Here is a 72,089-nt window from a genome sequence, read left to right on the forward strand (position 1 = left end):
ATTAAAAAAACTAGCAACAACAAATGTTGGCGAGGGTGTGGAGAAAAAGGAACTCTTCTGCACTGTTGGTGGGAGTGCAAACTGGTCCAACCACTATGGAGAGCTGTGTGGAGATTTCTGGACCTACTAAACATAGAGCTTCCATATGATCCAGCAATTCCACTCCTAGATATTTACCCAAAGGACACAGAAACATCAATTCCAAAGAGCACCTGCACCCCTATGTTTATAGCAGCACTGTTTACAATAGCTAAGCTTTGGAAACAACCCAAATGCCCAAAAATAGATGACTGGATCAAGAAGATGTGGTACATATATACCATGGAATATTACTCAGCGTTCAAAAAAGATAAACACATGCAATTTGCAGCAACATGGATGGCGCTGGAAGGGATCATGCTCAGCAAAATAAGCCAAAAAGAAAAAGAAAAATACCGGATGGTCTCACTCATAGCAGGAATCTAGAGAACTTAAATAAGGGACCAGGAAAATGAATATAAGAAAGTGGAAATCAAAATCAACAGAAAACTATGAACCAGAGACACTTTTTGGGGGGTGGGGGGCGGGAGGGGAAGGATTGGGGTCAGAATGGGGCGTTTGCAATTGTATGGGGGAATATAAAAATAAAATTTATTATTTAAAAAAAATAAATAAAAAAAAAGAAAAAAAAAGAAATATTTCTTTCCTCTAGTTCTCTCAGGACTTGCACTGTTTTTCTATCTCTGTCTGCAATTTTTCCATTGGCTTTGATGACTTTAAAAAAAGCCATTAGACTCAAAAAAGGCTTGAGGAAATGTTTGGTTGGCAGTGTGAGCCTTTCAGATAACCTGGTTTCCATGTGTACTTCTATATCTTCACTCTCCTCCTTCAATATCCAGTGTTCATCTGTTCCTTTCTATTTCATATTTCTTCTTCACTCCCATAGGTGACTTTTTTTTTTTTAAAGATTTATTTATTTATGCATACAAGAGCTGGGGTGCAGGCCAGAGATGTTGGGGGTGGGAGGGTGAGAGGATCCACCAGAGACAGAGCAGGGAACAGAACAGGCAGATTGACTGACATATACTGCTGAGGGGAGCAACGGGTGAGACAGGAGAGGTCTGCTTAACCATGTGGGTAGCTCTCTGGCCAGGGATCAAACTCACGCTGCAGTGGCTACGGATAGCTTGATAGGTTGCGTCTTAACCCCTTGTGCCACCAGGGAGGCCCCACGGTGACTTTCTAGGTGACCATGGAGCAACTGAGTGGGCACTTCTCTCCTTAGTCTACTCATCTATAAAATTGGGATTAAAAGGGCCTCCCTGGTGGCACAAGGGGTTAAGCACTGCACTATGAAGCGATCCACAGTATCTGCAGCATGAGTTTGATCCCCAGCTGGCCAGGGAGAAACCCACATGGTGAGGCACACCTCTCCTGTCTTGCCCACTGCTCCCCTCAGCAGCGTATTTCAGTCAGTCTGCTTGTTCTGTTCCCCACTCTGTCTCTGGTGGATCCTCTCAACTCCTGCATCTCTGGCCTGTACCCCAGCTCTTATATGCATAAATAAATAAAACTTGAAAAAAAAACTGGGATTCAAAGAAATTTGCTTTATAAGATAGTTGTAAAAATCAAAGTAAAACATATGAAACCATTCTTGTCACATGATAAGCTAATGCACATTTTCCATCATCAAGTGAAAATAAAGATGGTTGTAGAGTGGTTCTTTGTGGTACTCCTGAAATTAGGACACCTAGGTCTGCTTCATTTTCTTTTTACTTCCTTTTATCTCATCACCAATGATGAGAACCTTCTTTAGGACCCTCTGTAGAAGCATCTGTGTTATGTTTTCTGATTTGACTGAATTAATATTGATGTGTTGGTATATAGCTGGGTAATAATGTTTCTACTTTACCCTAGCCTTAATTGGTTCTGAGGTCACACCTTTACGTGATTATTTATTTATCATTAATGTTGAACTTCACTATCCAATACTGTATTCAATCTCCGCATGTGGCAATTTCATTTAAATTACAATTAAGTAAAATTAAATTCAGTTCCTCTGTCACACATTTCTGTTGTTCAGTCACCACAGGTGGCTAGTGATTTCTGAATTGGACAGCACCAATATGGAACATTTTCATCATAGCAGAAAGTGCATTTAGGTAGTGTTAACCTGGACCCCTGATTTCATGACCCTTGAATAGATAGACATTATAGCATGTGTCATCACTACTGAGTAAGCCCCTGTGTGCAAACAGGCTGGAGAAAACCTCAGGTCCCCATAAGAATGAAGGCAGGTATTGGAGCACTAGTCATCCCCTATCATATTCCACTCCTTTTACGGTCTTTGATGTGTGTTCCTTGCCTGTTATAGGAGTATTCTTTACAGTATATAGCCTGGGTTTTTCTGGGTTTTATTTTTTTTAAACCCCATTCATATGAAAAAGGCATGGCAGGAAACAATACAACTGCATAAATTGTATGACATTGATATTGCAATTATGTTACCCTCACTTTGCAGAGTCAAAGCAGGATGACTATAGTTATTGTTGCTTGTCCTGCTCTTTCCTGAAAACATTACTTATATTTTGCCTTATTTTCAGTTCTGCTTTCCTTATGTGAATATCCAAACACATGATTAGAGAGTCAGAGGAAAAAGAATTTTTTTTTTCTCTCCGAAGAGAGAATATTTCTTCTTCATTCCCATAGGTGACTTGTGCAATCATATCCACTCCCACTGTGGTGTCAGCATGGGGGTCTCACTGAACTGAAGGCATCTCAGTGTGTTACTCAACAAAATGCAAGGAAATTTTGTTGCTCAAATTCACAAGTTTCTTGTAGAATAAGAATTTAAGTTTAAGTTGGTGGTCTGCAAAAGTCATTGCCTCCCTATCAGTCAGTGCCAAAAATGATGGCATGTTTGTTTCCTCTCTCAAAAACTCACCCATCTACTTCGTAGCAATAGTAGTGAGCATGTTTGTCCCTGGAGAGGCCTCAAGACATATTGTCCTTATTGTCGCAATAAATGTGCCAGGTGGGAAAGGTGGAGTACACTTCTCCCTGGAGCATTTCAAGGGTAACGCGGGGCAATCGCTTCATCAAGAGGATAAATACCATTTGGGGGAAGTTATTAGCAAACATGTGAAGAGAACCCAGGGTCTTGTAGAAACCCAGTGGGGTGCTGTGATCACTACCCTCTTCCTTCCCTTAACCCTCTCAAGGGCCCAAGAAGAATATTGACCTAGTGGAATAAATTTCACCTACTACGTTGACCTGCTTGCCAGTCCCTAACTGAGTGCTGTGGGGAATTAAAGAAAGCAGAGGGCCTCCCTGGTGGAACAGGGGCTATAGCTAGCCACTACAGCATGAGTTCCATCCCCGGCCAGGTTGCTGACCCACATGGCACAGCAGACCTCGCCTGTCTCACCCACTGCTCCCCTCAGCAGTGTAATTCAGTACACCTGCCTGTTCTACTCCCCACTCTATCTCTGGTGAATCCTCTCACCCCCGTGCCTCTGGCCTAAATACCAGTTCTTGTATGCATAAATAAATAAAATAAATATTAAAAAAAAAAAAGAAAGAAAGAAAGCACTTAGAGTGCCTAGCACATGATTTGGCTGAATTTCAGGAAGTCACCATTTTTATGTCAAGAATGGTTCAACAGTGATCATTTCATACTAATCAACCCTATAGTAAATGCTCAATAAATGTTAGTTATTACTGTTAATTTTCCACTTAATTTAATTAATGTATTTGACTTGAAAGTGATTTTATTTATATTTGGTAAATTTTGATTAGCTCTAAAGCTATTACAAGGACTTTAAGCAAAGGCATTTAATCCTAACTTTCTATCTGTGTATATGGAAGTAGTTTTATAATTAGAATTAATTAGTTGACAGTGGGGCTGGACAGGTTCTATCTGTGAGACTTTTTTCCCATTAAAGGAGAAAGCATTTTTTTCAAATTTGAGAAATCCTACCCTAGCCCTTCCCAATCGGCTCATTTAAGTCATCTGCCCTGTGTTTGATCCTTACTGTAGGCAACTGATCTTAGTTTAGGATCCACTGGAAAATCTGACAAGCAGCCTGGGTTTTTGCCTTCTTAGATGCTAGGTGGCTTTTTGGAAAGTGCCTCTTGAAACACCCTCCCTCCACATTTCTTTCCAGCCTAGTGAGTATATAGTTCCTAACCAGGGTCTTGACCCAAATGGGTAACCGGATGTCTTCCTAGACCACTCTGGGTGCTTTTGAGAATTACATTAGCTAGGAGGCCATGTGCTAGGCATGTTTTATGTGTGTGATGTCCTCTAATCCTTAAAAGAACCCTCTCATGTAGGTGGTATGATTCTCCTATTTTCAGATGAAGAAGCAGATCCAGAGAGGTTATGAAACCAGCCCAAGATTATACAACTATCAGCAGCAAAGTCAGATTCTAGCTGGCCCAGCAACAGAGGCTGTGCTCTTAGCACCCACATAAAATTCTTTCTAGGCATTTTCTACTCATCCTCACAACAATCCTAGGAAGTAGGTAAATGGTCTTGGGTCCACCTGGCTCCAGAGCCAGCACTGGATGTCTCGCTGCCCTATTGCTGGGGCCCGGTGAGCATGCTGGTAAGTGCAGAGTGTGGTCCATTGGCTGCCCTTAGAACAGCCGCCTTTCCAGTTCCAGCACCTCTGCCCCTTCTTTGAATTATAAGATGAATTGGTTTCTCTGGCCTTAGAAGAGGTTTAAAATAAATCAAATACCATCCCAAAATTAACAATGATGCAAGAAAAAAAAATTCATCTGAAAATAAGTTTAAAAAACAGTAAAACAAGCTAGGGCCCTTCTCTACACAGTAACTGCCTTAGGCTGCCCCAGCATTCTTTGCTGTGTGAGTGGTCTGGGGGATATGCTGTCAGGCAGTGCTGGAGGAGGGTCCAGAAGAATGTAGTTACTTGGTTGCTTGGTTGTTTTGTCCATGTCTAATCCCACTAATTCTACTTCCTCGGCATTGAGAAGACTGGCCTTTGTTTTAGTGCTGGCTTCCCTTTTGCGTGTGTCCTTCCCATTAAAGTAGAATGACAGAATGTATTTTTATTTATTAACCTAACCCTTCTCAGAGAAATAAAACATTATTATTACTAATAAAAAATGTTTTTCTAGGGCTAAGTGTGCGGGGGCTGATTTTGATTTTGAGGGAAGAGCTCCCCTTAAAAAAATGAATGTTTAAATGACAATCCTAAAATTAGGAACAGGGCTTTTAAATCAAGAGCCCGAGACTAACACCTCATTAATTTCATGATAAATGTACCTCTGGCTTTGACACTTGCATGTTAATATCCTTTGTTTCCTCTATTTCCAGTGTCCTATTGTCACAGGGCTGGGAGAGGGTCACCCCAGGCCCCTCAAACCTGCCTGCTCTAAATAGGTTCTGCCATCCACCGCATCAACACAAAACATATGAGACTTTAATGGAAGGAACTTTAATACAATTAGGAAACAACACAGGAAAGGCAAAAAATATAGCTTCTAAATCAAGGACCCAATGTTACCCGTCCCCTCGTGGGTAAAAGTCCACCAAGCAGGATTGGTCCAGAGCAAGGCCCCAAAGCCTGCCACAAGTCTAAAGCATGTTAGAGTGCGGACCCACAGAAAAGGATCAGAAACAATCAGACAAGTCTGGAGGGAAAAGAGCAAATCAAAATCAAGACAAAAACCGCCATTGTCACCTCCCCACGGGTCTCACCCACATCTGTGTCACCCAGTCCACGACCAAAAGGCAAGCACGGTTTCTTTACATGTCTCTCAGCTCCATGTGCCTCCTCCAGGTCTCCTTCTGGCTCCCCATTCTGCTTCCTTCCTTCCTCAGTCTCCTCTGCAGCTTCTTCTCTCTCTGCTCAGCGCCACCCTTCCTTGGGTGGGACAGGGAACCTGGAACCTCCCCCTTTCCTGGGGACCACCCTGTTACATACTTTAGCAGTCTTTGGGGGATTTTTAAGAATTATGTTAATTATTTTACTAACAGAGTTCAAGAGCTTGAGTAGTTAACTGGAACTATTAACAATAATATGTATAACAAAGAATATTTTCAATGTCTGCCTCATAGAGGATGATGAATGAGAAATGAATGAATGAGTGAGAGAATGAGTGAAATAGAAAAGAAGGAGTACAGTTGAGCAGAAATAGGAAAAAGTCAGTGATGAGGAGGAGAGAACTATCACATGGGTCTTTCAGTATCAGCAATTTGGGAGTGGGTTCAGTTTAAATACTTACATTTCCTTATCCACCGGAGACTAGTCAGTATTTTTCTTCCCTAAGAGGGGAATTAATTTTGATGCAAAACCAAAAATTTTCTATTAACAAGGACAATCTTCTTTCATTAATAACTCCTGCATCTTTTTCTGCCTGAATGACTACTGTGTAAAATCTTATTGTGTTCTGTTGCTACAATAATAGACTTCTTTAATAGACATTATTTATGGAGACTTGTTAATGAAGATGGTGCATGTATACACAGGAAGAATTTCTACCTCCATACAGAATTAGAAGGTCACGGATATATTCCTTTGCCCTCAGACTCAGGGTGTAGAAAGCCTTTCTTCCTATAAGTAAGTGTGCTCTTTTGTTAAATGTGCTTGAAAAGTCAGGTTATAGCTTTAACAGACCCGAATAACTTCACAACAAAACTGTGGTGCTCTTTGAGCTATCAGGAGACATATTGTGTATAGCTCAATGTATTGGGTGATTAGAAATTTAGAGGATAAGTGCATGGATTGTTTTGTTTAACAACATTCTTTATTAAACGGAAAGAAATTAAGATTTAGTAGTTAGCTACTAAGAAATCCATTGTTTTGTAAAAATATAGCCTTAGGGCTTCTGCAAAAGCCATTGTTTTCATGCTGGCTATTTGATTTTTTTTTTTCCTTTTTCTCTTAAGAGGAAAGAACATCAACTGGTTTTCCCATCCTTTAAGAAATCTGGACAGAGATCGCCATGCCTTTCAAACTACACTTTTCTTTAACTTGGGTTATAAATGTCAAAATGGAAACAAATTTTAAGGCTTTTTGACAAAAACTTGGTTAGAATTCTTGGACTCTATGCAAGATAGGAAGTAGGATTTAATGTGTATTGCAACATTCTTTTCAGTCCTGGGTGAGAATCAAGTTTAGGTTAAATGCTTGTCAATGGTAAAGAGTGAGCCATGTTCCTCTCCAGTCACTTTCTGACAGTCATAAGGACAGGTGCCTTAGCCTGTGAGGTGAGGAGGAGAATTGTTTGAAGTGGGAGGCCAATGATTTGTAAGCTATAGTGGGAGGGAGATGAATTCTGGCCTTCTGCCCCCAGAATCCAAAGGGCTTGGGAGAATGAGCACCTTCCAATCGTCTAAAAGGAAGTGGTACTTTCCATGTGAACCTGGCTTCAATCAAAACACAAAGCAAGGAAAGGAAGATTTCATGAAAAGCTTATGGGTGTCCTGTACCTTTGACTTTCAGAGAACTTGCTTGGGAAGAGGAGCAGGAGAGGAAGAGTGCATTGAAGAATGTAGGTGAGGGCCTCCCCGGTGGCGCAGCGGTTGAGAGCTGGGTTGCGAAGCTGCCTGCAGCCTCTGCAGCGCCAGTTTGATCCCTGGCTGCTCCCTGGCCACCGGAGGAGGGTCCCGCATGGCGCGCAGACCTCTCCTGCCGCCCACTGCTCCCCTCAGCAGTGTACTTTGGTCCTTCTGCCTGCTCTGCTCCCCGCTTTGGCTCTGGTGAATTATCTCACCCTCCCGTGCTTCTGACTATATCCAGTGCTTGTATAAATAAATAAATAAATCTTAAAAAACAAACAAACAAAAAGAATGTAGGTGAGCATGGAAATGGCCAAAGGTGACTAGGATTGATGATATGGAAGAATTAGTAAGCCTCGAGGCCTCAAAAAATATCTTAACACCAAGTCTCTAAAACCAAAACATATTGGCTGGCCCAAAACAGCATGTAATGAGCCCTGACAATATGCCTTGATTCATTATTGCAGAATATCTCCAGAGATTTATAGCAGGCAGTGTCCACTTTATAATTGATTATTATATAATTGATTAAAACTAGTACTTCTTTCATTTCTGAAATTTTGGAAATACTCTAAATTAGCAGAGAAAAGATGAATGCACCACTGCAAACACAATGAAGACCACCTTTGTACAGTACTAAGATAACTTGTCAAGATATGGAAGGCATTTGTCCAATAATCTACATTTGATGTGAGCCAAAAAGCCTGAGAAGCGATTGACTAATAACCTAGATATTTGATTTGGTACTGGGTTATTTTGAATACAAGGAAAAAAAACAGTTTATAATTTAATCTACTTATGACTATCTTATTGTTTCTATGTAAATTTGTTACTTCCATTTTTGGAAAGTTTCTAGGATGACAGTTTCTAGACAAAATAACACGAAAATTCAATATTCTTAAAAACTGAGAAGTGTTTAGGAAAAGACACAAAAGCAAAAATTTCTTCAAACTGCCACTTCCTTCCAAAGAGATTTAAAAAAGAAATAGGCAGACTGTCACTGAATGGTACCCAGTGTTCCATTCCCACCTAGAGAAGTTCTTTGGCTTATCCCCTTATGGCTGTTTGCACTTGAAAATGCTTTCTCGTCAGTTCTCCAGAAACTTCAAATTGATAGAGGAAGCAAACAAGCACACAGTCAACAAGCAGAATAGAGTTAATGCAACATCTTGTAGAAATGTGAATATACTGCTGGGCATAATGGTCACACATCATTTATTCTTCAGGAGCTGAAGCATTTTAGATGCAGTTGACCTTTAAATCAGATTGGGGTAAGATACAAAGGCAGCTTTTCCCTTTAACTCTAGTCTTGCCAATGGGTTGCTAAAAAAGAAATGCCTGTGTTTTTTAAAAAGCATTGATTTTTATGCAAATATATCCTCCATTCACTCTGGGAATATGTGAATATCTATCTGTAGGTTATGGAAATGAATTATCTGTGTGCCTAAGAAGTCTGAAAGAGAAACCTCCAACTAATTCTCTATTATTGACATTTTCTAAACCAACTCTTACTTTTTCGCTGGTAAACCTTAAAGTATTAATATAAGAAACATATCTTTTACAAAAGAAAATTTAAGTTGCTGGTTGGACCCTTTTGGAAGCCATTTGAATTGAACAGAGTTCTTTCTTGCAAAGGACAGAAAGCCAACATCAAACCAGCCTGAGCTAAAGGGCTATTTATTGGACTCTCTGCAATAAATACTGAGACATCAAAGGGAAGAGTGAAAAGTTGGCCAAAAGACAAGGGTTGCACATAGCTGGGGTTCTTCTCTCCATCTCTGATCTCTGTATCTCTTGGCCAGCATGATTGTTTCTTCTTCTGCTTCCACACAGGGAGTATAGCATACACATCTTCCTGAGTTTCACATCCCCCTCAGGCTTCTATGCCAGAGAATTCTGGCTTAAAAAAATAGCAGGGGAGGGCCTCCCTGGTGGCGCAAGTGTTAAGACACAACCTATGAAGCAATGCATAGCCACTGCAACACGAGTTCGATATCCGGTCAGCCAGGGAGCAACTCACATGGAACGGCAGACCTCTCCAGGCTCGCCCGCTGCTCCCCTCAGCAGTGTACTTTGGTCAGTCTGCCTGTTCTGCTCCCCACTATGTCTCTGGTGAATCCTCTCACCCCCCACACCTCTGGCCTGTACCCCAGCTCTTGTATGCATGAATAAATAAATCTTAAAAAAAAATAGCAGGGGAAAGGTGAATGAACCACTTCAAATACAGAAGGAAGAACCCTGATTGAACTGGTTGTATCAAATGGCCAACTCTGGTCCAAACAATAGCAGCCTATGGATGGAACACGTAGAATAGGGTTTTCCCAAAAGCAGTGCACCATGACTGTCTGCAGAAGACCCATTCCATAAGAAAGGGGATAAAAGGCAGTACTAATTCTATATGCCCAATAGAACTGTGTTTTCACTGTTTAAACCCTAAATTTTTGATATGAAATATCTAATGGGTGGGATTCCATCTTTAGAAAAGAAAATTAGGTTGAAGGCCTCCATGGTGGTGCAGAGGTTAAAGTTTCAGCGCTATCAAGCTATCACCAGCCACTGCGGCTTGAGTTCTATCCTGGCCAGGGAGCTAAGCCACATGGCACAGCAGACCTCTTCTGTCTCACCTGCTGCTCCCCTCAGCAGTGTCCTTCAGTAGATCTGCCTGTTCTGCTCCCCACTCTGTCTCTGGTGAATCCTCTCATCCCCCCTGCACCTCTTGCCTACACCCCAGTTCTTATATTTATAAATAAATAAAAATAAATCTTTAAAAATAAAGAAAATTAGGTTGATAGGTTAATTTCCCTCCTCTGGCACTTTCAGAAATACCCATTTGAATTACTTTGTAGTGAGATTATTTCAAACTCTATATTGTTTATTGGAGTGGACATCTGTGTGATTTTGCTAGCTCACAATCCTGTCCTTCAGGTAACATCACCTCAATTTTCCTTTGAGAAACTAATACCTCCCACACCCTAGTCTCAAATCATGTGATGATTTCCATGAAGTTAACCAGCCCTGGAGGAAGACCAAGTAAGTATCCAGTCTTGGCCAACTGACGATCCAAAGATAGGTCTCCCTCCTTTTTTAGGGCTTTTCTAAAACCACTGGGAAGGAGACACCCTTCAGTAGAATGCTCCTGAAGCTGCTAGTGGTCACAGTTTGAGAAACCTGACTGAGAATAAAGGCAAAAGAGGAGGCAATGTAGAACTGAGAGTTGAATATTCCTACAACAGTGTAAAAAGCCCAGTCATGCCCAAACTGGAAAATCAAGTGAAAGAATAAAATTCATCCCCATCCTCACTTCCCCTCATTTTGGTTAAACCTGATTGATTTGGCTTTCTGTCCCTTGCACGACCAGTGTGTCCTAAAAAATGGAATTATCTTTAGGAGCAGAATTATATTTCTGCTTAGTTGTTCTTTTGCTCCACTTCCTTATGTCCCAGGTATCATTTGCTGCTAATCACTACAAAACTCTGTGGCATAAAGTAGTAACAATTGTTTTATGCATCTTTCATGGCTTCTATGGGTGAGGAACAGATCTTGGCAAGGTGGTTCTCTTTTGAGTCTCTAAGCAGTTGCAATCAGATACTGGCTGAAGCTGGGAGAGCTGGACGGTGATAGAGACAGAGCTGCTGGGTGCTGGCAGGCCAGTTCTGTCTCCCCAGGCAGTCTCCGTAGCTCTGTGCAGGCTGCCTGTGCTTCCACACAGCATAGCTCTCAAAGGCTGCAGCCTGCTGATGTGGCTTCTGAGAGGGTGTTGCCTAGCACCTGTGAAACTGCATTACGGTCTATGACTGAGCCTTAGAAGTCACTTAGTGTCATTCCTACTACACTCTGGTCAGTAAGTTTGATTCAGAAACGAGGGGAGATGTTGACTCTACCTCTAATGCAGACTTGTTAAGAAATTTGCAGACATGTTCTAAAACCAGTGCATCTTATGAGCAATTTCCAAATTGTGAGAAAGATACCAGCTGTGAGAAGGCTATGTATAAATAGAGTTAGTTTTGTGAAGACATGCCAAACTAACTTTTTGGGTCGTTAAGTTACCACCAATCCTGGTCAATGCATTTTGAAAATTAAATCAAGATTTGTCATGATTTTTCAGGCTTCAGAACTCCAGTTTGATCTTACATTAAGCATTTCAAATTTCAATTTAAAAAGCACTGGAAAGTACTTAGATTAGCTTTAGTTCTCTACTTCACAATTGTTTATACATTGATTTAGTATTGATGTGTTGTCATTTAGTAATTGGTAGCTTAGTCATTGTAATTTCCAGAAGTAATTAATTGTCTAGCAATGAGTTTAATGAGTGGGAGTATCTTATTTTATGTACTCTATATGAAGTAGCAATTCATAATGTAGGTTGTAGTTCTAACATTTTGCCTCTTGCACTAGTGTAGAAATTCTCTTTTATATTCTCTAGTAGCATGGAGTGAATATAAGAATGCAACTCTTTTTAACTTTCTCCCAAGTGGAGGAAGACTAATAGATCTGGAGCTAATTTTTTTTTTTCTGTTTCAGAATGTAGCAAGTAGTCCATTGGAATAAAACCAGCAGTGAGTAACTCATGCAAAGGTAATTTAGAGCACAAATTAAATCTGTCAGAATGGTATTAGATTTGCAAAAGCTCATAAATAACAAATGAAAGGTCACAGAGCTGTGAAAATGAGAGTGTACTTCTTCATAAAGCGAGCTGTAGTCAGGGACAGAATCCTCAGTGCATATTCAAATAGCAGCACATAAAATGGAAACGCAACATCTTTTCTAAATGTCTAGAACAGTCCAAAGGCATAGTGGACTCCAGGGAAAAGTATCAACATCCAGGAAAAGATCCTTCATATTATCTGAGCATGCCCAGCATTATCTTTGTGAGGTTTAGAAATGAAAGCTCCATCACTACTGAGGATCTGCTCAGAAAAGACAGCCTCTCAGCAGCACCATATTTCAGTAATGGTTAGGCTAATTGTGAATGCATGTCACTCATCTTTCATTTTTCACTTCCTAGAAAATAGTAATAGACTGAGTTGTGCTTCATGATTTACTGCAGGAATACAAGCAGTTGGTGATATTAATAAGCAGTCTTGCCCATCATGAATTTCTCATGGAAAAGAGAGATGAGAAATATATCCTTGGCTGCTTCAAAGTTCTTATACTGTGCACAGTATGCTTATAGTTGTTTTTAGTGCTTGACTTTTATAAGAGAACAAAATCTGTATGTTAAATGTGTGGGCTTCAATAAAATTAAAAGCTTTTGTGTCAAAAGACACCATCAAGAATGTAAAAAGTCTACACAGAGAATGGGCAAAAACATTTGCAAATCATGTATCTGAAAAGAGTCCAAATAGAAGGAACTCTCACCACTCAACAATAACCGTAAAATAACCCAATTTAAAAATGTGCAAAGGATTGGATAGACATTATTCCAAAGAAGATATAGAAATGGCGGTGACACATGAAAAGATGTTTAACATCATTAATCACTTGAGAAATGGAAATCAGAATCATAGTGGGGTACCAATTTACATTCAATAAGAGAGACCTAACTGAAAGGCATTTTTTTTGTTTTTAAATGAAAATAAGTGTTGGTGAGGATGTGGAGAAATTGAAAGATTGACATTTTGCTAATAGGAGTGTACAATGGTACACGTGTCATGGAAAACTGTTGGGCAATTTCCCTTCCATAAGACCTAGGAATTCCACTTCTAAGTTTATAGCCATGAAAATTAAAAACACATGGCCATAGAAAAACGTGCACGTGAATGTTAATAGCAGTACTATTCACAATAGCCAAAAAGTAGAAACCACCCAAATGTCTATCAGTCAAATAATGAATAAACTAACGTGTTATATCCAAGTAGTGAAATATAATTCAACCATAAAAAGAAATGAGGTACTGATTCATGTTACAACATGGATGAGCCTTGAAAACTTTACCCTAAGTCACTCATGTGGAATATAAAGAAACAAAAGAAAGCATCAGATAAATCTACACCAAAACAAACCCTAGAAATCTAACTGTAGAATTGAGGCCACAAGAGGGAGAAAGTGAGGGTTGGGGACCACAGAGGGGATAGGGGGCCCAATAGATTATAGTGGAGGAATATGGGTGTCTTGGTGGTGGGTGTGGTGTGGTAGCTTACAATTGGAGATGTGTGAACCCCTTAATCATACAGTTTTTTTTTTTCATTTTTTTTATTTTTTAAAGATTTATTTATTTATGCATAGAAGAGCTGGGGTGCAGGCCAGAAGTGGGCAGTGAGAGGATTCACCAGAGACAGAGTGGGGAACAGAATAGGCAGATTGACTGAAATACACTGCTGAGGTGTCTGGAGCATGCGCAGTGTTGCGCAACACGTGCCATCAATTAAGTTAATGCTATTTATTATTTTCCTGTTTCGCCTTCTGAGAAACCACAGGTTTTTCCTGTTAATCAAATGAGACTGGGAGGTACGATGGGAGGAGCTACCAGGATATAAGAAGAGAACCACGAGAAGGTCAGGGGGTTACTGCGAGAGGAGCAGAGAGAAGGTCAGGGAAGGTAGAAAGACAGGAAAAAGAAAGACATGTAAAAGTAAGAGAAGGTAAAGGAAAAAAGAAGCAACCGGCCCTGTGTGGCTAGCAACCGCTAGTGTCAAGTTGTCTCAAGCCCCTCATTTCAATCCTCAGCCCTTCTCTTTTCCTGCCTATGAATCCTGCGGGTCGGGACACTAAGGGGAGCAGTGGGTGAGTCAGGAGAGGTCTGCTGTGCCATGTAGGTAGTTCCCTGGCCAGGTTTGAACTCATGCTATAGAGGCTGAGGATAGCTTTACAGGTTGTGTGAAGCTTGCGCCACCAGGGAGGCCCTATACAGTTGTTTTTTTTTTTTTTTTTTAAAGTTTTATTTATTTATTTATTTGTTTGTTTGTTTGTTTTGTTTATACATGCACTGGGTACAGTCAGAAGCGCGGGAGGGTGAGAGAATTCACCAGAGCCAGAGTGGGGAGCAAAGCAGGCAGAAGGACTGAAGTACACTGCTGAGGGGAGCAGTGGGCGGCAGGAGAGGTCTGCACGCCATGTGGGACCCTCCTCCGGTGGCCTGGGAACAGCCGGGGATTGAACCGGCGCCACAGAGGCCGTGGGCAGCTTCGCAACCCAGTGCTCAACCGCTGCGCCACCGGGGAGGCCCCTATACAGTTTTTAAACCAATGTTACTTCAATAAAAATATTATATAATTTAAAAAAACTTGTGTCTTGGGAAATCAATATGGCAAATTGGGCCATGCAACCTAGGTAGGGTGTGTGGTTTTCTGGATATGCAGCCTACACAGCCACACAGGGCCGGTGCTTCAAAGGGCTTCATAGTAGGATCCAATAAAAAATAGTTTTAAATACAATAAAAATAGCAAAATCCTTTGGGGGAAAAAAAGCAATTTAGTGTCTGTAAGGATTAATACACATGAGTAGAGACAAAACTTGAGTGTTTTCCTAGATTCCTGTGACAGTTCCCTCCATTCTGTTTCTTGGCCAGTGATCCATCCACACTGTGTTGATTCTCCACACCAACTGTTGAAATGTTGGGGAGTGAACCTTGATCAGTGAGAAACAAGGGACAGGAAGGCACCAGGCAAATACATTTTCTTCCTTGCCTTTCCATGAGCACACTAACATGCTGGCTGGTCTCCCTTGCCATCTTCTACCTCTTTTGCCTTGTTGTGAAGTGGTGATCCTGGAATAACCACAGGGTCGCATTGCTTTATGTTTTCTCTCATTCTCTCCCCTCTCTCACTTCTTCTTTATCCTCCTTGTCTTGGGTTTTCTCATCCCCAAGATATTGGGATGAGCAAATAAAGTCTTAGCAGCTGTACTCTTTGCCCCATATTCTGCTGTGAAGAACACCTGGGCCACAACACTAAAGGGAGGCCATGTTTGATATATATGGAATACTAGTGTTGACATCAAGTTTCACCTTAAAAAGAACACAGGTTGGCAACTAGTTGATATTTATTTTTTTAAAGATTTATTTATTTTTGCATGCAAGAACTGGGGTACAGGCCAGAGTGTGGGGGTTGAAAGGATTCACCAGAGACAGAGTGGGGAACAGAACAGGCAGATCGACTGAAATGCACTGCTGAGGGGAGCAGTGGGCAAGACAGGAGAGGTCTGCTGCACCATATGGGTGCTCCCTGGCCAGGGATCAAACTCGTGCTGCAGTGGCTGCAGATAGCTTCATAGGTTGCGTCTTAACCCCTTACGCCACCAGGGAGGCCCCACTAGTTGATATTTAATGGTGAATTATACAAAAAGAAAACTACATAGCTTTATTCGACATCCCTCTCAAACTGAGCCCTGCCACAAACTGTGTGAAAATGGAAAGATTAATGAGGTGCAGCTAGGTTACTGTGGGGTCTTACATATTGGTCCTGCAGGTGCAGCATCCACTGACCAAAGGGATGTACAACAAAGAATACTGCATTCACATAAGATGAGATCATGCTTGACTTTGTCACTCAGCCAGGGAAAGATATCACTGATAATTGTTTTCTTATCACGTTGTTCATTAAGTGCCCAGCATAATGCCTGGCAGTCACATTTACTAAGTGAATGCATGTTTACTTGGAGGACCAAAATATAAACCGAAGATGGCAAGTGAGAATGAAATTGGCATCTTCGGGCTATTATAAGATAATAAGTGCTCTCTATTTTTTGACAATATGTATTTTAAAATGTAATGAGCACACCAATCCATCTGGAATTAATTTTACTGTACCATGCAATGTTTGGTTTCACTGGACCTTATTCACAATTTAATCAAGGTATGTTAATGCTATTTATTATTTTCCTGTTTCATAATTTTGAAATATTGCTTGTATCATGTAAATTGTTGAATCTATTTCTGATTTCCTTAGGTTTTTCCATTTTCTATATTTATTTTAAAACTTCCTATCATTCTGGGGCCTCCCTAGTGACATAGGGGTTAAGTCTCAGCGCTATTAACACAGCAGTCTTTGGAAGAGTGTAGTGTCAACTAGTGTTTAAAAATGTGGACCCAGGGCCTCCCCTGTGGCGCAGCGGTTGAGCGCTGGGTTGCAAGGCTGCCCGCAGCCTCTGCAGCACTGGTTCGATCCCTTGCTGCTCCCTGGCCACCAGAGGAGGGTCCCACATGGCGCGCAGACCTCTCCTGCCGCCCGCTGCTCCCCTCAGCAGTGTACTTCCATCCTTCTGCCTGCTCTGCTCCCCGCTCTGGCTCTGGTGAATTCTCTCACCCTCCTGCGCTTCTGACTGTACCCAGTGCTTGTATAAATAAATAAAAAAAATAAATCTTTTTAAAAAAAAAAATGTGGACCCAATGGCCAGACTGCCTGGTTTTGTGTCACCTCCTTTACTTATTTGCTGAACTTCAGTTTATTCAAAATGCGATAATAGCACCCACCTTGTAGGATTGTTAGGAGGATAAATTGATACATGTACAGGACTTCAACAGTACCTGTCAATAGTGTTGGTTGTGGAGTAGAAAGATATTGAACAATAAAGATAATTTTTGGTTTGGGTGACACCGAATTTACCCATATTTCTTTATCCCCCCCAAATCTGAAAATCTGTAAAAGTTTGCAAGGGCAACATGACCTGGTGAGGCTGAGCTCTTCTGCCTGGCTTTTGCCATTATCAGGGAAATGCCTCTGAGTTTTGTACCTGACTTATTTATTGTTGCATTCTGGCAACCGTCCCTTGGCCTCCTGGCAAAAATAGCTGAATTTCATTAAAAGTCAATCTCTCTTGATACCATCTCTGCTGAATCTTATGGGAGCTGCTACCAATGGAGCATTTGCAACCTGATTGAGAATAGTGTAGATTTGGCTGGAATTTTTTAAATGCTCTAAAATAACCAAAATTTCTTTGTGTACCCTCACTTCCTTTGTGCTCTGAGAACTCTGTTCCTCTCCAGTTCACCCCACCAACATAGGAACTTAGCCAAGTCTCCAAGGGCTTTTAAGTCAGACACTCAGATGCATCTTGCTTCCTATTTCAGGTGCAAGTTCTCTTCAGTCATCCTCAGTCCCCTCTCCCGGGCCCCCTGTATGAGTGACACCTCGGTCTGCCATGGAACCTGGCCCTGCCCTGGCCTGGCTTCTGCTGCTGAGCCTGCTGGCTGATTGTCTGAAAGCTGCTCAGTCCCGAGACTTCACAGTGAAAGACATAATCTACCTCCACCCTTCAAGTAAGACTCTGTTCTCTTTGCTGCGGAAATGTCACTTTATTTCAAGACACGCGTTGAAAAATGGCCAGGACAAGACAACCTTCAATACAGGGGAAATTTTGGTGGGTTAACTGGCAGTGCAGGTGCTACCAAAGATGCTCTCTTTTTACTCTCACCTTTTTATGGGAAAGTGGAGTTGATTTTATACATTTTAAGGCAAATTATTAGGCTCATTTTCTCTGTTTCCTACACAATTGCTCTGATTGTGAACACCCTCCCTTTGACTTGTGCCAGCACTCAATCATTTATCAAAGGGAACCGCCATGTACTAGAAGAAAGGTGTTTGCTAAAGATCATCTTTTATAGGCAAGATATTATCTGGTCTTCCTGTCTGTGCATCTAATTCTCTGTTGCAAAGTAATTGCTTCCTATCCGTTTTGGTTTCCTGTGTTTAAGAATTATCTAGGGCGTGTGTAATAATGTAGATGGCCATATCCCTTCCCTAGAGTGTCTGATTGCATATATTTGGAGCTGTACCCATGGTTTTTAACCCTTAGCAAGAATTTTGGGTGCAACTGCTCCCAGTATGCTAAGGATCACACTTTGAGAACACAGAAGTTTTCCATCCTCCTTTCACTACAATCTCTGTATTTATGTCACCTCTTTTATTTTTGTTGAAATCCTTTCTGGTTTGCCCTTGTGGTGGTAAGAACTAACTATATTTATATTTTTACCTTTAGCATTTTGCTAGAGATGTATTACTCTTTTGAGATGTTATATTAGACAAATATTTTTTGAGTGTCTCCTGTGTGTCAAGCCTTGGAACAGCATGGAGACATAAAGGCAAATAAAGCAGTCCTTGTTTTTGAGAACCTTAGAATCTACAAATTGGGTACCATCTCTAATCTACTCCTTGGATACCTCATAGGTAGATTATTTAACACCTGTATACTTTGGTTTAGATAAGTGCTGGTCCGAGGAATATACATGTTGCTTTGTAGCCTTTGGATTTGAAATTAATTCCCTAACTTTGTGAAGATTTAATAAAAGAAAGCATAGAAATCTCTTAGCACTGAGTGTGAGAAAATGTAAAAGTTCAATAAAGGTTTGGGAATTTTTTTAAGTGTTTATTTACACATTTCTAAAATATATGAAATAATACACATTCTGTAGCATTATTTTGTGGACCAGAAACAATATCGAAAAAACTCTTGGTATTTACATAATAGCAATTGGATGGTTGTTGTTTATGATGGTGTTGTAATTGGTTTAGATAGCAAACTGAGGGTGCTAAAAATACTTCACTGGTATTTTAACTCCAAGTATACTTTTGACAAACAGCAAATAGTTGAACTCATCACTACTGTATGCTCTTACCAGTTTATTCTGGTGCCTACTGATTAATTTGGGGGAAGCTTACCTGGCTGCTTGTTTCTGCATGGATTTGCTTTGATTTAGTAAGATTCATGAAAAGAAGGTGTCTTGTGTTTGCTTATCTCCAGGATTGGAGATTTTATTCTTTTCCCCAAAGAACCATACTTTTCAAAATTAGACTTTGTGAACAAAACCTATATTCTTAGGTTTGATTGTCAGGGTTTTCTTTTTTCTTTTTTTTTTTTTTTTTTGGTGGGATCATTTGTCTGCTTTAGTGACAGACTCAGTAGTCACTTGGGAATGAAAAGCAGGCTGACAGCGAACATTCTGTAAGGCTGTGATTGCCCGCACAGGGTGGGGAGGAAAACTGAGGATGGGACCTCAGTGAACATGAGCAAAACAAACACGCATCGACCACTCTTTCCTTAGCGGTGTGGTGGGCCTCTGCCTGGATGGAGGGATCCCTTTTGGGAAAGTCATGCCATTTCAGAATAGACTCTTTGAAGGATGAGCTCTGCCAGATCAGAGCAGGTATCACTTGTGCTCTTTTGAAGTTGGGGAAAGTTCCACGCATGTGACCAGTGTTAATTAAATGAAGCCCTGGCTAGATTAAAAAGCACTCACCATACGCAAAGAATCATTGGGATTTTCTGGTAAGATTTTGAGACATGGAGAAGCACAGAGAAGTCACTCCTAAGCTAGATTGCATATAGACCCTTCATTAGCGGGTGGGAGCTGAATTGTCTTTCAGTTTCCCTAGCCTATCCTTAGCAAGTACAAGTTCTTGCTGGATTGAAGCTACTGCCAACAGGCCCTACATGGGCAGAACTTTGTTTATTCTGCCCACTTTAAAGCAGAGTTCACTTCACATTTCTCTGAGCTAGTTCAGAAGTTTTTGGGGGCCTCCCCGGTGGCGCAGCGGTTGAACGCTGGGTTGCGAAGCTGCCCGCTGCCTCTGCGGCGCCAGTTCGATCCCCGGCTGCTCCCCGGCCACCGGAGGAGGGTCCCACATGGCGCGCAGACCTCTCCTGCCGCCCGCTGCTCCCCTCAGCAGTGTACTTCGGTCCTTCTGCCTGCTCTGCTCCCCGCTCTGGCTCTGGTGAATTCTCTCACCCTCCCGCGCTTCTGACTGTACCCAGTGCTTGTATAAATAAATAAAATAAATCTTTAAAAAAAAAAAAAAAAAACAGAAGTTTTTGGTTTTATTTGGTTGTTTTCACACTTTCATTTTTTAAATGGTCATGGTCCTCTGCCCTGAGCTGCACCCACTGGACCATATTTCGATGGAGTGATTTTTCTACAAAGAAGATTTCTGTAGAACACACATCATTAAAAATATATGAGGGAAGCGTGGATTATTTTGATTTTAAATTATTAAAGAATCACCTTGCTTTTTAGATGGAGGCACAAACATCTTTTTTGGGAGTTGGGGGGCAGCAAGTGAGCTGGATTCCATTAAAGTTAGATACCACTCAGAACCTGCCCAAAGAGAAATGCAGTGATGCTGGAGACATGAGAAAACACACTCTCTTTTCTCATGACCTGAACAGATCTCAGAGATTATTAATGGGATGAGATTAGAACCCAGGTTGAGAAAGTTGAACCTGCCATGACTAATCTCCTTTGCTTTCTGGTTCCCTAATCTTTGAAGTTTTCTAAGCCTTTAAAGGAAATAAACTTTATGGCTTTCAAACTTGAGGCTCTGCTCCCAGGAATATGCTTTCCTATAATTTGTATGTATTTTTTTATGTTCAAAATGAATGAATTTCTTCCCAGCCCCTGATTAAAGTTCCAAAACCTAATTAAAAGCCTTCAAAAGAGGATTTCGTGTTAAGAGAAATGGAGCTACTTATTTGGTTGTGGATATCATGAGATAGCAGAATTTCATTCATAAGTGGCTTCAACTGTTCTTGGCCTCCATTTCTTTCCTTGTAATAGAAGCTTCTCCTAAGAAAGCCAATTTTCCTCTGGTTGCTTATTCTGAGTCTTTTCTTAATCCTGTGGACCAAAGAGCTAGATCTTTGCAGGGGAGTTGTTTATGTGCAGATAGAGAGCCTGTGAAGTTTTCTCATAATTCTAAATCTTAGGAAATAATGAGATTTTCTAGAAAGGTACCAGGAACTGCATTTCAATCAGAACTATGTTCATGTTTTAAAATTATATTGACTGTAGAACTGAAGCGGGGATGGGCTGGAGGTGGGGAGAAGCGTGGAGAGAGCAGGACATAGAGGGTGTCCTATGGATGGCAGAGGACTATGGTTGTCTTGATGGTGGGTGATTAGTGTTAACATATATTTCAGGAGATATGATCCTGAACCTCTGAATCCTATACCGTGTTGTAAATCAGTCATTTCAATGAAAAAACAACAATGAAAATAATTATAATAAATAAAAAATACAAAATAAACAGTCAACTATACATTAGAGACATTTTGCAGGGGAGGGGCAGGGAGAGGGATCAGAATAGGGGTGGGAAGAGCACAAGGGACTATGGTAATGGTGCAAGGGTGAATTTGTGATGGGAATTTTATGGGAACTACAACTGAGAGGAGAAAGCATACACTGTACAAAAATGAAGAATGATGTAAAGTATATATAAATAAAAAATAAAAAGGACAACAAAACAAGCTAACAAAATATTATATTAACAATATTTTTTGCTTTGCACGCTGAAAGGAAGATCAGATTATTAACTTTCTAGAAATTTTATATTTGCAGCCAGTTCCAAAAACAATGAATATTAATTTGGCAAGAATATAAACAAAGTTTGGATGCATTATATATTATCAGACATTTCAAAATAAGATTCTCTTCCCACCATAGTTTTGGTAACTGAAGGCCTTTGTCCAGGCGAAAGTTCCAAGAGATGGGAACAAAGATGAAATCTTTTCTGATGCCTTACAAATGAATTATGGTCGGTTGAACTATAGCTGACCATGAGAGTTAATGGGCAGATTATGTTACAGGAAGTAACTAGGCACTTTGTCGTTTTTTCTTTTTCATTACAATCACCTTCTCTTGAGGGACCAAGGACTTATGCCCTGAAATACAGAGTACTAAGCTTATTAACTCTGTGATCAAGAGCCAAATTAGATTCATTCACAGCTGGGGCCACAATTTGAAACTCTACTTGCTCTGTACTGCTTTGAAGTGAAAAAGAAGAAAATAGCATATCTCTTAGGAACTGTTTCCTTCCTTTAAAAAAATCTTCTTTATCAGATGCAGTATCAATTAGCAAGTTACTGAAGATAGTTTTTGTTCATTGTAGACCTTTTGGCTACTTCCAGAGAGAAGAATTTCACCATTTACTTTGTATTGTGCTATAATTAGTCGCTTAAAACTGCTCTCAGGGGGTTGTCGGGCTGAAAAGGGTTTGAGTATTTGCTGGTCAGTAGTAATTTCTGCCAACATGAAAATATAAGTTCTTATATGGCAAATATTAGATTGCCATCATTGGCAAATATTAGATTGCCATCATTGAGAAATCACAGATATGAGCTAGTAGATTTTCAAATAAAGTCACCAAAAATGAGATTATATGTCTAAATTGCTAATGATATGTACTGCTAATCATGTTCAGAGACTTGCAACATAGCATTATTTTGGTTCCATAGCTTTTTTTTTTTTTTTTAAAGATTTGTTTATTTATTTATACAAGCACCCGGTACAGTCAGAGTGCAGGAGAGTGAGAGAGTTCACCAGAGCCAGAGCAGGGAACAGAACAGACTGACAAAATACACTGCTGAGGGGAGCAGCAGGCCCAGCAGGAAAGGTCTGCGCCCTATGTGGGACCCTTGCTGGTGGCCGGGGATCGAACTGGCGCTGCAGAGGCTGCAGGCAGCTTCGCAGCCCAGTGCCCAACCGCTGCGCCACCAGGGGAGGCCCTGGTTCCATAGTGTTTAAGCTCATATTCCTGTCGTTATTTCAATATACTTGGAGTTTTCTCAGAGCCCAGACCTACATACTATAAGAAATGACACAGTCTTTAATATGTCAATGATAAAATAATTTTGAAGAGTCTATTTTATAATCTATATTTTGGGACACTACAACTTATTAGTGCTGGGTTTTTAATACTTGTGTTTTTGGAGTGGCTGGATCGTCAATCTTCATTCAAATTTCTTAATTTATCTCCTTGATGGGAGAGTTTCCAGGAATAACTAATTCAACATTCCAGCTAAGTTTTGCTGGCTTCAATGACAGACAGATAAAATTGGATACTTTAGTGAATTAATCATGCAAGCTGAAGAGGTACAGCTAGCTTGCAGTCATAAACCTTAGTGTCATGATCATTTTTTGAGCAAAGCTATTCTTTGACTAATCATTTACATTTTTTCTTAAAACTCACACTGATAATTCTACTTCAGATTTTACAAGCTATTTCAGATGTATATATTAAATATTTTAAAGTTGATAGTGAAACCATCAAACCATCAGAGTTTATCCAACTGGGACAATTTATTTTTTTATTTTGGCAGTTTTTAATGAAAGTTGTATATAAAACTACTCTATTCCTGCATGTTCTCAATTGTTTTTCCTTGTATTTGTCCTTTTCCTTTCTTACTTGGCAAGATTTAGCTTTGAGCTCTTAGACCTTTTTGAGGTCTTTGCCAGTTTTAGCCTAGTGATACCAACCTTGGTGGGGTGAAGGCTCACCCAAACAGTTGCACTTGTTCAGTGTAGACAATGTCTTTCTTCCTGTAAGCCTGGGCTACTCTGCCAGTTTGCTGCCCTTTATAGTGTCTTCACACAGCCTGAACTTCATCATCTTTCTGAATGGGCATGAATTGGACCTGGTATGTCTGTCTCAGCTATTTGGAAAGAGGGGAAGACATGATCTTTCTACAAATGTGGGACGGTGAATTGAAATGCCTTTTACAATTCTTGCTCAGGTCAGAATTCATGATGGGACTGAACTTCATTTTGACCACTGGAGTTTCAGCGATGTCCACAAAAGGAAAGAGCTAGGATAATTTTCTAAGATAATTTTGTGCGTTTTTTTTTTTCAGAATGGTATTTATAAAAAATAAGCATCCATAAGGATATTGCATGGTTTTGAAATTTAACAAACTGTTTCAAATTCTTTAGGCATGTACTCAACTTAATAGTTCAACTCAAATGTAACCCACCTATTTAGATGGTAGGATATGAGGGATATTAAAATTATGTGTGTGTGTTTACAAAATAATTCACTTCTGCTGATTGTCTTATATGATAGAGTGAGCATTTTTCCCTATATAGAAATGTTCTCATTGGAAATGAACTGGTTGGATGACTGTCTAAGCTGTTTCTCATTCCTCATTTTCTAAGATGGTCCATGCACGGCTTTTTTTTCTGTTTATGAATTTGAATCACCAACTATTTGGAGGAATAGAACTATCAGTGGCCCCATAGAAAGGTCCAGTTACCTACATTTTTTCAGACAGTATGACTTTTGATCATGTTAAGTTATTGGATATTATCAGAGTCAGCTCTGTGAAATATTGCAAGCAAGTTGCAAGGATGGGCCGATACTCTAGGCAAGGTGAAAATCAAAGTTATATCTGGCCCATAATTCTGGCCTTAAGCTGCTGCCTCCTCCTTCATTTATTTTTGATAACATACTTAATTGGTTCCATGTGGGCAAAGCAATTTACCCTGAGATGATTATTTCCGCCAGTGGGATATGCAGGCTCAGCCATCTGTGAGGGAGAACAGTTGGCTCCTACAGATGAAGTGTTTGAGTGTTTACAGCTTTCAAAGAGGCCAGGTAATTTTACAAATTAAAAAAAAAAAACACAACACGGACAAGTCCTGTTTATGAAGGCAAAACTCTAAGTGGCAAAGCAAGCACATTATTAGAATGAAGCAAAACATGAAAACACCAGGTCAAAAGGATGGCGAACAGCCTGGCCTGACTCCTTGTGGATCTTCACCCTTAAGTGCCTGCAAGACCCTAGTTGTGCTGGGCTCTCTCTAGAGCATGACTCTCATGGGATATCTGCTGGCCTGCGTGTACATGCAAGGCAAAGAATATGGGCACCTACAGGACGGTCTCTTCAGGAAGTAAGATGTAGCCTCCAGGCTGGGGAGCAGGGCGTCCCTCTGCTGGAAGTAGGAACCTGCAATGCAGCCACAACCCCACATGCCCTCAGCATGCTGACCTACAGATTCCGGATATGGTTTGAGAGGCCCTGTAGGAGTGTCGCCTAAGTCCTGGCAACTTCCATTTCCTTCATTTAATTTCTAAAATTTGTCATTTAAAAAATGCTATATAAATGGAATCCTCTGTGTGTGTGTTTGTGTGTGTGCGTATATAGCATCATAGGATTGACTTTTTTCCACTCAGCTTAATTCTCTGGAAATTCATCTCGGTCATCGAATGCATAATAGTTCATTTTTTTTGAATTGTTCATTTTTATTGCTGTCTAACATTCCATAGTATGGCTGCACCAATTTTTCTGACCATTCACCCATTGAAGGAACTCTCTGTTGTGTCCAGTTTTTTGGCTAGTATGAAAAAATTTGCAGCAAACATTTGTGTACAGGTTTTTGTGTGAATATAAACTTTCCATTTCTCAGAATAAAGGCCCACGAGAGCAATTGCTGAATCATATGGTAGTTACATATTTAGTTTTTAAAGAAACTGTCAGGCAGTATTGAGAACTCATTTTAGAAAATTAAAATGTCTAACTTTCTGATGCACAATTCTGTTCAGTTTAAAAAATTAATCTTTTCTCTTGATCCTTTTTATAGCCACACCATACCCTGGTGGATTTAAATGTTTCACCTGCGAAAAGGCAGCAGACAATTATGAATGCAACCGATGGGCTCCCGACATCTACTGTCCTCGAGGTAAGCTCTCAGTAAGCTGACTGGGGTCCTCACAGCTGTCTGTGAGTTAACAGCTCTGTTGACTTTGATGCATGGATAGAAAGGGGCATGCTTGCAATCTCAATCACCACTTTTTTCTAAGGCTGTTAGTAGATTTTTTTTTTTAAGATTTATTTTTATTTATCTATACAAGCACTGGGTACAGTCAGAAGCGCAGGAGAGTGAGAGAATTCATCAGAGCCAGAACGGGGAGCAGAGCAGGCAGAAGGACCAAAGTACACTGCTAAGGGGAGCAGCGGGCGGCAGGAGAGGTTTACGCGCCATGTGGGACCCTCCTCCGGTGGCCGGGGAGCAGCCAGGGATAGAACCGGTGCTGCAGAGGCTGCGGGCAGCTTCACAACCCAGCGCTCACTCAACCGCTGCACCACCGGGGAGGCCCTGTTAGTAGATCTTTTATACCACACCAATAATATATCATCAAAGACTCTCAGAAACACAGAGTGATTCATAGGATTACCCCCTTTCTGATGAAACGTCGTTGAAGGGCCAAAGGAGGTAAGTGATAGTTCTCATCCCCAAACTCAGCCAAAACAAACACAGTCCAAGAAGTGAACAACCAGCCTCTTTGCTACTTTTTGAAGCCAAAGTCACTGCATAGTAACTTCCTCTATGTAAAGTATGAGTCAATGTTCATCTAAAGATTCCATTTATTACATATCTTGCCAGAGGCTTTTATCCTGACTTGAAACTGACTTCTATGCTAGCATGAAAGCTAGAATTCTAAATGTCATCTTTGCACAAATAAAAACTGAGCTTTTTAAATATTCAGTTCTCTCTGAAGGATGAGTTGAAAATCCAGCTAAAGCATAAAACTTTGAACCAAAAACCCATTTCAAAATGAAGAGACGCTTTATATTCCTATAACTTTCATACTATTGACTAAAAAAGGGTTATAATTGGCTATGAAGTCACTGATAATTAGCTGTTTGATATTTGGAAGAAAGTCGATTCGTTTGATGGGGATATGATGAAGATAGGACATTTTATTCACAAATGTTTGAGTGGTTCGACAGGCTTTACTGCTTTACTGCTTTACTAATCCAGTTGTTAAAATGAGTGAACTTGCCAACACCAAATCTATTATTTTTAGACATAATGCAAGAGCTCTCCTACTCACCATGAAAGGCCCTCTTTCTCATGGAAGCTTGGACTTTGGGAGATCAAGGGAACTGCAATTAAAAGACAGTTGTCGGGCCTCCCCGGTGGCGCAGTGGTTGAGCGCTGGGTTGCGAAGCTGCCCGCGGCCTCTGCAGCGCCGGTTCGATCCCCGGCTGCTCCCCGGCCACCGGAGGAGGGTCCCACATGGTGCGCAGACCTCTCCTGCCGCCCGCTGCTCCCCTCAGCGGTGTACTTCGGTCCTTCTGCCTGCTCTGCTCCCCGCTCTGGCTCTGGTGAATTCTCTCACCCTCCCGCGCTTCTGACTGTACCCAGTGCATGTATAAACAAAACAAACAAACAAATAAATAAAATAAAAAAAAAAAAAAACATGCCTCTAAATAAAAAAAAAAAAAAAAAAAAAAAAAAAAAGACAGTTGTCAGCAACCAAAGCCAGTACTACATAACCCATGAGTCTTTGGATGTCTTCAAAATCACTGGAGCCTGTGCTGTAGACCAGTTCTCAAACTTCTTTGTAGTCATTATTCCTTGGGAGGCTTATTAAGACACAGATTTCCCCCCCCCCCTCTTTCTGAGTCTCTGGTTCATTTGGTGTGAGGTGGGGCCTGAGACTCCCAGGTGCTGCAGGTGCTGGTAATTTGGAAATCACACACTAAGGAGTCCAGTCCATTGAGCAGCTTCTCTGAGCTAGGGGCCCTGCATAGATGTGTTTTAATATTCCCAGTGATTCTAATCAACAGTCAGTGGTGCTCCTCTCCCCACTTATTAACTTTAAGGTGGAGATGCTAGTAGGTCCTAAAAAATTACAGAGAAGAGAAAAAATGTGGAGATGCTGTAGAATGGCTTCCCCACACCGAGATACTCAGTCATTCAGGTGATCTCAGGTAAGCCTCTCACATTGCTGCAGTTATGAGTTCATTTCTGAATGAGCTGGTGTTCTCTAACAATATCACTGCAGAGTGAACATTTGCAATAGATCGGGTGAAACCACTTGTCAGTGTGGCACATTGAAATCACAGGGTAGAGTTTCAAAACAGTGATGTCAGAGTCCATTCCCAGAGATTCATATTTAAACAGTATGGGGTGGGCTTCCTTGCCCCTCCCTGGCATGGTTCCATGGGCTGTGAGTCCCACTTTATTTCTGTTCCTTTTCTCCTCAATAAACTTTTTCTTTCTCTAAACAAACAAACAAACAAACAAATAAATAAATAAATAAACAGTATGGGGTACAGCTGAACATAAGGCTTTCCAAGCGCTCCCCAGGTAGTTCTAATATGCAGCAAAATTTGAGAAGCACTGTAAACTGACTCTGGACAAGAACAGGATGATTTGCATATATTGCCAATAACCTTTGGACTGGTTCCCACTGGGAAAAAGCTGGTAGATTCATGTTTGAGACTTTGCCATAGTCGGAGGTTCATACAGCAAATGGCCTTCTGCTGTTGGTGTGGAGCTTGCAGAGCTGATGCAGAGGGACTGTGAACAGTGGTCTCAGGCACCTGGCCTTGTTTCATAGATGTCTAGCCCAAGTCTGAGGGTGTACAGATATGTCTCTGTCACTAAGGAAAAACAAGTGACAGAAGTACACTTGAATTCCTCTCAAAATAAGAGGACGTTCCATGGGCCTCCCTGGTGGCACAGGCAGTTGAGCTCAGTGCTGTGAAGCTGTCTGCAGCCTCTGCAGTGCCAGTTCAATCCTGGGTGGCTGGCAAGCATCCCACATGGCACAGCAGACCTCTCCTGTCTCGCCCACTGCTCCCCTCAGCAGTGCATTTCATCAGTCTGCCTGTTCTGTTCCCTGCTCTGTCTCCGGTGAATCCTCTCACCCTCCTGCGCATCTGGTCAGTAACCCAGCTCTTGTATAAATAAATAAATCTTTAAAAAAAAAAAAAAAAGAGGGCATTCCATTAGGATGCTCTCTTTTGAGGACAAACTCTATCCTTCCAAAGTATAGATGCCTAAGGTATCACAGGTCTTCACACAACTACTTCTTTGCCCTTTCATTTCTTCCCACTTTAATTCTTTGTCTTTAGATTTCTAGGGCTAGATGGAAAGGCATGTCCTAAGTTTCATGACACAGAACTAACTCTCCCGGCTCAGCAAGGGAGAGGAGGGATCAGGCCATAGAAGTTAGGAATCTGGTTTTTCCTTTCAAGGAGCACTCAGGTTTGCCAGGGAGATAAGATCTCAACATATCAAATGTGAAAAATAGCAGGAAAAAGCCAAGTGCTGAGGGAAACACAGCAATAATGCTAGGGGAATTTAAAGGATTCCCAGCTGTGGCCAGAGAAGAGGGGAGAAACCTCAACTAGGTATGGCAACAGGTTGTATTGGAGAAGAGAGGAGTCAGTTATTTTTGTTGGGCCTTGAAGATTGGAAAGAAATGGGACTAAGCCTGTAACTTGGGAGGAGATGAAGCCACTCTCAGCCTCTTTCTTGGCTACTCTGTCCTCTGGGTTTTCTCCAGATTTTTCTAAAAATGAAAGTAATGCCTTTATTATTAGATTAAAATAGAAAATGTGCCTAATTAGGGCCTCCCCGGTGGTGCAGCGGGTTGACCTCAGCATTATGAAGCTGTCCAGAGCCTCTGCAACATGGGTTTGATTTCCGACTGGACAGGGGGATTCCCACACAGCGTGGCAGACCTCTCCTGTTGCACCCGCTACTCCCCTCAGCAGTGTATTTCAGTCAGTCTCCCTGTTCTGCTCCCCTCTCTGTCTCTGGTGAATTCTCTCACCCTCCCGCGCCTCTGTCTTGTACCCCAGTTCTTGTATAAATAAATAAATCTTAAAAAAAAAACCTGCTATTTTTAAAAAAAAAATGGGCCTAATTACTGATAACCCTAGATTTGTTTGTTTGTTTTTTTGCTTATTATTAGTTTGAAGCAGCTATAGGCCTACCCATGGGCTTAGCAAGAACAGCTCAGTAGCTGCTAGTTTCTGTGATGTTCATGTTTTTTGCTTATTTTATGACATGTTGATATAAAAAAGAATTTGTTGACAGTGAAAAAAGCATTTTGTATAAGTATTCAATCTTCTCTCTATGGAATAAACCACATCCCAAATTGCTTAGGAGATTGCCTGAGTTTCAGCAATCTTCTAAAGCTAACTCAGTCATACGGGTGTGCATAGAGACTTACTGAATTTTAGTGGTGGAGGCTTGCTTACAGATTCAATAGACTCGTGAATCATCATTTGGTCAACTAGACATCAAGTAAGGCTTTTCCTACCTAAAATTGTTCTGATGGAGAATGGTGGCATCTGCCAGGCACCTTTAGCGAATTCCTCTTCCCTGTAACTCTTCCTTTCAAAATGTGTATTATGTAAGTACTTCCTCCTCTATTACATAGCTGTTGCCTCTGGCGCTTTCAGATTCATGATACTATACCCCCTCCCTAGAATGAGGATTTAAGATGCCCTCCAAACTGACTCTCTATGCTTTACTTGCTCAGATTCCATTTATTTAGTATTTGGTCCCTGAGCACTTCCTTCACAATAACATTACTATCATCAACCACTCATTATAAATCTGTGCAATTTTCCTGACTTTGTGAGCCACAATAGGAAAGGATATTATATGAGGAACCTGTTGGAAGAGCTGGGAAAGGAAAGCAAGAGTGTGGAGTATACAGAGCCACAGTGCTTATGCCGCTGACTTTTCTCTGAGGCCAGATTAAAAGCTCCGGAGAGAGGGACTGTATGAATGTTTTAGTAAGAAACTCTGGAATTAAATGTCAAGTCAAAACACTACAATTTCTAAAATGGCTTGATCTGTGGAGGCCACCGAAGCCAACGAGGATTTTATGTTCCTTCTTGATTGGGTAGTGCCTCCCTCCAAGGCAAAAACTTTCATTTGAAATTATTGCTGATAGAAAATCAGACCAAGAGAAATATTGAGATAAAGAGACACATATCCTTTTGGTTCCAGTTTCTATGCTGCTCACTGTTTTTCCATGAAAGTGAAGAAAAAGCTCGTCATGGCTCTTGATGGCACGTTCTATTACTGTTATCTGCTATAAGCAGGAAATATAAATGTGACCATAAGCTCGACTGAAGACAATCCTATGGTTACAAATTTTCAGAAAAGACTTCTTTACTCTTGACTCTTCAAACAGGGTCCAGGTCGAGAGGCAGCTTTTGTATTTTCTTTTACCTAAGGCTTCTGTCGCTTCTCATCAATCTTATATGCAGGATGTGGCCCTTCAAGGTTTGTACATCTATGCAGGTCTCTGTTCTAGCTTTAAATCCCACAAACACCCCTTGCCTTGCATCTTCTCATAGTTTTCTAATAATGTTCCCCCCCTCTCCACTAGGATAGAAAAATAAGTACCTTCCCCAGCATTGGCCCCTTTGGATTTCTTTACTCTCTGGAGAGCTCATTTGTACATTTACAAAACATATTGGTTATCTTTTATCCAACACTTGTGAGTGATGATGTGTTCAGATGATCTAGACATATTGCTAAATTGAGGTCAGAGACTTTGACTTTAAAATCAAGTTTTATCTTTAACATTTAACACACATACCAGAATTGATCATAAGTTGTTTTCACCAAGTGAACATGCTGTGTGTCTGTCATCCATGTAAACAGTAGAACCCCAGAAGGACATTACACTCTGGCTTTCCAGACACTGCCCAACAGATTTCCAGAGTGGCGGTACCAATTTAGCTCTTCTCAGCAGTGCCTGAGAGTGCACAGTACTTGTACAGTCTTGCCAACTATTTCTGTACTGATAGAAACAATAGAAGCTAGAAATTAATGGGATGAAAATCCAGCTATATAATCCTTAATATTAAAAGACTAAAGACAAAAAATCATGTTTGTATCAACTGATGCAGGAAAAAAAGGCAATTGGAAATATTTAACATTATTCATGATTAAAAACTCTCAGAAAAATAAGAGAAAATTCCTTAACTTGATAAAGAGCATCTATTTAAAAACCTAGTAATTAGCATTATACTTAATAGTTAACAGACTTAATATTTAAGTCAAGGACCAAAAATGAAAGTTTTGCCTCTCTTATTCACTGTAGTGTTGCAAGTTCTATCCAGTGCAATAAGGCAAGTAATGGAAGTAAAAAGCATCCAGATTACACAGGAAGAAATAAAACTGCCTGTTATTACAGATGATATCATTTACTCTGTAGAAAATCCCAACAAAATCTATTAAAAAAAAGCTCCCAAACCTAATAAGTAAATTAAGAAAGGTCACAAACTATTAAGATAAACACACAAAACTCAATTATATATTTTTTATTTTTTAATTTATTTATTTTTTTAAAGATTTATTTATTTATGCATACAAGAACTGGGGTATAGCCAGTGATGTGGGGAGTGAGAGGATTCACCAGAGACAGAGTGGGGAGCAGAACAGGGAGACTGACTGAAATACACTGCTAAGGGGAGCAGTGGGCGAGTCGGGAAAGGTCTGCTGCACCATGTGGGTAGTTCCCTGGTCAGCCAGGGATCAAAGTCATGCTGCAGACGCTGCGGATAGCTTCATAGTGCTGTGCTTAACCCCTTGCACCACCAGGGAGGCCCTCAATAATATTTTTATATACTATCAATTAAAATATGGTAACTGAATTTAAAAAATATGATATATAATACCATCTAAAATTACTCAAAAAATCAAATACATAGAGGTAAATCTAACAAAATATCTATAGGACTGGTATGCTGAAAACTACAAGCGCTAATAAAAGAATTCAAATACAATCTAAATACAATAGTAAGACCATGAGTTGACTCAACATAGTTAGATATCAGTTCTCTCTAATTGATATACATATACACAATTCTTGTCAAAATCCCAGCAATATTGTTTGTAAATATAGATAAGATGATTGTATAACTTATATAAAGAGGTGAGAAACCAAAGCTAAAGCAATTTTGAAAAAATAGAATAAAAATAGAATAAAGTAGAAGGAATCAATTTTAACTTTTGTCCTATGGCTACAATAATCAACACTCATAGAAACAGGTCAATGCAACGGAATAGACATCTTGTAAAGAGACCCTAAAAATATGCCAAACTTTTTTGACAAAGATATAAATGCAGTCCAATGGAGGAAAGATTGCTTTTCTGTATAAGACCCCGTTAAAAAAAAAAGAAAAGACAAACTAAAGAAAAAGTTTCTGCAAATTGCATATCTGACAAAGCACTAGCACTTAAAGTATACAAAGAATTCTTAAAACTGGGCCTCCCCCGTGGCACAGCGGGTTGAGCGCAGTGCTATGAAGCTGTCTGCAGCCTCTGTAGTGAGGGTTTGATTCCCGGCCGGCCAAGGAGATTCCCACATGGCATGACAGACCTCTCCTGTCTTGCCTGCTGCTCCCCTCAGCATTGTTTTCAGTCCTTCTGAATATTCTGCTCCCTGCTCTGTCTCTGGTGACTTCTCTCACCCTCCCGCACCTCTGGCCTGTATCCCAGTTCTTGTATAAAATAAATAAATCTTTAAGAAAAGAATTCTTAAAACGCAAAAGTACAAAACCAAACAGAATTAGGAAAAAGGCAAAATTATGAACATATGCTTCACTAAAGAAGATAAACAGATGGCAAGTGAACACACCAAAAGATATTCGATATAATTATTATAAAATGCAAATTAAAACACTAGATATCTCTACATCTATCAGAATGGTTAAAATAAAAAATAGCACACCACCAAATGCTGGTAAAAACTGGGAGAAACTAGATCACTCATACTTTGCCCATGGCAGTGTGAAGTGGACGGCTACTCTGGAAAACAATATGGCCATTTCTTAAACAACTAAATATGCAACTACCCTGCAACCCAATAATTCTACTTCTGAGCACTTATTGCAGAGAAATGAAAACTTATGATCACACACATAAATATTGATAGCTGCTAGGTGTTCCTTCAATGGGTATACTATAGTTTTGCAGTGTGCTATCATTGGAGGAAACTGGATAAAATATATGCAGAGTCCCTCTGTATTTTTTCTTGCAAAAACATGTGAATCTATAATTACCTAAAAATAAAAATATATAAATAATAAAGAGCAAAATTAAGCAGTAAAAAAAAACAATTGAATCAAGTTTGGGAAAATCTGAATGAGAAAGAAAGCCAGATATAACAAATGAGGGAGCTAAGAAGGACTGTGACCCTGGTTGGGAGGAAAAATCAAGGAAGATTTCACAGAATTCACCACATTCACCACAGATTGAGCCTTGGAGAATATCAGGTTTCATAGGAAAACTTTTTTGTTGTGAAGAACTGTCAAAAGTTATGGCATGGTATCTCAAGGTATGGTGAGCAGTCTGCAACCCAGATCAAGGAGAACCTTCAGTGACATTAAGGGATGGGTTTCAAATGCTAAGTGCTAAGTTATAAATGTAATTGATGCTGCCAGCAGGGAAGCACAGTTTATTCTCTTGACACACAGCTTCAGGAGCAGAGAGAACTTCGAGCAGCTACTGGCCATTCTGATAAGCCAAATCAGCCTGGCAGTACGCAGTCAGGGTTCCTGGACCTCAGCGTCACTCAGGCTTTCACAGCAGTGAGTAACATGATCTCATCTTGGTTTCAGTAATAGGCCTGGTGGTTGTCCTGCACCTGCATTACAGAGGAGAGAATCAGAAATAAAGGGGACAAAAAATGATGAGGTCTTCCACTGGGGAAATGGAAAATGGACTAGAAAAGATTAGACAGATAATGAAGACATGTCAGAGACCTTGAAGCATCCAGGTTGGGAAGACAATCTGAGCTGATTCTGAAATTACTAGTGTAACATAGAGGTATCAGAGCTCAGGATGTCCAATTCTGAGGGAGGAACACAGGAAGATAAACAGATCAACAGGGAAGGGAAGTGATGTAATTGGCTTGAGATAGGTTAGGGGGTACAGGAGATGTCCAGGAGATCTATAGATTGATTAGAAATTTGATTGTATGGCTCAGGAGAGAGAATCAACCTGAAGATGTGACATCATAGTCACACTCATCACACAGTTAGAAGGTTCAAGAACAGAACATGAGAAAATCTGCACATTCGGGCCAGGGAACATGTTAGAAGAGAGGGGACCAGAAATGCAGGAAAAAGTCTAGAAGACAAAGCTCTGAAATCCAGGGCAGGGAATGCCACAGAGAAGACATATAGGAAAGCCCAGAACAGCAAAGAAATCCTGCAGAATCAGACTTGAGAGAAGGGCATGGAATTGGACACTCAGGTGAACAGACACAGCACAAGAGCACCTGAACGGAGCATGGCGGGGTGCGAAGTGAGCACAGTAGGGATAAGGCAGGGAACATGTCATGTGTTGGCAGATCCCATTAGCCTTTTATTTTCCAATATAATTTGTAATGTTATGATCGAAGTAATTTTCTTGTTCCTGGTGAATTGTTCTCCAGTATCCCCTTCCACATAGATGTTTGTTAAGAAACCAGAACTAAGCAGAACTAGCAGAGCCACAAGACATAACTGAGCAGCAAGAAAGCCTTTAACGAGTTGGTTGGTTTTAATTCAAATCATTTTACATCTGTTTTGTTTAAATACTGTTTCTGTTCTTGAAAAGCAAATATTAGTGGGTAGATAGAAATTTACATTTTAGCTTTGAACTTTTTTAGATTTCAGAACTAGATTATGAAAGGTGGGTGTGAATTTTAAGAATTTATATTCTTTTCAATAGTTGTTTAAGCTCTCCCACTCAGTTCTGATTTTAGTGAGTCTCATGGTAAAAGGCTTTTGTTTCACAACCTCAGGGAATACCTTGCAAGAATATGAGATTTTAGAGGCTGAAACTAACCTGGTAGAAATTCAAATCCATCTTTTATCTTTTAGATAAAAGCCTTTGAAATCCTTTTAGTGTGAAGGTATCAGCAGACTTGATTCTCCTATAACCTCATTACTAACCTAAGGATTATTCAAAATTCATAGGGAGCAGTGCTCTGTGGCTGCAACTCCTTTTTATCAATTCTACAGTCCAGTGATAAGCTGTATGTGGTCCTCCTAGTTCTGCTTGGGTAATTCTTGCCCCCACCCACCTTGGAGATCACAATACAAATTCAAGGCTTTCCTAAGTTGTGCAATAAAGATGCCTGTCCAATTTCACCTGTATATTTGCAAACTTATTTAAGCGTAGAAACTTTTCCTGTATTAACATTTCATACTTTGCCTGGGGGTTTTGTGAGATAAGAATTGGAATGGAGGGCCTCCCTGGTGGTGCAAGGGGTTAAGACACAACCTATGAAGCTATCCACAACCTCTGCAGCATGAGTTCGATCCCCGGCCAGGGAGCAACCCATATGGCACAGCAGACCTCTCCTGACTCACCTGCTGCTCCCCTCAGCAGTGTATTTCAGTCAGTCTGCCTGTTCTGTTCCCCACGCTGTCTCTGGTGAATCCTCTCACCCCCACACCTCTGGCCTGTACCCCCGCTCTTGTATGCATAAATAAATAAATTTAAAAAAAAAGAAGTGGAATGGATACTTTAAGGATTGATACTGTGGATCTTAGGTCTCTGCATTTGGAAGTAATGGGGTGTTCTCAATATATTTTTGTTTTATGGATTGGACTTGGTGAAGAAAAACATTCTTTACCAGTCTTAACCACTAATGGTCCTTCTTCCCATGAATGACAAGAATTGGCTTATTAGTTATGGGCTTTTGCTTGTTTTACTGGAAAAAAACAGTGTTTATATGTTGTTGTCTCTACTTCATCAGTGAAATAAGCTTCCAATTAATAAGAGAGTTTGTTATGGACATAGAAGTATAAACAAAAAGTAGTTATATCAAGTTCACCAATTGTTATTTTAAAACAAGATTATTCACAACTTGGGGGCACAAATCTAATTTCCAAAACTGAAGCTACATAATGATTTACTTATTCCATAAACGTATGATCTTATCTACTCAGATTTACATTTGGAGTAATAAAATATCTGGCAGCTGCTCCTGATTGTCTGCATGAAGAGGAGACAGGAGATAAGAACATTCCTATTTTTATTGCTTTCTTTAACATCTGAGGTTGGGATGGGGGCAGGAATAGGATACCTATCATGGCCATAAATGTCCGAGTATGATAGTAAAGAAGTAAAGCAGCCTTTTTTGGGAAATGCAGTAAACCTCTCAGGCTACTCACCCCTGCTAATTAAAACCTGTCAAAGGCTTAAAAAAAAAAAGATAGAGCTATTACCTCCTCTTCATCAGGAAAAAAAAAAAATCACTCCAATTTTAAACTATCTTAGGGCTTTAGGAAAATCATTGCTAGGTGCAATCTTAATTTTTTTTGTGAGCTCATGGGTCACCTTATTGATTCCATTTCTCAAACAACTTTCTAGGGTTCCTAGCTAGCTAGAGACTGCTTTGCCCTGATTACAGATGACAATATTTTTGGTCAGGGTACAGTGAGGGGGACAACATTTGGAGAAGGGCATTGATGCAGACAGCCCAGGTATAACCAACAGTAGTGTCAACACTGGAATGGTTGCCACCCTTAGCTGATTCAATCAGAAACCAATTGGGTTCTGCCAGGAGTGGGTGTCCAGGGAGATTATTAAAACCTTTGAATTTTCCCAACTCCCAAATATGTCAAAGGGTTAGTATTAGCTCATTCTTAGGGCCTAAATTTCTTTCACATTCCTCTATGGACACTAGTACAATGGTTAAAAGCTGCCAAAATTATGATAGAGTCTGATAGGAGGTGTGTATTGCCTAATAAATAATATCATAGAAGGTAATAATTCCATATTAGTTACTAACTATCCAGAATGTATAAGGCATGCAGAGTTGGGTCTAAGATATGGATGAAAAACAGCTCTGTGACATTTCTTAAGAATTATTCATTTTTTAATCTGAAAGTAAATCCAGACTTAGAAAGCTGAACTCTGCTTGGAGGCCTTGAAGAATTATATTAGAGAGCCATTTTTCTTTAGACCTTTAAGTTATAAATTAAAAAATTCTCCATGGAATTTTAGAATAAATCTCAGTTTTTAGACTCCTAAGACTTAGAGGGCACCTCTAAAAACTCACTTCATGGTCTTCATCTACTATCCTAGAAAGACACTGAAATTATGTTAGAGAGAAATGATCCTTCTCAACTTTGGAAAACCTTCATTGTTGGGTTAGTGTTCTTCTGTAATGAATTCTAGGATCTAGCTGTGCTCATTGGCAAGAAGTCCTTTTTTTTTTTTTTTAATTGAGGTAACATTGGTTTGCAACACTGTATAATTAGAGGTATAAGTTCACACCCTTTCAGATTAGCTTACCACACCCCACCCACCACCAAGTAACCTGTAGTCCTCCACCACTGGGTTCCCTCCCTTTGTACTCCACCCTTCTCTTCTCCTTCTGGAAGCCTCTATTCTATAGTCAGATTTCAAAGTTTGGTTTTGTCTATTCATTTGTTGTTTATTCTCTCTAGGTCTATTTTGGGCTTCTGGTAACAACTGAAATTCTCCTTCAAAGCTGGTCTTGAAGAAGTCCTTTCTCTGGGATAAAGTTATTTCTTCCAGATGCAGACAGTCAGTTTTTAATTGTTCTGCTATTTTACATACACACACACACACACACAGAGAGAGAGACTTAAGCTGATTATTCTTGAAGATCATTGTCAACTGCCCAATTTCTTCTATTTTTATCCTTTGGTTCTTTGAACTTTTTCAGTTTTTCTTCTCTCACATCCTATATCATCTCTCCAAACTTCTCCCCGCCTAAAAATAAAGGTCAATACAGTGGCAAAGTTTATTCAAAGGCAAAGGATGATACCATTGTGTCTTATTCTATGGGGATTACACTGGGCAGAGAGAACACTCTTCTTTAGAAGGCCATCTGTCCACCGTGTCCAAGAGGATCCCTCCAAGGAGATCTTTGGGACTGAACATAAACTCAACACAATTTACATCCCAAGTCCTGTTAGATCTTTTCAGAACTTTTAGTGTTGACATTCCTTTTGTTTCCCTTTTGGGCAGCTTGGATTAACTTTTCCTATAGCAATTAAAATATATTTTCTCTGTTGACAGAGACCAGGTACTGCTATACTCAGCACACAATGGAAGTCTCGGGAAATAGCATCTCTGTCACCAAACGCTGCGTTCCGCTGGAAGAATGCTTGTCCACTGGCTGCAGAGACTCTGAGCATGAAGGCCACAAGGTCTGGGCAACAAAGTAAATGATGGGTACAGCACAGTCAGCCTTCCTCCACTTCAGATTCCTGCCAGTGCTCATGAGCAAATCTTTACCCCCCCACCAATTTAGTCTTTCTTTTGACTGTCTTGATCTATTTTGAAAAGATGTTTCCTATCCTATTTTCTCTAAAAGAATAAAAATTTATATCAGGGTATAGAAAACTGATATAAATTATATTATAACCCCCACTTCACAGATGGTATAGCTGAGACAATGGAAGGTTGTAAACTGTATAATAACCAAATGGGAGGATGTCAGAAGCAACCCATTTCCCTTGAAGTTTAGTGTGGGCTGGAGTTGGGGGTATGCAGGGTGGTGGGGGGGGTGGGCAGTATTCATTCTGAACACATTGCTCCCAGAAGAAATTTCATCCCACACCTTATAAATGCAGGGTTGGTGTCTCCTTTGTAGAATGGATCATTTCAATTATAGTTTTGCACAACAGAGACAATTTCTTCAAAACACCCTGCCTCTTTTCAAGGCCTGCTTGTTTCTCATCGCCCTTCTTTTTCTCTTCCTTTTTTTTAGGTCTGCACTTCCTGTTGTGAAGGAAATATCTGTAACTTGCCACTCCCCCGAAATGAAACTGAAGCTACATTTGCCACAACATCACCCATAAATCAGACAAATGGGCACCCACACAGCATGTCAGTGATCATGTCCTGCTTGTGGGTGTGGTTGGGACTCACATTATAGCAATGCAGAGGCTCCCTGCACAGGTGTGATCATGGGCATCCCGATGATGCATCATCACGCATGAGTCATTGACCTGACAGTAGTTATGCGTGAAACCACAACACTCATGATGTCTTCACAGCCAAGCATTACCACTTACCTTAAGGAACAAGCATTGCTTCATTGTAGTCATTTCAAGTCCAGCGCCTCATCAAAGCCAGCCTGTCCCCCAAACAAACTCTGACTTCTCTACCACAAACCTTTGTTTTTGCTCTGAGAAATAGTTTATTGAAGTCTGGGGCTCTTAATTTGGAGGACGTGCATGCGCCTCTGGAAGTCCTGGGAACTTCTGAGATGTTAGGCAACATAGTCAAAGGATGAGCATAAATGTGTGATTTTGAGGATAAAGATAAAGGGCCACTGGTTTAAATACAATCACAAATTCATTTATAGATTCAGAATTGTGAAACGTACTCCAAAGTTGATAGACAATTTCCTTGGAGATTCTGACTACTTGTCCAATCTAATGTTTTCCAACATTCTTCTCCCAGTGTCGGGAATCATATCCCTCTGCTTTGTATGGGAGATTTTTGAAAAAGGCAATCATAAAAGTTTGTTCTATAGGAAGGGTAATTGAAGAGGGATTTTCCCAATGTAATCAAACCAGTATCCATAAAGTGACCGTTTATCCTTTCATATCATTGGGAAGATTGGCCTTGATTTCACACCTAGTTGTACTCCATGAAATCCTGGATTCTCCCTGGACTGATGAGTGTCCAAGGAGTCCCAAAACAGGGAGGGATTTTTTTTTTTTTTCAGTCATGGGATTCTGTTCCTGTAGAGTTAATCTTGAAAGAGAGAGGATTTCGTAAGGAAAGGAGGGCAGTGTGTGGCGTTGACCCTGCTTCATTCTGAGGGTCCTATAAGTGGCTCGCCTAGATCTTCCTCCATCTCCATTTCTACTAACAAAGAGCCTTTCCCATTCTTCTACTTCAATCCCCAGTGACTTCAGGGAGAAGGCTCTGCATTCAGTTGTGTCAAGATCAATAGAGAAGAAAAGACATAATATCCTAGGATGAGAAATAGGTGGACAGTAAGGAAATGGTGAGATCAGTAAGGAAACCTAGTGGGAATTTTTTATTTCTTTTACGTAATAGTTTTTGAAGTAAATGGTCAAATTTTCACCCTCCTTCCTATATTTCTGGTACTCATGTTACAATTTTTTCTTCTTCTTTGTAAATCATTATACTGTATTTATTTTTGTATGGCATAACCAGAAGCTAAAATATATTGTAAAAACTCTATTCTGAACAAAACAATCAAATTAGAATACTTATTTTTCAATGGTGGTAGAGCTTGTAATATATGTTTGTTGAAAGTTATCTATAATACTTGCACCAGAATTGAAAAAAAAGTTAACTTATGTTGTGAGCAAAAATAATGCATTGACCTCAAGACTTTTGCTCATAGTTTCCTCAGTGGTGATGTCCCAGTAGTATTTGGGTGGCAACCATCACTGGTATGAGTTTCTCTGTAGGGTTGTGGGATGTGTTTGCAAGAAATTTGGTGGGGCCATTACTGATAAAGAGTAGTGTTGCCAGAGTCCATCTACCCTGTACAGGAAAACATCTCTGGCTCATAAAATGAGATGCCCTCAGGTACCAGGAGTAACTCTGATACAAAGTGATCTAAATTGTATCAGATTGCCTTAATTCAGAGTTCAATAGGTTTATCAATATGTTTAGGGTAGGAGAATAGAGGGAGAGAAAGCAAGAAATTTATTAAGTACCTCTTCTGTGCCAGGAACTATGCTAAGCACTTTACAAGTTAGGTCATAAAACCCCTGCAAGAACCCTGTAAGGAATATTACTAGTATTTACACTTTACATATGAAGGTACTGTGTAAGAAGCTCAATAGTGTGAAGGCTTTTCACTCTGATTTAGTTTCTATAGGATGAAATGGGATTGAGAGGAAAGGAAGGTAGAATTACCATCCCTAGGAAAACTTCCAGGCCTGACTTCATGGGAATTTATCCATCTTTATCATATGGAGTTTATCTAGTCCTGTCTCTGCAGGATGCCATTTGCATGTATCCAAGGTGGTTTTTCTTTGAGGGGGTGGGTGGGCTTTCTCTATGGCTTTCTCATTCATTCCTATTTCTAAAAGAGAAGACAGGTTGATCTTACATATAAAGATGCTATAAGACAATGAAAATTTGATGTTGTACATACCTAAAATATCATTTTTATGCATGATCACAATCCACTGACACCTTCCAAGTACTGCATGTGATCTGAATAGGAGACAAAGTCCAAATGTTGGTTCTTAGTGAGAAAGCAACCACGCCAAAGACTCACTGGCTGGTGTGCAGTGATCAGATCCACAATGGTGTGGACTCATCTGCTGCCCAGGGGTTGGGGTGGGGGGATGTCTGCAAGCTCCATACAAATGTGGCTATGTACAACCCATATGCCTGTCCAAATGGCTGGTGTTTCGTACTCTTGAAAGAGAGTGGTTTACTCACCATCCCTAGCAGCAGGGAGCCAAGGAAGACCCAGGACAGGTCAGCCATCTGACTCTTCTACCACATTAAACCTTCCATTAAATCCCACCATTGCTGATGGCTAGAAGTGCAAAGAGCCATGATATGTATATTAATCTGTGTAGCACTTATTTATTTTTAGACCACATTCATGTTAATATGGGATTGATGCTTAAATTTTGTAAATATTGTACATTTTGTAAATCAATGAATAAAGGTTTTAAGTGTATCTCACCAGGCTCCTCCTTGCAAATGCTCTTGTCACCAATGTTAAGGTGCCAGGTTACGTACAAGGCATTGGGTTTAACATCCCCGGGAACATACTTCCAAGAGCTCACTTTCTAGTTGTACCTGTACCTCTGAATCATGTACAGTGTTGTAAACCAATGTGACCTCAATAAAAATAAATTTAAAAATATAACTTTCAAAAATACTTACATGAAAAGATACAAGATAACACACCCATGCCAAATGATTCATAGAGACAGTAAGCACTGCAGAAAATTAAAGAAAGAAAGACCATCAGACTTTCAGGTCTGTAGTTTCCCTAGGAGATTTTCTTCTTAAATCATGAGATATGAGAGAGAGAGAGAGAGAGCGCACGTGTGCGATCGCATGCGGTCTTATATCTTAATCTTATTTTATTCTTGGGGTGAATTATGTTAGTGATGTTACAATACAAACATTTTTCCCTTGATGCTTTCTTTTGCAGTGGGAAACAAACATTTAAATAGCATAAATGTCACTTTCCTTTATGCAATGCATTTATTGTATTTTTTTCTTAGTAAAATGATACCTTTTGAAAGTGATTTGGGAAACTTCAAACTTGTTTGTGATTCGTAATTATTTAACATCATATATATTGTAATTTCTAGGAAACACATGTTTCCTCCAAAGTTCAAGGTTCTACTAGGTTCTGGATCAGTGACAAGGTCGTTGCTCCTTAAAGTGTGCTTACTACATGAAGATAGCTCATACCACTAATCTCTGTGAATAACTGTGTGTTTAATAAATACAGCACTTCAGGTAGACATCTTTTAGAAAATCTGATTTTGAAATATAGATTTACTTGGTAGCCCAATTGGGAGCTTTAAAAAACAATTTTATCTCTTCCTAACACACTTAAGATTTCATTTACAAATAACGTGTAGGGCATACCAGATATGTAAAGCAAGATATTGTACTTCAGTTGTATTATGTTAACTTCTATCTGAAATACTTAGAGTTCTCAAGTGTTTTTAATAATGTTTTAAATAAATTTTAATAAATTATTAAATTTAATAATTTTAATATTAAATTATTAATTTTGTTAAATTTAATAAATGTAATAATTAAATTTTAAAAATTTAATAGTTTTTAATAAATAAATAACTCACCTACCAGGAGTAAAAACACTCTGAGCCTCTGTTGTTAATCCACACTGTAACTGGGAGAACCTGACCCTAGTGATTCAGCCATTTTTAGTCTAAGCTTGCATAGCTCACTGGGGTCAGGACTAAGGCATGATCAGAAAGCATTGTGATTTTAGCCTGGAGAACTCTCCATTGGAATCTACTAGAAAACAGATGTGTGATTTTTTGATTTAATATAAAAATTTCCGACATAATTTGGTGTTATAAAACCAACGTAGATTTCCAAAATCTCTGTCAAACGAAGCCTTCATTTCAACAGTTAATCTCTTTAGCTAATTTTAAAATTATGGCTTTTCCCATTAGCAAATTACTATTGTCTTGATACTCTTGAAAATTATAACTCCACGTGCATTTGCAGGAATTAGGTGGGTTGGGAGTGACCTTTGTGCAGTGATATTTTAAACTGCCTAAAAACCTAAAATGCAGAGGCTGAAGTCATTTCTCAGGTCACAAACTTGGAAAAACCTCATCTACCTCCTTTTATGCAGGACAAAGAGTCCCAAAGAACCCAGTCTCTAAGAAAGCCACATTGCTGTGCTAACGGTAAAACTCGTCAAAATGTCCCTTCTTTCACATTCAAAGTGAGTAAGATATGGGTACTGAGAAACAATCTAGCAGTTTCCTTTCCCTGTACCCTCAATGCAGGATTGGCAGTACTGAGGGAACCACCAGGGTAGTGAAGGGCAGAGAACAATCTAGACAGGGCAACCTTTAGACAGAGCAGGCTAGTCTGATGGCAATATAGATGTTCATTCTCAGCTGAGAAGAAAAGTATTCATTGGAAATAACTATTTAAGAATCTTGGCCGAGGGCCTTCCTGGTGGCAAAGGAGTTAAACACCACACTATGAAGCAATCCGCAGCCTCTGCAGCGCGAGTTCGATACCCAGGCGGCCAGGGAGAAACCCACACGGCGAAGCAGACCTTTCCTGCCTCGCCCACCCACTGCTCCCCTCAGCAGTGTATTTCAATCAGTCTGCCTATTGTGCTCCCCACTGTGTCTCTGGTGAATCCTCTCTCCCACCCCCACCCCCCGCATCTCTTCCTGTACCCTGGTTCTTCTATGCATAAATAAATAAATCTTTAAAAAAAAAAAAAAAGCAGAATGATTTGTCTAAAGATTGTCAGTTATTTAGAAACTGATTCCTTGGCATACCCAGTGTGAGAAACTGACCTCCAAAAACCATGCTTGGGCCTCAAGTTCAGGCCTCCATTGCCATGGAAGATGGCAGGGATGGTGGTGTCTACTGGGGAAAATGTGTATGAAAAGTCACTCTGTTAACTCTAGGCAAAATGAATAAAGTATCACCAGACTTTAGACATGATGTCAAAAGAAGGGCTAAAAATAAGTCAGACCCTCAATAAATCCATTCATCTTTGATAACTCAAAACAGACTTACTGGGCCTCCCTGGTGGGGTTAAGCAACACACTATGAAGCAATCGCAGCCTCTGCAGCTTGAGTTCGATCCTGGCCAGCCAGATAACCACATGACGCAGCAGACCTCTCCTGTCTCGCCCGCTGCTCCCCTCAGCAGTGTAATTCAGTCAATCTGCCTGTTCTGTTCCCCACTCTGTCTCTGGTAAATCCTCTCATCCCCCCACACACACCTCTGGACTGTACCCCAGTTCTTGTATGCATAAATAAATCTTTAAAAAAACAAAAAACAGGGCTTCCCGGGTGGCGTAGCGGTTGAGCGTTGGGTTGCGAAGCTGCCCGCAGCCTCTGCAGTGCTGGTTCGATCCCCAGCCACCGGGTGAGGGTCCCACATGGCGCGTAGACCTCTCCTGCCGCCCGCTGCTCCCCTCAGCAGTGTACTTCGTCAGTCTGCCTGCTCTGCTCTCTGCTCTGACTCTGGTGAATTCTCCCACCCTCCCGCGCTTCTGACTGTACCCAGTGCTTGTATAAATAAATAAATAACTCTTAAAAAAAATTATCTTTAAAAAAAAAGACAAAAAACAAAAAACAGACTTACTGTCTACCCTATCTCTCTACAGAGGGGCGTGACTATGAGGGTGTGGGCGTCCTCCCCACCCATGTGCTTTCTCCCTGGTTTCCCTGGGCGGGGGTTACACCACACGTCATGCTGTGATGGCGTCAGGTTCAGTTTCACAGCTGCATGCTGACCTGGCTTTGCTTCCACCCCAGCCTCTCCCAGCAATAAAATAGGACTGAATGAGCAATTAGAAGCCTGCATCACAAAGTGGCGTGTGAAGATGAGTTGTATGAGGAAAAGGAACCTGATAAGGTGCTTCGCATTGAGATGTCTTGGGTGGAAGGAGCCGAGTCGACCTCAGTGGTCTGAGGGAGCACATTTGGGCTCTCTCAGACTCACTCTGTGGGCATAGCCCCTGCACATGAAGAACCAGGATTATCCCTACTTTTTATTCCTGCTCCAAGACTCTGTTCCACAGTCACTCTGATGACAAACCTTAAAGGGGTGGGCCCATCCCTGACTTTACTATAATTTTTAATGAATTAATGATCCTGTATATGTTTTGCCACTGACTTAAATACCAAGGGTGTGCAGAGACACACCCTGTGTGAGCTGACAAAACCCAAGGGCCATGTGAGATGCATGACAGGCAGGACCTTTTTTTCTCTACAGTCAAATCATCCAATGTGCTGAAAGGTCTATTGGAGTATTAAGTCAGCGAGAAAAACACAGCTATTGTGTTTAGACCAGGGTTGGACTGAACATGTTGAGAACAGACTAGAGTACCTAATCAGATTAGCTGGCCCACTGTCACCTTCATTTTAGAAAAAAGGTAGAGTGAGGGCCTCTTAGCTAATTTTTCATATCTTGGGATATTGCATTTTGCTGGGGGTGTCTTTATGCACATTACCAATGAGATAACATTGGTTAACAACACTGCATATGATTTAGAGGCATGATAACTCTTCATACCTCACCCACCACTATGGTTTCCATTGTCAGCCATATTCCATTGAGCCCCATCTACACAGAAGAAATTCATTTAAATTGGATTATCGAGCAACAAATCTAAGAAGTGGTCTGTGGGATTAGACATATTTACTTTTCTCTAGTGCAAAGATCTTGACCAAGATGTCCTTGTCTTGCCAGGACCTGCATGTAGGGTCCATCTAAGTCCTCAACTTCCACTAACACTGCATTATCAATGTCTTGAGCTGCAATTTATAGGCACTCAGGGATGAACGAATTTACAAAAGTTTTAGTCCAACCCCTTGGTTCAATTGTCTTCAAACCTCCAACTTTCTGTTCATTCTCCACAAATGGCACTCCTCCTACTTTACATGGAAGATAGAAATAAGCAACAGAGGATGCACTGACTTATTGCTGCCAAAATGTGTGCCTCCTTCTGTTCACACTGATGCTCTCTGTGGCCCAAAGGAGGCAGGTAAGATTAATCCTTCCTCCTATACATTGGGCCTTCTCACGTCTACCCTCCTCAAGGACCTCACTGAATAGATTGCCCTCCACTCCCTACCCCACATGCTAGCTTGGTCCAGACTACTGTAACATTCCCATCCCCATTAGCACATATTAAAAGCAAGCTGAAACCCTATATCCCCCGCCAGTGACCTCCTATTTCTTACTATACTCCACAGCCAAACTTCTTAAATGAGGTCGATGCTCATTGTTTTTGGTCTTCTGAGCCCACTGTGAATTCACTGAATTCACTAATGAAAGTTAGGCTGCTCAGCCCTGTGTAACTTCTTTGTACTCGTCACACCTAACGATTCGGCATCATTCAGCACTTCCACTATGCGGTCCTTGTTGAATCACTCCTGGTACCTTTCCTGCACCACCCTCTCCCGGAATCTTTTCTACTGCCTCTATTTTTCTAAGATTCTTTTAAGCATTATCCTCCTCTCCACAAATTCAAATGTCAATATTTGGTGACAAGTGTCCTTGTTCTGTGTTCTCACTTAGGCGATTCCCACTTGACCATTATTTAAACCTTTTAGTCACTTGTCAATGGCTGCCAAATGTTTATCTCCCCCTAAGACTCTCTTGCTGTAAGCTCCATGGGCACAAGCTCAATTATCTGCTTTACTCAATTCGTTGCAGTCGTGCCATCATGCACCACCCAGATCTCCTTTCTTTTTTTTCTTTTTTTTTTTTAAGATTTATTTATTTTTACAAGCACTGGGGTACAGGCCAGAGGCGCAGGAAGGTGAGAGAATTCACCAGAGACAGAGCAGGGAGCAGAACAGGCAGAAGGACCGAAATACACTGCTGAGAGGAGCAGCGGGTGAGACAGGAGCGGTCTGGCCCGTCATGTGGGAATCTCCCTGGCCAGCTGGGAATCGAACCGGAGCTGCAGAGGCTGCGGACAGCTTCACAGTGCTGCGCTCAAACCGCTGCGCCAGCGGGGAGGCCCCAGATCTCCTTTCAGGAATGAATGACTTATATGCTCAACTGCTGGATGCATAACCACCCACAGCCTTCAGCTAGACACCCTTCTCATGAAATGAAGGGGCTGAAGAGAGTTGTCTCACCAAGGTAATTTCCTCACCCAGGGTCATGCCCCTCCCCAGACCAGCCTGCATCCAATCACTTAACAAAGTAGGGAGATAGAGTTCCAGCCATCTCACCCCAACTTGGAATTCCTTTGAAGATTAGATCCCATCCTTACAGCTGTGCATGCACTGACTGTGTTTTCATTGAGATTTTGCTGCAGTTGAATTTCACCATCTGCCAAATTCTGCTTTCATCATCTCCCTTCCATGGGTGCTGATCCCCAAAGGAATCCCTGTCAATCTCTCGCTTATTAATTTCCAAGTCAGAGTCTACTTTCCAGGGACCCCAACCTACAACATTCCATGTTCCCAGCACCTTACACAAGATCTAGAACACAGTGGGTGCCCAATAAGCATTTGTTGAATAAATACATGAAATAATGAAAAAAGATTAAGGGATAAACTCAAGGCATCACAGCTAGTTAGTGGCAGAATATGGGTTAAAAAATCAAAGTTTTCCTTCTGCTCTTACTGTTCTACTTCTGACACATTTTCACTTATTAGATTTGCAACAAAAATTTTATAATGTCAAATGCTGCAAAACTAGCATCTCTTGATGGTTACAGCATAAATTGTTAAAGCTCTTTGCAAAGCAATTTGGCATTATATGTTGAGAGCATGGACATATCCTGACCCAATAACCCTATTTCTGTAAATGGCCTGTAATATGGGAACACTGTTATGAGGAAATTTGTTCCTTTCAGCACTTTCTTTGTAATTCAGCACAGTACTTTGTAATTAAAAAAATAAATAAATAAAAATTCAGGACAACCTAAATGTGCAAAAGTAGGGAAATGGTTAATAACAGCACATCCACTAGGTATATATAGTCTCGTCAAAAATGATTGCTCTAAAGACATTTTCAATGTCAAATGAAAATAGCAGCCTCGAAGTTGTATGTTCAGTGTGCTGTACTATCTAGGAAGTGAATATATACATTAAAAAATACTTAGAGGAAATAAACCAAAATATTTTCTTTGCTTGTTATGGTAAACATTTTTCTTAAATGTTTTTTAAGACATTTAACATTTTAAATCAATTTTTATGTAATGTGGTTATATCACTTTACAATGAAATCCATTACTTTATGTTCATAAATATAATAAACAGCTAAAGTAGTGGTTGTTATAAATTGGTGTTTCATTTTCATTGTTGTTGGTAAGCAGGAACAGGTCTCACAGTCCCAGACCCTCGTTCTTAACCTTGGCTGCCTACAGCAGTCGCCTTAAAATCTACTGATTTTCGGGTACCCCCTAGAAATTTGTATTGTGCAAATCTTAGATTAGAAAATGTGAATAACATGATTTCTTATGCTTTTTAAAAATTAAGTTAATGTTAGTTTATAGCACTGTTTAGGAGTTAGAAATTCAAACCTCCACTAACGTATGTTTTCATACCATGTCCACCACCAAAGCCCCAATAATCCTCTACCATATTCCATTGGGTCCACTTCCTCCTCAGTTGTTCCCCCAACACCCATCCCCTTTGGTTGCCTCTGTTTTGCAGTCAGATGTTTAAGGGTTTGTTTTTGGCAGACCTTTTGGATCGTTTCTTTATATTCCACATATAAGTGAAACAATCCAGTATTTGTCTTTCTCCTTCTGATTTATTTTTTTATAGTATTAACCTTCTAGTTCCATTTATGGAAAACATTTTTAATTGTTTTTTTATAGGTGCTTATTTCAAAATAATTCCAAACTTACATTAAGTTTGAAGATAATTCATTAATCTTTAAATTTTGTCACAATTTTTCATTCTCTTTCTTATATATAAGAACTAATTTTCTCTTAAAACCACCTTAAGAAAGGTTGCATACACTATGCTTCTTTACCCTGTAATACTTCAATATTTTCTGAAGAAAAAGATATTCTCTTCCATAACCTAGTTCAGTCAAAGTCAAGAAATTCATGTTGAGACAATCATTTATAATCCATATTCTGATGCTAAGCTGAGCATTGGACAAGGCCTCCATTCCATGGAGGAATTGGCTGCCTTCCAATTGTAACCATGGCAATAAAAATCCAAATATCCAAAGTAGTAGGAATGAATCCTTACATCAGGAACCATCCCTGACTTTCCTCCCTTCCAATCTGTGAGCTCCCCTATATCCTTCTAACCAATCTTCTTTTATTCTAATGAAGTCCTTAAGTTAGCTGAGGCAATTTCTATTGCTTGCCACCCAGGAGCCCTGTTCTTTTTTTGGACATTTACATAGTGGAAGGTCCAACAATGCAAAAATACTTTGAAAAACTAGTGAGTGCTAATTAACAAAGTGAGGTTTCTGAGGTTAAGGGGTAGGGAGGATGGAGACGGTGTTAAAAGTGTATAAGGAACTGTGGATGGAAAAAGAAACTTGTTCAATGTTAAAATATCTAAAAGAAATACCAACAAAAAAAAATGAAAAAATCGGAGCAGAAAGCATAAATGAAAACCTGCTTCTCCCAATATTCGAGAGAGCCACAGGGACTGGGACTGCCTTCGGAGTTGCAAATTTGAAAGCATACTCCATTATTGATATTTCCCTATGCCTGGAGAGCCTGCCAGATGGAAGCCCAGCAGAGACTTGTTAAGTCTAGGCCTGTCGCTGAAGTTTCCCCAGGTCTGAGGAGGGAGAACCTGTCTATAGCCCAGGGGACCCACCCTAGCCTCCGGGGGGGATGTCAGAAGCCTTCTTTGTCTGGCATTCCAGTATCCAGGCATTCAGGTGCAATGCTCTCGCTGCTCTGTGATAAAGGAACTCTGGATCAGGGAATGTCTGTCTCAGCTTGTCTGCTCAGCTCCTGGAGTTGTGAGCTGCATATTTCCCTAGAGGAAGAAAAATACTGAAAAAAAAAAAAAAAAAAAAAAAAAAGATTTTGTCTCTCTGCTTTTTGCTCTCCAACTTAGGTTGGCAGAATGTGTGGGAATGTCAAGGAAAGAAGGAAGTGAGGTCTTAATGTTCCCTTGAGTTTAAAAACACTAGGTTTCTCTTTCTTCTTTCTGACTTACTCTTCTCAAAAGCTTATGAACTACTGGTTCACAAGAATGATTCAGAAGACCCATTAAACAGAAAGAAGGCTTAGATTCAAACCCCGCTGCAAACAGAATAAAATGCAGGGAGTGACTGTGTGCTATTTGTGGTTGCTTTAACATTCTATTAAACCTGTGGTACATCTTATTATCATTGTTACAAATCCAGAAAATAGAGTATACGTTGCAGTGAAAAAGAGAATTGTGAAATGAAAGGAGCATCAGCTTTGGATTAACAGGCTTGGACTTGAGTCATAGTTCAGTCACCAAAGCGCTAAGTGACCCCAGGCAAAGTTCTTCACATTGTTTTCAGAGTCAAAAGACAATAGAAAGCTCTCAGCACTGAACCCAGCATGCGGTGAGCGCACAACAGTCATTAGCTTTGTGTAAGTGTTGATCTCTCCTAGCTGGCTCCTTGAGGACAGGAGCATAACCTTTGAACCTCCTGCAGCTGTCATACAGTAGCTGCTTTTTAAATTTCTGCTGATTTGAACTGGACAAACCTGTAGTAATGATATATGTCATCTGATATAAGTTTTAAATTCATTAACAGACTTATTTCAGAGTTGAGAAATGGATGAGAACAGAAGGGGATCTGACTTGGCTATTCTGTGTTGATAAATCATTCCCAACCTTTATCTTATTGCAAAAGGAGTGACCTAGGACCTTCCGGGTGGTTCAGCAGGTTGAACACAGCACTGTGAAGCTGTCTGCAGCCTCTGCAGCGCGGGTTTGATTCCCGCTGCCCAGGGCGATACCCACATGGCTTGGCAGACCTCTCCTGTCTCACCCACTGCTCCCCTCAGCAGTGCTTTCCATCTGTCTGCCTGTTCTGCTCCCCGCTGTCTCTGGTGAATCCTCTCACCCTCCCGCTCCTCTGGCCTGTACCCCAGCTCTTGTTTAAATAAAATAAAAAATCTTTAAAAATACATATTTAAAAAAAAGAAGTGACATAATGTAGATGCATTGAAGCTGGAGGTATGTCTAATGTCATGCAAGAATTGTCATGGTCGCCAAGGTATTTGTCCAATGGAAAATCTATTCTCCAGAGGTCCAAAATGCCTTTCATAGAAACAGAGAGTGTTATAGAGCAGCCCCGATATTGAACGGGTTCCTGGCTGTGGGTCCTCACCCGCGCACTTAAAAGGGACTTAAGAATACTCCACTACACGCATACACAAAAGGTTAATAAAAGGTTTATTTACAAGGGAAAAGGAAATAAGGAAAATGTAAAACTCAGGGAGAAAATAGGGAAATAAAGTCTTTAATGTGTCCTACCGGATCCGACGACCTGGAAACCCAAAGTCACTCTCAGAGCTGGCCCAACGCTGTGAGCTGGCGGAGAGCCAAAATGGGGATCCCCCAAAGCCCACGTGTCTGCCTTTTATATCAACCTGGCTGCTTAACCCCACCCTCAGATCCCAGCTACCTTCCCTTTGGTGGTGATGGGATTTGGAGTTCCCAGTGTCTTTGGCTTTGGCCTGGGGTGGGGGTGGAGTCCACAAAGCCTGTATGGAATTAGCTTTAGGACATCCTTTTCCCCCTAACAAGAGCAAAAAACTTGAGTCCCATGGAAAGATCACAAATGACTGTGAAAAACCAGGTACAAGCATAGGGCCTCAAGAGATCCAAAGTTACCACATAATCTGTGCAAACCTACCCTGTAGAACAGGGCAAGACTTTTATTAAAATGAGTAGATCAAGGCTTTCAGGTTGTTCTTTGGGCACACAGCTAAGCAAAGATTAAAAATGGCATTAAAAATAATCACTCTAGGGCCTCCCCAGTGGCGCAGTGGTTGAGCTTTGGGTTGCGAAGCTGCCCGCGGCCTCTGCAGAGCCGATTAGATCCCAGCCTCTGGGCAAGGGTCCCACATGGTGCGCAGACCTCTCCTGCCGCCCTCTGCTCCCCTGTTCTTCGGTACTTCTGTAACTGCCCCTCTCCCTGTCCTGTAACACTTCTGCCTGTTCTGCACTCTGCTCTGGTTCTGGTGAATTCTCTCACCCTCCTGCACTTCTGACTGTACCCAGGGCTTATATAAATAAATAGATAGATAAATAAATAAATAAAAGTTTAAATAATAATAATAATAATCATTCTAGCTCGGGCCAATAATTGTAGGACCAGTACAAGATATAAAAGGAGAAACACGTCCAAGCCAGCTAAGTGAGTAGTTTATGTGAAAAGGGTTGTATATTGCAAATGATTCCCCATTTTTAGCATTATTATTTTTCTATGTCTCTCTTGGCTTGTTGGTTTAGTTCTGCCAATGCCCAGATTATACACATCTGGGCCAAAGGTGGTAATAAAGTCCCCAAACCTGCCAACATCTCGTTAGCTTTTCAGTCTTGCTCTGATTTTGGGTGAAGGCATATTGTCAGATCTACAGGAAGGAATGCTGTACACTTGGAACTTATATGTTATAAACCAGTATTACTTCATTAAGTATTTTTTAATTAAAAATATAAAATGAAAATAGAAATAAAGCTGAAGGAAGGAAGGAAGGAAGGAAGGAAGGAAGGAAGGAAGGAAGGAAGGAAGGAAGGAAGGAAGGAAGGAAGGAAGGAAAGAAGGAAGGAAGGAAGGAAGGAAGGAAAGAAGGGTAACTGAGCCCATCAGCTCAAATCTAAAGGACTTATAGTACAACTGATCACAGTTAAGGGGTAGGGAAGGATGACTTGTTTCCGTTGTAAGCTGGAGTGGAAAAGGTCATGCCTCATGCTCCTGAGGAGAGAAAACCTTTTGTAATTCTGTAATGAAATGGTGCATTGATAGGACTATAAAAAAAACAGCAATGCTCTTAGCACTTTTTTTTTCACTTAGCACAAACTGAGTAATGCATTGGAAAAACATTAACTTGATTACAGTTACCTCTTTCTTGTGGATTTAATACACTTGTTGAGATGAAAAATGAACAGTAAGATCAAGAATTGGTGTTGAAAGGGAATTTCTTTTAGATGTTTGAGGAACAGTGATGCTGGACATGCCCCAGCTACTCATCATACTGCACTGTGGGTGACAGAACAATTGCTTCTCTCTTGGCTTGCTGGTCATTTGTGACTTGGAAATATTCTTGTTAGGGCATCAGTGTATATGGACATGAGATTCTTACTTTTCATATCAGGAAGCCTGTTTTCTATGTCAGGACACTGACGCAGTGACTTTGAGTTCTTCCAGAGCCTACCAGTTCATCCTGTATTAATAATAGAGTCATTCTGAAGGAGTATGGCTTCCGTATTTATGCACATATTATCTTCCCTGATGATCGTATCAAAAAGGTGAACTTGGTAACATTATCCCCATTTGTTTGAAGGGAACACAGACAAGGAATGTTAAGTGGGGAAACACAAGATAAAGTCAGATTCAGCAGGCAAAGATTATGGTTTCGAGGAATCATCTAATTGTTACAGGGCAGGGAGAGGGGCACTCTAGAACCCCCAAACCTGCCTGTTCTAACTAGGTTCTGCCATTCTTCGTAAAGACAAAACATACTCTAGTGCATACGATCTTTAATGGAAAGGAAATTGAATACAATTAATGTGCAACAAAGAAAAGACAAAGAATATAGTTTTCAAATCAAGCACCTGAAGTTATCCATCCTCTCGTAAAAGTCCAGCCAAACAGGGTTGGTCCAGAGCAAGGCCCGAAAGCCTGCCACAAGTCTAAAGCATCTTCGGGCGGAGGCCCACAGAAAAGGGTCAGAAACAGCCAGGCAAGTTGGGAGGAAAGAACAAAATCAAAATCAAAATAAAAGCTGCCATTGGTAACCTTCCCATGGATCTCTCACCCACCTCTGTTTCAAGTGTCTCCTTCCATGTCCCCCAGTCTCTGGAAGTTTGTTCCTTTCTTTCTTCCTATCTCTGCCTTCTCTCCAGCTTCTCCTCCTCTCTACTCAGCTTCACCCTCCCTTGGGTGGGGACAGGGAACTGGAACAGCCCCTCTCCCTGGGGACCACCCAGTTATAATATCTCTCTAGATCTTAGGATCATTGCCTGACAAAGGAATTGAAATACAATGAGTGGTCTTAATTTTTTTTCCGATAACCAACTCTACCAATTCTTTGCCAATGAATACACTTCTAATATATACAAAAACATAAATGAAATAGGTTACACAAAAATATATGGAACTTCCCAACATACATTTTCTATATTCCATCTAGTTTATTATTTAAAAAAAAATCCTATTTGTGACCAACCACATTGACTTCAGGAGCCACTAATGGATTGCAGTTTAACGTTTGAAAAACAATGAACTATGCAATGCTAATGACCCTTCCAGGGTTTCTTTCCTCTTATGCACCCAAAGCCAAGAAATCAGGACTCATGCCTGGTGCAGTCTCCTCCCTCTCACTGCTCAGCTGTTAAGACAGGATAAGGCCGTCTTGCTCCACATTCACTGCCATATTATTTCATCCTAGTGTAGTCTACAATCTTCCTGTGATTCATTCAGTTATTTAAAAAATTGATTAATTTATGTCACAAACCCTTTGGTTTGGGAAAACCAATCTGTTTTTTTTTTTTTAAAGATTTATTTTAGTTATTTATGCATACAAGAGCTAGGGTGTAGGCCAGAGGTCGGAGGCGGGGGAGGTGGGGATGAGAGGATTCACCAGGACAAAGTGGGGAGCAGAACAGGCAGATTGACTGAAATACACTGCTGAGGGGAGCAGCAGGTGAGTCAGAAGAGGACTGGTGGGCCATGTGGGTCAGCTCCCTGGCTAGGGATCAAACTCTTAATGCAGTGGTTGCAGATAGCTTCATAGTGCTGATACTTAACCACTTGCATCAGCAGGGAGGCCCCAAATCTGGGTTTTGACCCAAACGTCACTAAACACTCACTCTAATCTTCAATCTCCTTGCTTGAACAATCGGAAAAATGAGGTTGTTGTGAGAATCAACCATGAATGTTGGAAGCCTACCACAGCACAGCACAGGCATCATGAGTGCATCAAAGACTCTCAAAAATGATACTCCATGCCAGGTGTGCCAGGCCCAGGATTGGCACTGATGACAAAAGCACTCCATCTGGAGTGCATCCCTGAGGGACTCTAGTGGTTCTCTTGCTCACCTTCTCTCTCTTTTTGTTTTGTAAACGGTCTTTTAAATTTAGCAATATATTACAAATATTTTTCTGTTGGCAAGTAGGTTTGTAGGAGATAACTATTAATGCTTGGTTAGTATTCCATTTTATATTTGGATCATAATTTATTTTACCATTTCCCTATTTTTTAGGCATTTCTAATTTTTTACTTTGAAAAATTTTTATATAATGATAATATATGAGCACTGAATTATGAAGTAGAGAAGTTTTTAATTAGAAAAGTAAAATCTTCCCCCCTTTCTACAACCCCTTCTCTCCATTCTGCACAATAACCTTTATTAATAATTTATTGAGCATGTTCATATATATTTCTAATGCATACACAAGCAATTTTCAATGATATTTATGTATCTGTGCAACTGGTATCTGTGCAACTTGGTAATACCAACTTCTGCAATAGGCTTTTTTTTTAAATTAGTATATTTGGCAGGTCTTTTGTTGCCTGTATATGTAGAAATACTTCATTCTTTAAGAGGCTGTATGAATTCAACTGTATGATGGACCATATTTATTTTCTCCATCCCATATGAGCCATATTCAACATATCCTGGAAGTTCTTTCTAGATTTTGCTCTCATAAACAATTATGCCATTAACACCTGTGCACCCTCTTGAGCTAGCTCTAGAACATCTGTTGGAGTGTAATGATCTCATGCATTTAAAATTTTGACTTATATTGCTGAATTATACTCTAGAAAGTTGTATCAATTTAGGATTATATCAACAGTGTATAACAGTGTTTCTCTTTGTATACCCTTCCTAAACATGGTTTTATCAGCATTTTATATTTGTGATTTCTCTTTTACCTCATTAGGAAATATTAACAAGAATGTTTAATTCAGTTGAGGAAAGTAGATGTATGAGGGTTTCCCCGGTGGCGCAGCGGTTGAGCGCTGGGTTGCGAAGCTGCCTGCAGCCTCTGCAGCCCCGGTTCGATCCCCGGCTGCTCCCCGGCCACGGGAGGAGGGTCCCACATGGCGCGCAGACCTCTCCTCCCGCCCGCTGCTCCCCTCAGCAGTGTACTTCGGTCCCTCTGCCTGCTCTGCTCCCCGCTCTGGCTCTGATGAATTCTCTCACCCTCCCGCGCTTCTGACTGTACCCAGTGCATGTATAAACAAAACAAACAAACAAACAAATAAATAAATAAAACATGCCTCTATTTAAAAAAAAAGAGAGCGAGAAAGTAGATGTATGAATAAGAGGGATTAATGCTCTTACAAATCTTGGAATAATTTTGGGGGAGTTGTTCATAGGGTAAGCCATCCTGCTTCTAGAAGAGATTTGACTGACCATTGGCTGCCTGCATAACACACTGTTTTCTGAAGGTTCAAGAACCACCATATGTTAATTGTGACTCAAATGGTATAACACAAAATGGGATATCATATCTGGGTTCTGGTGAATACAAACTATGTTGACTCTGATGTGAATGATTTTACTTCCTCCCCTTTATTCCACCAGCTGAGAGGAAAATAAAACTACCCCTTGCTGCCTAGGGCTTGGTTTATGAAGAAAAGAATTTTGGCAGCACAAATGGAATTCAACACTCTTACCTTTTGCAGAACAGATGCTGAAATTCTGTTAAGAGCAGCTTAGGGTCCTCTGGTTATTTGGATTAACCCACTTTTCACTTTCAAGGAGAAGAAAATCCTGCTACCTCCTGTCTTAGTTACTAAAAAATTTAATATACTGGTTGTTCCTAATATTCTAATAATATTTTAGAAATTCTAAAAATTGAAAATAATCATTATGCTAGGGGGAAATGATGTCCTGAACAAATTCCACAAATAGGTTTTACGGATCCCACCCCTACCCCATACTGAAGAGATACAAGACACCAAAGACTACAAATCCCATAAACTCATTGGGATTGGTGGCTACTGAGGGTGGAGTTAAGCAACCATCTAGGTATATAACCAGACATGTGGGTCTTGGGGATGCTTTTTTTTCTCTGACTTTCAGTATGCTATTGGGGTTCCAGTTCAATGGAACTGGTAGAAAACATTCAATTTATATCTCTACCTTTCTCCCTGAGTTATTCATTTCTTCATTTCCCCTTTTTGTGTGTACCTGCAGTTGGTCTTATTATATGTCCCTTCTAAGTGTGCAAATGAGGACCCACAGTCAGGCAACCCATTTCACATTGGGTTTGCCCTGTAACAATTGCAGTCATGTGTTTCTGATTCTGGTTTAAAATATGTATCCATGATGATAACAAATAGGACTGGCATATTGATTTCTCATCAGCATATAATGCTTGGTATTGAAAGAGAGTTATTTTGATACATGGAATGTTCTTACTTGTAGTGAGTAAAATGATGTCTGTTTCTACTAAAATTAAATAGATACAAGACCCAACTCATGCCACACTTTGGTGTTTACAGAGAATTTTTATTACTTTCCGTGGTCAGTTTCTATGTCCTCCAGAACAGCACCCCTGCCAAGCACCACATCTCTATGACAGCTGTATTTTCTCTCTCTCTTTCTCTGTAACTGTGCAACCCTTTGTCTTGCTCCTATACAAGAGCATAATTATGGGCAGACTTGGGGGATGTGACCACTTTCAAGGAATATTTAATGAAAGATCTGTCTTCCTGGTAAAACTGCTGAGGGTCACTAATAGCAAAATCAATAGGAAAATTATTATACTAATTGGGAAATTCTAGTTTCCAACCAGTGATACAGAAAAGATAGGAAACAATATGGTCTCTTCAATCAACAATGATCACTTGTAACTGGGCCCGAAATGTGTTCAAGATCGCCCTGGAACTTTGGAACTTATTATTGACTCAGGAAATTCTGGGTCTTTAAAATACTAGTCTTTTTCAAAAACGACCAAAGAGGCTACTTGTCAACTTGTGTGCTGTGATATTATAACTTAAGGTAACAAATATGTATTTGGCCTTAATCCAAACAGAGCTCTTAGAACCCTTACAAATTCCTAAGTAAAGGGGTCTTTTATTATGCGTATGAGGTGACTTTTGGATCCCAGTAAGAATGGGAGTTGGTTGCTAGGAGACCCAACTAATGGTTAAAGGGTTGGAACTTTCAGCTCCACCCTTCGATTTCCAGGGAGATGCAAAGGACTAGAGACTGAGTTCAGTCATCAATGGTCAAAAAATTAATCTTTTTTGCCTATGTAATGACACCTTGAGAAAACCCCCAAAGGACAAGTTTCACAGAACTTGCAGGTTGGAGATGCCGGGAGAGTGGTGTGTGCCGGAGAGAGAGCATGTAAGCTCTGAGCATGGTTTCCCTGTATCTTGCCCTAGGCATTTCTCCCATCAGGCTGCTCCTGAGTTATATCCCTTAATAACAAACTTGTTATCTAGTAAGTAAAATGTTCCCCTGAGTCCTAAGAACCACTCTCGAGAAAGCGCAGATGGCGACATGGCCTTGCGCTTGACATCTGAAGTGTAGAGGGGGCAGTATTGTAGGACTGAGCTCCCAACCTGTGGAATTGTAACAGGTCCCCAGGGAGAGGGTAGTTTCCAGGTCCTCTGTCCCACCCAAGGAAGGGTGGAGCTGAGTAGGGAGGAGGAGAGATAGGAAGATAGGAAGGAGACCTGGAGGAGGCATATGGACCAGAGACATGTGAAGAAGCTGTGTTTGCTTCTCAGCCTTACACTTGTACCAGGGACTTGGGGGACATGAAACAGATGTGGGTTAGACACCCATGGGGACATTAACAATGGCAGCCTTTATCTTGATTTTGATTTTGTTCCTTTTGTCCCAGACATACTGAGCCCCTTCTGCCCCTTTCCTTGGTTCCCCAACAGGAGGTGCCTCAGACTTGTGGCAGGCTTTCTGGCTTCAGGGGCCCTGCTTTGGGCCAACACTGTTTGGCCGGGCATTGTGGATGGATAACTTTGATGCTTGATTTGGAAACTATGTATTTTCTCTTTTTATTGCACACTAATTGTTCCTTTCCAGGGGACCTCCCCTATGGCGCAGTGAGTTGAGCACTGTGCTGTGAAGCTATCCGAAGCTTCTGCAGCACTGGCTCGACCCACATGGCACGGCAGACCTCTCCTGTCTCCCCCACTGCTCCCCACAGCAGTGTATTTCAGTGGATCTGTCTGTTCTGCTCCCCACTCTGTCTCTGGTGAATTCTCTCACCTTCCTGCGTCTCTGGCCTGTACCCCGGTTCTTGTATAAATAAATAAAAATCTTTTAAAAAAATAAAGTTCCTTTCCATTAAAGGTCTTACTCACTAAAGTATGTTTTATCATGATGTGGATGACAGAACCTATTTAAAGCAGGCAGTTTGTGGGATTAAGGGGTTCCCCTCACCTTGCCCTGTGATATAACTTGAGCTTCCTGGGAAAAAGTACCAGATTTTCATGGGATGCCCAGCTGATGTCAGGAGCATTGACTGGTGGTGTGAGGGGAATGCCCTACCCACTACACATTATAAGAGAGTCCAGAATCTGAATAGTACCAGAGACAGACTATTGTCTACATGTGGTCTTACACAAAAAAGCGGCCAACCCATGGCAATACGCCCTCTCACCTTCTCTAGAGCACAGGCTGCTGGTGGAAGAGAGGAGGCTGACCAGCCACCTGGTGCCCACCCCGTCAGGCATAATTTGTTCTAATTTTTTAAATTAACTATTGTTCATCTTTCATTAGGTTATGCTATGGTAACCAACAATCCTAAAATCTTAGCTGCTTCCAAACAGAGTGTGTTTCGCTTTTCCCCAGGTTCACATTATTTATCAGCTGCAGGTTGGTTTGAAGGATGACCTTCATTCTTGAATTCTGATTAAGATAGCAGCCTTTTCTGGAACTTTTGGAGGAAAAGATCATAAGACTGGGGCCTCCCCGGTGGCGCAGCGGTTGAGCGCTGGGTTGCAAAGCTGCCCTCAGCCTCTGCAGTGCTTGTTCGATTCCCGGCTGCTCCCCTGCCACCAGAGAAGGGCCCCACATGGCACTCAGACCTCTCCTGCTGTGCCCGCTGCTCCCCTCAGCAGTGTACCTCGGTCCTTCTGCCTGCTCTGCTCCCCGCTCTGGCTCTGGTGAATTCTCTCACCCTCCCGTGCTTCTGACTGTACCCAGTGCTTGTATAAATAAATAAATAAATCTTTAAAAAAAAAAATCACAAGACTGGAGGAGAATGGAGGTCACCTCGCTTGCACTTCTCCCATTCATTTGTGGAAGCAAATCCAGAGCCCAAACTGCTTTCCTTAGGGGAGAATGCCCTCCTGGACAGGTTCTGCAAGTGACAAGTGGCATGTGGGAAGGGGTAGTGAATACTTAGGGATGGATTCACAACCTCCACATGGTCTCACACTCAGCTGTATATATGAGTTGTGTTTCTCAAATATCGGTGCACTTCATGCCTTTAGACATGTGCTACCACTAGTCCTCAAGTCAAGGACATTGATATTATGTTATGCTTTTAAAATTAGGAATGGCAGGTTGCAGGTGGGTGAGAGCATGGTTTCATCACCCATTCCTCCCCCACAATATATGATGGGTAGGTCTGATACAGTTCCTGCATTATCTGAAATTGGACAAAAATAAGAAAATAAGGAAACGTCTATAGGGTGATTTCCACAGGGCTGGAGCTTGGCTTTTTTTATGTGGAAAACTGTTACATGGGTGATTTTGAGCAGAGGCTATAAAAGAAAACTGCAGTTTTGAAAGATTTCTGAGCCAACTCTCCCTACTTGTGTGTTTAGGTAACATAAGGAGGAAAAGCAAGCCTGAAGATCAACTGCTTTTTAAAATCGAGTCTACTTTTTTTTTTTGTTTTCATGAAAATCATTTTCAGACATTAATGATTCTGAAATGCAAGTGCAGCTCCAGGCAAAAAGTTTGCAGTAGATGGTTTGTCTTGAATATTTCCTACCCACATCTCCATGCCCCCACCCTGCTCTCCATCAGCAGAGAACTCCACTGCAGTGCCCTTTCTGTACCAAGTATCTACAAAATTCAGCAAAAATGTAGGAAGCAGGTCCTCAGGGCTGGGAACTGTGCCATCTGGAGCGCTCACACAACTCCTCCCTAGGAAGCCCGCAGCGTCAGACAGAGCCAGCAAGTAAACAAGAAGTTTCTATTAGAGTGAGAAATGCTGCAGTTGAGGTAAATAAAGAGAACTTTCCATGTACAAAAGATGAAAGTATACTCACTTGTACAAAATAGAAAAGTCTTTCACTAGAGAATGAGGTGTGAACTGAGAAATGAAGGCTGAAGGGGAGACAGAGAGGCGATGGAGACGCAGGAAGTTCAGTTCATTCCCCTGGGCAGGCCTTGCCTCACGCTATGTTTTCCGCCTCCGCACGTTTTTACTGAATTTTTATGATGGTGGATGCCACCCCGTTAATAGCTTCATAAAACCCACCTCAGAGCCAATTTTAGTATTTTTGGAAATATTTATAAACTGTCATAATTTCCTTTCATTTTGAAAAAAATCTAAACCCCAAAAAGTTTTTTACAAAGGATAATAATATAAGAGAAATACCTATGCAGCTACCACCCAGAATTTACAAATATTAATATTTGTCACTTTTTATTTCATCTTTTAAGAGATGATTGCCAATAAAGTTGAAGTCCCCTATAAACCGTTCCCTGGATACATTTCTCTTCATTTATGCCTTCAGAGTTAATTCCAATCATGCATTTTGTGTTTCTAGTCCTTGTTTTTATGTTTTCTAAAAACATATTAATAAATAGCACAGATTATTTTATGTAGATGTAAAGGATTTACTGTACCATAAATAATCTGCACTCGAATGTTTCTCAACATTATATTTGCAAGATTACTTCTGTACTAATGAAAGCCATCATATAAATATACCAAAATTAATTTTGGCTGTACCATTGCTGTGAACATATAGGTTGTCTTCAATTTTTTGCTCTTACTTAGAGGACTGCAGTAAAAGCCTTTGTATGAGGATTATTTATCTATTATTTATGTTTACACATTTCACTAGGGTAATACCTGAAAATGCAATTACTGGGACATTGAAACCACACATTTTAAATTTTGCTAGACATTAATATCTCTTATAAGAAATTATTAGTTTCTAGTTATTTTCTTCCTAAAGTCTTGGGGAGAGTATCCCATTTTTCTTGATTTTCAATGATTGTTTGAAGATCTTATGTTAATTTATTTTAATTTGCAAATTCTCAAATGAGAGAAAACCTATACAGATATGCCCATTGTTAAATTATTGGATATGCTCCTCTGTTCCTACCCCTTCCCTTTGATTTTATGGAATTCATTTCTCATATCTGCAGATGCCAGCTGCCTTCCCTCCAAACTCTCATGGAATGACTTCATTTCTTTTTTCTTTTTTTTTTAAAAAGATTTATTTATTTATTATACAAGAATCTGAGTACAAGCCAGATGCTGGGGAGGGTGAGAAGATTCACCAGAGACAGAGCAGGGAACAGAACAGGCAGGCAGACCAAAGGCACTGCTGAGAGGAGCAGTGGGTGAGACAGGAGAGGTCTGCCATGCCATGTGAGACCCTCGCCGGCCAGCCAGGATTGAACCGGAGCTGCAGAGGCTGCGAACAGCTTCCCAGCGCTGCGCTCAACCACCTGCGCCACCAGGGGAGAACTTTCATTTCTTTTTTCATGGAGAAAATAGAAATAACCTGATAAGAACCTCTTGCTCCAAATTTAATGATGTACTACTGTTCTCATACTCTACCTGCTTTACTCCCATCACAGAGGGAAGCTATCTCTGCTCCTACTTGAGGCCAGCGCCTTCGCTTGTAACCTGGATTCCATTTCTTGTCATTTCTTCAATCTCATTATTTCTCCAATGTTCCCCTCATCTCTTACATCCGGGATCAGCACACTTCTACAGTAAAGGTCCACATAGTGTTTTATGCTTCGTGACACTTATGCTACCTGACACTATGTTCCAGTGAAACTCTATTGGAAAAGGTAGGCAAAAGTCCCTTTTGGCTGACAGCAATAGTTTATCCATTCCTGTCTGATTTCATTAATAATTTCTTGAGCTCTCCTGGAGTTTCCCCTTAGTTCACAGGTATGCTGTAATACCATCCATCTTAACAAATGCTCTTTCAACTCTGGAACTTGTGGTAATTTCTCATTTGAGTTAAAATGCTGTGAGTTCTCTATGCTATGTGATAAAACCGAAAGTGCATGGTGAAAGGAGTGAGAAGAACTGATCCACCTTCTGTTCTGATTCGAGAGGAAAAGAAAAATACATGAGCTAGATCCAAGACCCTGACTGATGTTGCCTCTCTTTTCTGCTTCCCCCTACCACAAATCTTCTCAAAGATGGTGTGCACTTACTGTTCCTCCTTCCTTTCCTCTCTTTTTCTCTTGAACCCACTCTACTACTGCTTCTGGTGCACACTTCCATGAAACCATCCCTTCTTCCAACATCAGCAGTTTCCATCTTGCCAACTCTAAAGGTCAGTCCTGGGGCCTCCCCTGGTGGCGCAGCGGTTGAGCGCTGGGCTGCAAGGCTGCCCGCAGCCTCTGCAGCACCAGTTCGTTCCCCAGTCGCCGGCGAGGGTCCCACAAAAAATAAAAATAAAAATAAAGGTCAGTCCTCATTTCTTGTCTTAATCTGGTGGCACTGTTTGGAAACCTTTGTCACTGGTCTTGAAATACTGTCCCAGAAGGATTGCCTCCCTTACCTCATTGCCTGTTCCAGCTTCTCTTTCTGAATAAATGTTGGAGTGCCCTCAGCTCCTACCTTGGTGGTCCTTTCCTCTAGATCTACCTTCATCCTCTAGGTGATCTCATCTAGTTGCATGACTTTAAATTCTAACTCTTGGCTGCTGGCCACCAAATCTGTATCTACTGCCCAAATCTCTCGTGCGCTACACACACACACACACACACACACACACACACACACCTTCTTCATTTAGTTATTTTCTTACATCATTACTAATTTTTGTACAGTATTTGATTTCTCCCCTCAGGTGTAGCCCCTATAGTTCCCCCATCACCATAGCACCCATGATCCATCACCTTAGTCTCTTGTGCGCTTCCTGCCCCTGTTTTGACCATTCTCTCCACTCATCTGCACACCTTCTTAATAAAAGGCATCATCACACTCCCAGTTGCTCTAGTCCAGAATCAGTGAGTCATCTTTAATACTTCTCTTTTCTCACATGCCACATCTCCTTCATCTGTGCATCTATCACCTCCACCTTCCAAATACATTCTAAATATGACTACATCTAACCCTCTGCATAGCTGCTACTTTATTTATTTATTTTTTAAAGATGTATTTATTTATACATACAAGAGCTGGGGTACAGGCCAGAGATGTGGGGGGTGAGAGGATTCACCAGAGACAGAGTGGGGAGCAAAACAGGCAGACTGACTGAAATACACTGCTGAGGGAAGCAGCAGGCAAGACAGGAGAGGTCTGCTTTGTGGGTAGCCATGTGGGTAGCTCACTGGCCAGCCAGGAATCAAACTCATGCTACAGAGGCTACAATTGCTTCATAGTGTGGTGCTTAACCCCTTGCGCCACCAGGGAGGCCCCATAGCTGCTACTTTGATGCAGAGTAACCCCATCTTCTGCCTGTTGAAATAGCCTCCTCATAGTTTTCCCTTTCCTACTTCTGTTCCTTTTCTATAAATTCTCATCACAGTAGCCGCAATGAGTCTTAAATGATAAATACTAGCCATATCATTCCCCCTTTCAAGACCCACCAAACCCTGTCTCACTTGGAATGCAATTCAGGCCCTCCATTATCTGCTCCCTGGCTACCTAACTTGTGTCTTCTGCCATCTCTCCTTTGGGATTATTCTGCTCCATGCACACTGGCCCCTAGTTCAACACTGTCTCAGTGTTTTTAATTTTGGTGGTCACTATAATGCTCCCTCCACCAACCTTCACATTGGCCTCCTAACTCACTTCTTTCAAGTGTGTCCTCAGCTGTCACCGCTTTGAGTGTTTTTGGACACCATCCTCATTTGGTTATTCAGATCTAATTTTCTTCATAGCATTTAATGTTAAATAATAACTTGTGTATTTTTACTTATTTTATTTTCACTTACAGATAAGCTTTTTGAGGGCAGATTGTTTACCCAGTGCTGAGGATAGTGTCTGGCATATAGTAGGTACTCCAAAAGGTGACCGACTGAATGAATGCATTTTCTCTTCAAGGATGGAAGGATTATATGTGTGGCTCCAAACCAGTTCCTCATAACTGACATACTTCCATCCAGTGTAACCTGTAGCCCTTGTCTGTGGGCCAGCAGCAGGCAGTGGGGATTGCAGAAGAGTTATCAGATTTGCCCTCTTTCCAGAAGTGAAGAAATACAAAGTCCCAGAATGTGTTTCTTAGTGAAAGTCTACCATCTCTGTAGTTCAAGAAAATTCCTCCTAAGTTCTGGCAATAGTTTGACTATAAGTACTAGTTTTGGCCAGTGTAACAACAACAACAACACTTTTTTTTTCCTAGGTAATCTAGAAATCTAGTGGAAAGTTAGAAGAGAATGAATCAGTAGCTTTAAACCACATTTTATTGCCAAATAGAACTTCATCTCCCCCTTTATTTTAAAATGTGTAGCTCCAGTCACTGAATGTTTTTTGCCTTCCTCCCCAACCCTTCTATTTGCAAACTTGAATTCAAAAGTAACAAGTAATTAGGTAGGGTTCATAATTTTCATTAAAATATTTGTTGACCCTTTTCTTAAAAAGATAATTTCAGAAGTATGCAGTTCACATTAAAAATAAGTTAATTTTGAAGCTCACTTTTTTATGATTATAGGTTTAACGAGAACACACATGGTGAGAATGTGAAATGACAGGTGTCACCATTTGGGAGACAGGCTGTGTTTCTGCCTGTTTGTTCTTTCTCACCCGTACCCCCAACTCTGTGTATAGCAGTTCTGCCCTATAAATATATATGACAAGCAGAGATGTGGCCTCTTCCAGGGCTCGACGCTGAGGATTTCTCCAGCAGTGAATGCATTTCTGCTGCTGGAGGATTCAGCTGAGGGAGAGGCAGCTCATTCAAGGGGAACAAGCTCTCTCACTGTAGTGGGTTTGGAATGTAGATGTGGGATCTGTCAAAGGAGCATCTCTGTTCTCCGTATTGACAGCTCATGCTTGCTCTGTGACATGTGTGCTGCAGAAACATGACCTGGAACTGATGTGTTCTGGCAGAAACAAGTTGGGAAATTTCAGGCAGTTTCTGCCTTTTTCTTTCCTCCTTAATGGTAGTGAACTGTGGAAGGGGGAAAGGAATCTGTAGCTGGCAGAAGAAGGATCATGTCCCACTATCAAAGCAACTTCTGTGGCCTTGAAGTCCACATAGAAGTCATTCATGCAACTCTTGTAGGATGACACTGTTATCTGCTTGTGTAATTTATTCTGTATTGTATAAAACTCTGGGATGGGATATCTACCAAATAGTAAAGAACTAAGAAAAACTGAAAAACTGGCAAAAATAAAACCAACTTTGTGGATAAAAGTAAATGTGATAACCAAGAAAACAAGAATAATAAATAATTCAGAAAGGGGATACAATGACCTGGTTATTCAGCTCAATATACTCAATCAATTTTGATGTTGGCAGATAAAAAACTATTTGGTCATGCTTGATTGCCTATATTAATGTAATTGAATTCTCTCTGTGTAGCCTTTAAAATTTCTATTGGGGAATAAGGAGAAAGAAATTTTTGTTGAAAGTTCTACACAGGTGCAGCAGTGTATTTCGTCGGTCTGCCTGTTCTGTTCCCCGCTCTGTCTCTGGTGAATCCTCTCACCCTCCCCGAATCTGGCCTGTACCCGGTTTTTGTATAAATAAATAAATATTTAAAAAAAAGAAAGAAAATTCTACACAGGTGATCAAGCACTATGTTACTGAATTCATTCAATAAATACTTAAAGAGTATGTACTCTGGGTTAGATACTGGGGAGGTGATAGGATAGAGAACAATGATTCCCATGGGGTTTGTCTTTATCAAAGGCAGAGACTGATAAAGACAACCACACAGAAAAAAGCCACAAATATAATTATTAAAAATTCAGGTAAATATATATGAAGGAGGGCCTCCCCTGTTGGCGCAGCGGTTGAGCGCTGGGCTGCGTAGCTGCCTGCAGCCTCTGCAGCACCGGTTCAATCCCTGGCCGCTGGCAAGGGTCCCACATGGCGCACAGACCTCTCCTGCCATGCCCGCTGCTCCCCTCAGCAGTGTATTTCATCGGTCTGCCTGTTCTGTTCCCGCTCTGGCTCTGGTGAATCATCTCACTCTCCTGTGCTTCTGACTGTACCCAGTGCTTGTATAAATAAATAAATAAATCCTTAAAAAATATGTATATATATATATATATGAAGGATGCCAATGAGGGGCTGAGAAAGAGAATATGAATGAAAGAGAGAGAGCTTCTTAAGTAGTAGTTAAAGTGAGAGTCAAAGGGTGTGAATGAAATAGGCATGTGAGGAGCCGGTTAAGAGCCTCCAGGTAGAGGGAACAGTAAATGAAAAGACCCTGTTACGGAAAGATCATGAATTGTTTAAGGAATCGAAAGAAAACAAGAGCGTAAGAAGTTGGGAAGGGTGGGAGGGCTGAGAGGGAGCTGGCAGAACATGGAGAGCTTGGTGGGAGTCTGGATTTTGTTTGAAGTGTGACAGAAAGCCAATAAAGAGTTTTGGGCAAGGAAATGACCCAAACCACTATGCGCACACACACACACATTTTTTTAAATTGATTTTTAAATTTTTTTCACATTGTTGTTCATTTTAAAATAATATTTACTTCCCCCCACCCCCTCAGGTGTAGTCCCCATAGAGTTTCCTTCACCAATGCACCCGTGCACCATCACCTCAGTCCCCTGTGCACCTCCCTCCCTCCCTCTGATCTTTTCCCCACCTCCTGCCCGGCAAGATGTCTCTGATTTACAATTGCCTGTTTTTGCTTTGTTGTGTTTTGTACTGTTATAATTTTTTTACACTGATGTCTTATTTGGTTCCCCTCTATTTCTGCTATAAGTGAAACCATCTAATATTTTTTTCTTTTTCCTTCTGGTTTATTTCACTGAGCATAATTCCTTCTGGCTCCATCCATGTTGCTGCAAATGGCATGAGTTTATCTTTTTTGATCACTGAATAATATTCCATTGTGTATATATACCACATCTTCTTGATCCAGTCATCTATTTTTGGACACACGTTTTTAAGACAATCTCAAAGTTAAATTAAATTCCAATTTTTCCTCCAGACCCAGCTGAGAGTAAGTGCAAGATGCTACTGTGTATTAGTTATCTATAGCTGTGTATCACAACATCCAAAATTTAGTTCCTTCAAGCAACCTTTATTTTCTTAGCATTTCCATGGGTAGGAATCTGGAGGTGACACAGCTGACTCCTCTGTCTCAGTTTCTCACTGGCAGCAGATGAGGAGCTCACCTATGCTGCAGTCACACCTGAACTCTAGACTGTGAGGATTCACTTCAAGGCTCACTCAGGTGGTTGTTGGTGGCATTTGGCTCCTCATAGCTCTTGACTCAAGCTCATTATCTAATACCTACCCCTACTACTGAAAAAGTGTCACAAAGCACATCTTAATTGTTCTACATGCAGTGTACTTTAATATTTCCTAGCTATTGGACAGGTAAAATAAATTCTGGTTGGGCCATGCTAAATGCTGCTTATAGCCAGCAGGGTGAGAAACACCCTCGCTACTATTACACCCATGTACTGTTTCATGCTGCCATTCTTTGCATATATGACCCCTCACTCTGGGTTCCCCTTAAACTCTGCTATGATTTTATTTATTTATTTTAAAGATTTCTTTTTATACAAGAACCGGGGTACAGGCCAGGTGCGTGGTGTGTGTGAGTGTGTATGTGAGAGAGAGAGAAAGAGAGAGAGAGAGAAGGAATTCACCGGAGACAGAGTGGGGAACAGAACAGGAAGACTGAAGAAATACACTGCTGAGGGGAGCAGCAGGCAAGGCAGGAGAGGTCTGCTTTGCCATGTGGGAATCTCGCCCAGATTGAACCGGGGCTGCAGAGGCTGCGGACAGCTTTACAGTGTGGCGCTCAATCCCCTGTGCCACCAGAGAGGCCCTGCTATGATTTTAGAGATTATTTTCCTCCTTCCAGTTTCAAATAAAACTCCACCTTAAAATAAAGCCATCCATTAAATCATCTGGTCTTTCATGCACTTTGCATTCTCACTGCTAAGGCAAATGTTTGATCTGCTTTGATTATAGTTAACTTTAAAATTCAGTCCTCTTGATTGTAAAGTCCTTGAGTACAAGACCATGTCTGATTCTGACATGGTCATTTCTTTGGAACCAATAGGTTCTAGTTAACCTGGTAAATTTGTAAAGTAGGGAAAATATTGGCTCATGGGGTTGTCTGAGATTTAAACAGGGTAACACACTTAAATAATAATTGTATGACTAACAATTTTATTCCCTGTTTTACAATTGAATAATTGACATAAGGTCACACAAGTAGAAACTGATATAGCTAGGTCATAAGGTAGCTTCCACATTGTTAGACACCATATAATGCTTAGTTAAATGTTTAGCCCATAGTAAGCACTCAGTAATTGGTGACTATTATCATTTAACAAAAGGGTGTTGGATGAAAACTGAGTGAATGATTTGGCAGAAGTGTGGATTATCTATAATAGCCTGTGGGTCTAGGGATCATTCCATTCATCATTCTGCTATTAGTGTGCTATTTAATCTGCTGTTTTATTTTTCCGAGTGAGTGGCTGTGACTATATGATTAAAAATCACCAGATCAGGAAAATGAATTTACTGTCTTCAGTAGTCTTAATAACCACATCAGATTAACTGCAAGACTGATTCAACTATGCACAAATTAGATATTAAGATAGATGAAAAACATCCAATTGGACCAAAAAATGATTTTGAGAATGCGTAGATCAAATTAATTTTCTTCTTTTGTGCAATTCAGTTCAATTCAAACCTTCAATTCTACAGTGCAAGGGGTGCCAAGAAAAAGAAGCAACTTCTCTTGTTGCCAAGAAGTTCATAATCAACTATGAGTTTCTTGGGGGATGCGGGTAGAGGGTATAGATGTCTAAACAAATAACACTGACATAAGGCAGGGTAAGAGCTATTTCATGAAGGCTCACTGAGTCCTGAGGTTTCAAGGGGGGTAAATTATTTTCCCAGTGAGGGAACTGTGAAGTGGAAGACAGGTATTGAAAGATAAAGATGAGCAGTATTAGTCTAGTCCTCAAAATAAAGATAAAGGGACATTTTCCTTATATCAGATCAATGGAGATTTGTGAGGTTATAAGTTAAAGTCTAGGATTAATTATTTAAAGGATGGTGGGACAGGCTCATATATGAAAGGAATATGGTATTTACTAAATATTATTGAAGAAGTCCTTCAAACTAGTCATTTTTTTTTCAGGGGAGTTATGGTCACTAAATTGGTAAAAATGAGAAATGTGTATATATGTGTGTGTTTATGGAGAGAGAGAAAATGGAAGAGAGAAAGAATGAAATGAAAGAAAGAAAATAAAGAAGAGAGAGAGAGAGAGAGAGAGGGAGGAGAGAGAACACACACACTGATGAATTTCAGGATAGCCTTGGGGCAAAAATAAGAAAAATGAGGTACATTAAAATTGATGAATTGAACAGTTGTAGCCAAAGAATGCTGATTAATAGAGATGTGTTACACTGAAGGACACTCTTTAGTGTCTTCTCT

General features: G+C 40.6%; 1 protein-coding gene across 1 annotated transcript; it reads left to right on the top strand.

Moving 5' to 3' along the window:
• Positions 1-17,587: 17,587 nt before the first annotated feature.
• LYPD6 (LY6/PLAUR domain containing 6) lies at positions 17,588-39,888 on the top strand (the record flags this gene model as incomplete). The annotated part of the gene is made up of 4 exons (XM_084232299.1): positions 17,588-17,705; positions 25,794-25,892; positions 39,027-39,157; positions 39,721-39,888. The coding sequence occupies 4 exons, from the start codon at positions 17,588-17,590 to the stop codon at positions 39,886-39,888; spliced, it is 516 nt and encodes a 171-aa protein (XP_084088425.1).
• Positions 39,889-72,089: the final 32,201 nt, after the last annotated feature.

This window comes from Talpa europaea, assembly GCF_964194135.1.
Source record: "Talpa europaea genome assembly, chromosome: 1".
NCBI lineage: Eukaryota > Metazoa > Chordata > Mammalia > Eulipotyphla > Talpidae > Talpa > Talpa europaea.